Genomic DNA, 69,083 nt, shown 5'->3' on the forward strand with positions numbered 1-69,083 from the left:
AATACAGCCTTTCCCTCTGGATGAGTGAATAAACTCACACCTAACCATCTACCGTACACATTTTTAGTTTCTTAACACAGATAGCAACCAAAGCTGGTCCCCTCATATCATCTAGATGTGGCGAAGTCATCTATCCAGTCAACTAAGGAGAGGAACCAACCTGAGGCTGCAATTCCAGTAACTTACATGATGCTTTAAAGATCAATTTGGAACAAAATCTCTGAAGAAGGTTTCTGATACCTATGAAAACATGTGGTCCAACCCTAGTGGCAAGGCATACCCATTAAAAGGCTGGTGTTACTGTGTGTGTGCTACTTGGAAATTCTGCCATATTATTTCTTTTTTTGTCAAAATGTACTTTTAAAAGTAATTAGGCCCACCTTTATGTATTTCTTTTATATAAGCTCACACTTGTCAGTTGTGTATTTAAACTGGAAAGTCAAACATGATTTGCCCCATAAATTTCACTATCGTCAACATTTTGAAGCTATTCTGACACTGTTCAAGAAATTATTGACTACCAAGAAAACAAATATTGTCCAATCACCATTTTTTTTAAATCCCACATTCTTCATAAGGTAATAAAAGGTTTTACGCACTTGCTTTGTCTCTTCCCATAAAATGTGTTATTACTGATAAATGCCATTTTTATGAATTAGAAAAAGGTACGTACAAAAGTCCCACCCCTTCACATGTGGTATCATTGAAAAGCCCTAAATGTCCTCTCCAGATACCAAAAGGAATTAATTCAGTAGAATGCAGGGGGTGGGAAATATTCAAATTTAGAAATGTCCTCTACAGAGGACAAAAATTAACTACTGGTAGTCAGGAGGATATAATAATAGCAATAATATGCACTCTGTAAAAGTCAATGAAGCTGTATTGGTACAATTTTACTCTGCGAGGCCAAATGGAGAATCATTTAGTGGCTCTCATAACTTCACTCAGTATGCAAAATATATTATGTCAAAACTTGTTTATGGACTTTTTATATTTCACCTTATTTATGTGAGTGTGGCAGTCTAAAGAGGAATTATATAAGATTATACTGTTAGAAAACCAAAAAGTTATCATTAGCTGTAAACTATGATCATATGCCACCTGCTAAACAGGCTTAGTTTATTTCTTTCAGATGTTGTCAGTGAAAACATTTAACAAATAAGTGGGAAGAGTGAAATAAATGAAATGAAAACATAGCTTCAAAGACTGTTCCACAAAATGTAGAAATATAGTCTTTTACATTTAAACGTGACAATAAAACAAAATGATAATGCGAAGTATAGAAAAGCATTTATAAATTTTGTTCTTTCATTATGCATCCTCTCAGTGTGACATGAATAGAAAAATGATCTATTTCACTTTTGTACCACTAGAGGGCAGCATTATTGTCGAATAAGCAACAACAAAATTCCTCACTGTGTAAACCTAACATGAAATATTTTTCATTCAAATATTTTCCTCATCATAAATGTTGAAATTACGTATTTTTCTTCTTGTTTTACCTTCCATATGCTCAATTAAAGATGCATAAGAAATGTACCATTTTAAAAAAAAATATTTATTCAAGAGTTTTTTTTAAATAATAAAACAGAAACAGGAGCAGTAATTTCTGTTGAATTGTTTTACGATATCTTCCAAATATTTATCCAATTTTGTTTTGCTGTTGCCTTTGGATTTTGCAAAATGCTGCATCTTACACCTTGGGAACAAGCATATTTCTCAAAAATCACTTGTCATATCTTCTGTGTTGTGAAGCAGATTCATTTTAGGCCTTCAATTGTGGGATAACAAACAACAAACTGAACAAAGCATATCAGTCTAGTTTGTAGGAATTCATGCAGTGCGTCACAATTTATGACTTGAGTAAATAACATGGATGCAATGGAAAAATATGCTGTCTTTTCTTAAATAAGCTGATGTTACAAAACTTGATAGACAAACAGTCATTATGTTGGGTCTTCCCTTTAAAAGGTTAACCAAAACAAACACAGATTGCAAAGTCCAAAAAGAACGGACAGCACTGTCAAACACAAGCTGTTCAAAAATTTCCCACAAAAAAGAAAAAAAGAAAAAAAAATCCCAAGACAACGGAGCAGAATGGCTGCAAACATCAAGATTCTTGTCTGCATTGGACTTGCTGTTGTTTTAACAGGTAGAAAATGTTTGAGGCGTGATCAGCTGGCTCAAGAAATATTTGAAGTAATGTTTATTTCTGGGGTTTTGTTTCTTTCTGTTCAGGTGTGGGAAAGTCTGCCTTTATTGGAAAAAGTCACAGTGGGGGGAAAGACAACCTGGTTCTGCAGTATGTAGTTAACAACTCCCTAAGGGAGCATCAAGTCCTCACCAAACTCAGACTGGTAAGTAAACCCTGAAACCCTTAATATTATTTTATTAATTGTGTCTTTTTTGGCAACTGATGACTAAACAGAAGGTGAGATCCTGTCTTTATGAATCATGGACAGTTTGTCAAAACTAAAGTTTTAGTTTTGTTTTTGTTGTAACCACTTAACCTCTGGCTAAAAGCTAAAGGCTAACCTTTAGTCACTTAACCTCTGGCTAAAAGCTAAAGGNCACTTAACCTCTGGCTAAAAGCTAAAGGCTAACCTTTAGTCACTTAACCTCTGGCTAAAAGCTAAAGGTTAGCCTTTAGCCAGAGGTTAAGTGGTGATTGTTCAGCATCTAGCTGGCACCACTTTATTAACAGGGAAGATAAAATGGTGTTTATAGGATAATTGTGGGGTAATAACAGATTTCCCACTCTAACATGATTTGTTTCTTAACAAATAAAGTTTAGGTTCTCAGTAGTTTTGTGTTGAGCAACTCATGGAGCTAATGATCAATCTGGCTTTTGAAACCGATGAAATCATAAGTCATCGATAAAGCGTCTTCCATGCTGTTTTTTTTTCTGTAGCAAACAGTATTCTGTTAAAATTAATTATGCAAGCACTTTTTGATTGAGCAATATTAAACTTGATACTTGTTTAGTTTTTATTTGTATATCTGTAAATGATTAACTAGCTACTATTCAGGGACATTTGGCCAGAGGTTAATTAATAACTAATGAATGATGTGCCCTTTGAGCTCTGTGGTATTGTACAATGCTATGTTCACACTAAAATTGTATTTAGCGTAAGAGAAGTAAAGAACATTACTTAGTTACAGAGTGAAAGCAATATGGTCCTCAAACACTAGAGGGCAGACACACACCAGTAAAATGCAGCAACATGCCGTCTGAAGCTGCAGAACCAGTTCTTCTGTGTTTTCGCTTCAGAGGACCCTTGAAGATCAATGGAACAGAATGATGGTGGCAGCAGAGCAAGCCCAGTTTATGGCAAATCTCATACGACTGATCAATGCCACAAAAGCAATTGAAATAGGTAAGATAAGTTTACCGTGTGTCTCACGCCGTGTGGATTTGAAAGTGACAGAACAAATCACAAGTTTATTACTTTTATTGTGCAGAGGTATTTGTTTTCCTCTAATAAACATTTTTGCTAACCGTAATATTCTAGGCCAGATTCTTGATTGGTTCGGATTTGTTCCTTTATCCGAGTAAAGGTTGTATTTTATCTTTACACGGGAATCTAAATTTTAATGTAAAAAAATAAGGAAATAATCAACTAATTTCAGAAGAAAAGTGACAATTTCAGTGAAAAGTTCAGAGCTTTGATCAAAGCATTTGATTGCAGTCCAGCTTCTAGTTTCCAGCAGTGACTAATTGTTGTGATAGAATAGTATAATTCAGATGTGTACAGACTGTTTTCATAAAATGTTATGGACTAACCAATATATTTGTGATGCAGGGATGTACACTGGATACAACGCTCTGAGCATGGCTTTGGCCTTGCCAGAGAATGGACGAGTGGTAGCTTGTGAAATAGAAGACACCTACATAGAAATAGCCAAACCATTTTTCAAAGAGGTGAGAACAGTAAAAAAAAAAAAAAAAAAAGAGTGAGAAGAAATATGACTTGGACCCCTCTATTATGAATATCCTAATGTTTCAAAGCCCCATCCAGATTATATTACACAAGTGCACAGTTCTTGGTCTACCAACATCAGAATTTGCCATTTAGCTTCTGTCAGAGCTAATTTGTGCAGCAGACAGCAGATTGCACATCCAACAACTGTCAGTGTGTCTCCAGAAATCCTGCAGGCTGGACACTTTGAAGGTGTCTGCTCAGGAAACTGTGTTACAGAAAGATCCCAAGCCAAGCAGTGAAATCAATTCCTGTGTAAACCTTGAGAAAAACATTATTTTTAAGTGGCTGCATAAAATTCAGTTTATAAAATGTTCCTTTTTTTTTTTTTTGCAGGCTGGAGTGGAAAATAAGATTGATGTTCAGCATCAAGCTGCACTTAAAACTCTGGGTAAGTGGTTTTGTTGATGTTGTCGTTGCTCTCATACAGATGTGAGTTTTGCGTTTACTTTTTCATCTTGCGTTTTGTCAGATGAACTGACAGCAGCCGGGGAAGCCGGAACGTACGACTTTGTGTTCATCGACGCCGATAAATCCAACTACGACCGATACTACGAGAAGTCTCTGGAGCTCATAAGAAACGGTGGTATAATTGCAATCGACAACGTGAGTAAAGTTCAAGTATCCAGTTTGTGTTTTGACAACAAACATAAAGTGAATCATATCTGTGATCTTGCCACACTGACAGGTGCTGTGGAGTGGAAAGGTCGTGAACCCTGCGCCCAATGATACCACGTCACAGACTCTAGATGCCCTTAATAGGAAGATACACAAGGACCAGAGAGTTGAACTGAGCATGCTCACTGTGGGGGACGGGCTCACCATCGCTATCAAGCGCTAACGGGGGAGTTTTTACGACACAAATGTGTTGAACTTATTGTTCAACTTATTGTTCATTATTTGATTAAACCGTTTACTTCCTGTTTATGTTCTTTCTGTAAATTCAACTCTTATTGGTCTTCACAGTTTTAGACATCAGTAATATGTGATAGGGCCTAATTACAAATATATATATATATATATATATATATTGAGCTTTTTGACTGTATATGATGTATATGATGTTCTTGTTTTTACAGCATGTGGGCAAAGAAAGCAAGACCACAAGTGAGAAAACAAGACAACAGGGGGAAAAAAAACTGGTTCTGAGACATTTATGCATTTAAATCTAAATTAAATTAGGTTATGTTCAATCAAATGAAATTACTTTTGATCAAATAGTCTATCTTCCTATCTATCTTCCTACCCACAGCCATCTACAACTCTTTGAAGATTTCCTCACATGTCTGTCTACAAGATGTTGGTTTGCATAATGGTGATTTTTGATGTGGCTGACACATCTCACTGTCCAGAGCTCCATTCCACTAGAGGGCGCCATGGCAAGAAAGAAAGAGCAAAAGATGGAAAGAAAACAAAATATTTCCTACTGTTAATTTACATGTTCATTGGCAGTGGTCGTGACAGAATATCTATAGCGGCTATATTTGATCACTTCAAATCTGAAATGTAAAATACTAACAAATGGTTGAGAGTACTAGTTTTACTGTACTGATTTGCACTAAACAGAGACACCATTAGAGGAAAATACAGTTGAATTCTATCTTTAAATACGCAAGATAGAACATGTTCAATGTCTTTTTAGGACAAGGACTACCTTAGATTGAGATAAACATTAAAACAAGACAAAACAGACCAGCAGGATTATTCCCCAATGATAACTGATTGTTAAAACATTGTTTTAATTGTACAACCTTTTAATCTATTTGTACAAACAACACGAAGCAAAAAAAATAAAAAAAAAATAAAATAAAAAAAAGTCAATTCCAACAAGAATTAAAGGTGACCAAGTTCAACTCAATCACTACAAGGTGCCCAGAACCTGCGGCTGCTAAGTGAGTCCACTTCATTAATACTCCATAGCGCAAAGTGATTCAACAACACAACAATTCTGTGATAAATGTGCCAAAACTATAGCAAACCATTTGAAGGAGACCCAAACATTTGACCCGATTAAAGAGGAGTTCTACCAATTTCATGAGATATCGGAACATTTCTCAGAGTAAAAGTAATAAATAAATAAATAAATAAATAAACAAAAATACAGAAATTGGAATAAATATCTCATTCATAATTCTGAGATTTAGCAAACAGAAACACTCGTTGTGGTAATCTTAGCGAGGGGGGGTGGGGAAGGCGCGTATTTTCATAATGTGTGTGAATATCAAGTCTTGATTATAAATATAGATACAACTGAGTGAGAAACACCACGACCAAACATCCTCTGTTACTTTTGTAAAAGACATCGGATGTCAAGTTAATTGTTTTTGTATTGACGTCGACGCCGGGGGCTTGCCGACGTCATCGCTTTCTGCGGACAAAAAACGTGGAGTAAGAGTTCATTAAAGCGCCAGCTGACGCGACACCTTTTCAGCACCACGGACAGCTTCGTTCTGCAAACTGGGCAGCTGGCGGCGCGGCTATAAAAGCCCGCAGGGACGCCTGACTCTCTGCACCAGAGATCCGCAATGACAACCCACAGGATGGATGACAGGTTCGGCTTCCCGCGTAGAGCCCTTCACGATATGTATTCACAACACAAGCCGCCGAGACGATCGGAATTAGAAACCAGGAGGGCTTCCGCGGACATGAGCTCGCCACACGCCAGATCTGAAAAGCGCAACGAGAAAGAGCTGATGCACGGCTTGAACGACCGACTCGCAGGTTTCATAGAAAAGGTGCACCGGCTCGAAAACCACAACCATCTCCTGGAGAGGGAAATCGAAGACATCAGAGGGAAAGTGAAGCCCGCGTCTTGTTTGGAGGAGGAGTATGGTCCAGAGCTGGGGAGGCTGAGGCAGCTGCTGCAGGACATCACCCACCAGAAGAACCAGATTGAGATCGAACATCATAACCTGGAGGAAGAGCTTTCCACCTTGAGGAAACGGCATGAGCGGGAGACGGAGAGCAGATCAGAGGCTGAGAGCAGCATAGTGATCCTGAAGAAAGACATGGCCGAAGCGTACCAGGCCAAACTACTGCTGGACCGGAAAGTGGAGTCCCTCGTGGATGAAATCAACTTTCTGAAGAGAAACCACGAGGCCGAGGTGTCAGAGATGTGTGACCAGATTCAAGATGCTCAGCTTAAATTTAAAGCGCACGAATTTGGCCATCCCGGCGTCACTGCGGCACTCCGGGACATCAGGACGCAGCTGGAAGGTCACACCGGGTCCGACGTCCAGCTGGCCGGGGAAAGTTTCCGAGTTCAGTTTGCCAGACTGACGGAGGCCGCCGAGGCCAAGAGGGAGGCGCTGAAAGCGAGCCAGCGGGAGATTCAGGAGTACAAGAAGCGTCTGCAGGCCAAGAGCATCGAGCTGGACTGCGCCAAAGGCACCAGAGAGGCTCTGGAGGCGCAGCTTCACGATGTCGAGGATCGCCACAAGGAGGAACTTATTCACTATCAGGTATGGCATGCTTCTTCCCGCTTCCTGTGGCGTTAACACAGGGCGAGACACAGCTTAACGAGGTCATCTTGTCTCTTAACTCAGAACACAATCAAAGAGCTTGAGAATGAGCTCATAAACTGCAAATTCGACATGTCCGGCTACCTGAGGGAGTACCAGGACCTCCTGAACGTGAAGATGGCTTTGGATGTGGAGATATTGTCATACAGGTATAGTAAAATCAGCATGAGAATAATTAGTCAAATTTATTGATAACATAAATTAGTGGAACCTTGTATTATTTCGTATATTTTATACTTTCTATGTCCATATTTCAATCTAATCGTGCAACTGTATTACTTTGTAAAGGTAAGCTAAAGAAATTGTGCAAAACTGTTACATACCAAATACAATAACACATACACCATGTAAACTGATTCTATTAATCAGTGGCTCAGAAGGCAAAGAACTATTAGTGCATCTGTATTAAATGTAAACTCTCTTCTCCATCCTGCAGGAAACTCCTCTGTGGCGAGGAGGCTCGTCTGTCCTCCGTCTCCGTCTCCGACCCTCAGGTCCCCTTGCCCCACATCTACCATCAATCACCCGTTTACACCCTCCCCAGCTTCAGTCGACCAGGAGTCACGCAGAGGCGAGCAGAGCCCAAGTACAAGTTTGTGGAGGAGATCATAACAGAGACCACCAGGGAGATTGAGATGTCAGAGTTTGAGGAGACGGGATCAGAGGAGACGGATGTGGGGAAGGACGAGCAGGAGTGTGGAAAAAGTGAGAAAGGGGGCAGCGAGGAAGAGGGTGATCATCAGGACAGTCGAGAGGACGAAGGAAACCAGATGTCTGACGGTCAGCAGAGTCAAGTAGCCTCCGATGAAAAGTTGGAGTGTGAAGATGATAGAAAGGTAGCTGACGATGAGGAGGATAATAAAGAACAAAACCAGAGTGAAGAATCAGAGAAGACACCGACTCTCAGCGGTGAAAACATGGACACAGAGGTAGATAATAAACCAGTTGAGGACATGAAGGAGAAAGAAACTGCAGAGGTACCTCATAAAATAAATATCTCTTCAAAACAGAATGATTCAGATGAATCAGAGGGATCTCTAGTTAAATCTGGTGAGGATAAACAGGGATCAACTAAAGAAGAAAGCGTTATCGCAGCACAAAGTGTGAAGCCTGCTAATGAAACCGTGGTTTCAACATCTGAGGAAGATAACAAAACTCTGCAGCACAGTGGTGTAGAGGTGCAGGAGAAAGCCAAAGAACTGACTGGAGAAGCAGTTGTCTCGACAAAGATGGAGGAATGTGTAGAAATTGCGAAAATACCTTCTACTGCACCAGGAAACGAGGAGAAAGACGTGAGCCAAACGGAACAAAAAGAAACTACTAAGACTGATTCTGGAAAAGTTGAGGAAGAAAACGCAAAAAGCACCGTGGATGCCACAGGCGAAAGGAATAAAGACCAAGATAAATCCCCATCTTCCAAATCTACAGCGAAAGCAGAGGGTGAGCAGCCAGAGAGAGGTGGCAAAACCCAAATCACTTCATCTGTGACTGCAGAAACAAAAGAGCTACAGCAGGCGCCTGCAGATGGCAGCCAAACTCCGGTCTAAAATCAGAAGATTCAAAAGAAAAGAAAAAAAAAAGAGAGCTTCTGCTGAAGTTAAAAATGGACAATAAAACATTGCATTCAAAGACATGGCAGCCAAAAATAGAGGAGAGCTCATAATGCAAATGTATAATTTTGGCACCAGCAATCAAGCGCAAAGAACAATGCAAAGTACTAGAATGTATTGTCAGCATTCTTGTTTTAAAAGAACAGAATAGGCTTTATTTTTTTTGCAGCATGATTGACCTCAAAGTCAAACTGGATTTCAAATGTCTTGAAACAACAAAACAAACTAAAGTAACTATGAATGTAGATGCATTTTGGTCATTTGTTTGACATTGATTTTGCTGTGGTGTGTGCAAATAAAAGCAATATTAAATCATTTATTTATTCTGGGACATTTTTCTAAATTTATGTTGCATTTCTGAAACAGACAAGTCAACAGATTCACATGCATACATGGAAACACTGTTTTTCTAAATGTTCACAACTACGAGGTAACATTTTTAGATCAGCACATTTCTGAATTACTAAACAGACTCCTGTAATCAAGATGTGTATTTTGTAAAAATGCACTGAAAACAAATATAAACCTTGAACTAACCTGACCGCTAAGTTCAAACCAACGTGGTTTGAACTTAGCGCGTTTTAGAAGACTAACACATTTTTCCTCTGGGAAATTTTTACAGAATCTTATCTTCTACCGCAAGCCAATTTGTTTAAATTTTGCAGGATGCTATACTAACTTTGTGCAAAACTTTGAAATAATTTACCACTGCATTTTTTTAAAATACCTCACAAACCCCTAATAAGAGGTTTGCACACTTTATAAATGCATTATAATTATCATTCTGGTAGGCAGTTATGACTTTAAAGACTTTATTGAAAATCCATACATACACAAAGGGACCTCAAAGACTTCTTTATAGGATTGGTCTCCTCTCGGAACAGAAACACAGCTTTACATGGTGCACATATGCAACTTTACTCTATTCCTCCAAATAATTTTATAGTTTGGCATCACTTAAACATTATGTGCTCCACAGTTAATCTGTTGCTGCATAATTAACAAAATATAACTCTGTTTGGGCGAGCCAACATGCAGGTTTCTCTCCCACTATAAGTAACCCCAAACCTGATCAGTTTAGGGTAAGGTCACATGTGTAGCTTTGCCAAAATATCCCAGCCTCAAACGTCGACAAACAAGACATCCATGTGTGTGCATTATTAGGATTTAAGCACAAATTGACATTAATTTTAGCTCTGGATTTGATAACTGCTAAGATGGCAAAGAATATCAAAAGTCATGACAGTAGATAGTGGAGGTAAAATATGTCAATCCTAAAGTAACGAATGTTTGGACTTATGTTTTTACATAAAAAGGAAAAGACTGGAGTGTCTGGGATTATTACACTGAAGCCACACACAGTTGTACAGAGGGATTGGATTATTACAATTATCGTGGCAGTGTTGAACAGGAACAATGACAAAATGCATAAATAATATGACAATGACGGACTTTTGGTTTGATGCAATCACAAAGTAAAAAGCATCAACAAAAATAAAATATTCTGAAGACAAAACCACCAACATGACTTGGTGCCCAAGACGATGTTGCAGAAGCCTTTGAATCGATCTCTCTATGGTTTCCCTTTGCTGGTTTGAGTTGGACATACTTTTAAGGCCCGATTAGTCTGATATTCCCGTGTCCCTTGTTGCATGAAGACAGTTTAAGCTTCCAGTTCCAAGCCCAGACCCAGCTTATGGCCTCCTACATTGATGTTCTTCCCATCGATCAGACCAGAGAGAGTCAGTTTCACACCTACAAACACAAGGGAGAAGGTTTAGCTGTTATCTATACACTACAGTTTTCAAGCTGTTACCAACCCAAATTCCACATCTTTCCAGACTGTGTAGAAATCATGTTGTAAATTGGAAGGAAAATTACACTTTTATTTTAAAGCTGCAGTAGAGATCTGAGAAACCCATGGACTTGGCTTGAATTTTTGAACAAGCACACTTCACAGCTCTCTCCCCGTTGCCCTCTGCTACACTACGGCCTTTGCTCTACAGCAGTCTGTCGAGAACTCAAAGAAAATTGTTCATTTTTCTGTAATGTTATTTTCGCTGCCATTAGCTGATGGCACACTGAATTTTTAGCTTGAATGAAGGTACGCACTGTGCGGTGGAAGCAGTGCATACATGAGCACGATTGACAATGCCAAGACATTCCTCCAATCTCTCAGTTACAAACTACTTTGGATTTGACCATTACAAAGATACCCTGCAACAAAATTAACTGAAGCTTGTGGTGGTTTCACAGCAAAATGTGAAAAAGTTCAACATATACACTTGGTATATGTTCTGAAACATATACCAAGTGCTCCTGCAAATTACACTGCGGTAAGAAACTCACCTGGTCTAAGAGATTGGGTGTAGCCAAAACCAACAAGGCTACTGTTGTTAACTTTAGCCTGAAAAGTCCAAAAACACAGAGGGGGGAAAACAAAGATGTCAGTGAGCAGTATTAGGTTCAGAGTTTCATGGTGACTTTTGTTGCCTTAGAACTACCACAGATGGTATGGAGGAAAAAAAGCTTACACTGATAGAGGCATCTTTATCCAGTTGGTATTTGGCAGCAATGCCAAAGTTTGTGCTGTTGTTGCCAGCAGTCCATGCCAGGTTGATTGCAGTCTCCAGCTTGTCACTGGACTTCTGGTAGATGGAACCACTAAATTCTGCTCCATCATTGCTGTAATGATTGAAAATAAACATTTCCAAATAAAAATGTATTTAACTCCTTCAAACGGCAAAGAAAACCCAAAACTCATAAGGAGTAAAAAAAACAACAGAAACAACAACTCTACATACACGCTTGTGTGTAGCTGGAAGTCTGCCGTCTTGTAGCCGATGGCGAAGTTGCTCTTGGTCATTCTGGATTTGGCGGAGTCAAAGCTCATCTGGTAACCGCCGAGCCATCCCTCGTAACCAATGACAGCGGCTCCGTGGATTGTGGGGCCAGCGAAGTCAAAGTCAACATCGCAGCCCACGTTGATGTACTCACGCTTGTAAGCGGTCTTAACTTTGCCACTCTTCTTGCTGTAGGTAAAAGAAGGATTTTGTTGAAGAAAAAAAATATATACAAAAATTAAAAATCCACTCTATGCATAAGTCAAGTACCATTTCCCACATTATGTTTGTCTTTTTAGTACCCTTTTATTGGAACATATTTTTACGAAATTAACTCAACATCTTGACAACAAATACATAGGCGGAGTTTCAGAAGGGAATTCAATTTAAGATGTGTCTTTATCCCAAACATACAATCCCAGTGAAGTGTTGCAACATACTCGTTCTACACAGGGACTCAGATCATATAGCTGGCAAAGACACTTGTTAGAAATATTTGAGGCAAAGATCAGGTTTCCATAATTACTTATGGAGTGAAGCAACAGGCTGAGCAACCTCCTCCTGTTGAGTCCTGGACTAAAATACACACAAAAACAAAAACCCCAACCATCATCTTACCCAGTGTTGGGTGAGAAGGTTGTGTCAAATGTCAACTTCAGTCCTTTTGTAATCTGCAAGATGAAAAATATGGAATTCACTGGAAATAAGAAAAGTTATGCTGCTCTGTCAAGTTCCTGCTCTTAATGTACGAAAATGTTAAACATTTATGCAAACCTGGTCTTCAACAGCGATTTCTGTTCCCAACGTGTTGTCAGTGTTCCACTTCTCAGTGAAGGTCAGGCCATATTCAGGCCGGTTGTATTTGGTTTCCAGGGAACCGACAACTTTGCTGGTATCAGTGTTGGACGAACCAGATGTTTTGAATTCCTGCAGGAGACATTTTTAGAGAAACTGGGATCACTTAACAGGCATGAAATTAACATTACCAATTGTAGTAAATTTTGAGAAAATTAGTCATTGCACAGTTTATATGTATTTTTGTTGCTATACTGATTTTTTGTGGGTACTTTAAATCTAAGCCAACAAGTATAAAAACACTGGGGTTTTTATAATTAAAAGTGACTTGAATGGAGGTTCCGATGAACAAAACAGAAGACTGTAAAGAATTGAGCTTGGGACAAAATAAAGATTTCGAAAGTTCAAGGCTGAGTACAAACAATACTTTTAGGTGTTTTTCTTTTAAAAGCATCATAGGGATTTAATAACTGCCAACATGATTATTCTCAACCAAAGTCCAAATGATCTTACAACTCCGCTGGCTGACTTTGTCTTGACATCAAGCTTCACCAGGCCAAATCCTGTATGAAATATGAGTTTCAAAGTTAAGTTATCAGTTACATTTGAAAGAAGCTTCAACATCTTCATGAGTGAACAAAGACGTACCATAGCCTTTGTTGAAGATATCCTTGGCAGATTTGCCCAAATCAGCATAAGCGGGAGGCACGGCCATTATACCTGCATATAAAAGGGGGAGAAAAAAGTTACATCTGTTTAACCCATGATATTTTTTTTTTTTTAAGTATAGTTTCTGTTTACAATTTGCATAGTAAATATGTGACAGGACAAAATAATATAAATATACTTCATGTGAATGGAAAACACAAACCCCTATGAATGGAACAATTGTGTGTATATATGAAAAACAAACGTACTAGATTCACAAAATATTACAGTTCCACTTGTGCATAAACTCATTATGTTGCTGAATTTACTGGAGAAGGAAGCTTGCAGTATGTCTTTAGTTTTTACATGTTTTTGTGTTCTTGAACTATTATTGTTATATTTTTACACACAGCAATTTCGGTACAAAATGTTCAAGTTAGAACACCTCTTTTTTTTAAAAAAATATTTATATTATAGTTTCAATCTAATTTTTGTTCTTGTGTTTTAGTGTGTATTTTCTATTTTTTTTTTTTTAGAAAAGTAACAGAAACAGGCTTATCCATTCAATGTAGAGGTTTACAGCTCCAGTGCTTGATGTCCCATTGGACTGCAACTTTTGGATGCATCCCTGCTGAATAACCTTGTTGCCATGTCAGCACACTTGGCAAATCCCTGATCATTAACCTTTTATCTACTTCAGGTGTGTTAAGAATGGAAAGGCATCCAAAAGTTGCAGAACACTTGAGGACAGGAGCTGCAGACCCCTGTTGTATTTGATTCTATTTGAAAACCCAATGCCAATGTTATTTGTGATCTTATACATGGTACAGGTGTGCAATATTAGAAAAAACATTGAATTGCCATGATGTTACTGGTGGATGTTACAGTGTTTCAAAGTGTAAGGCATATAAACTAGAGCTTACCAAATAATGCACCTATAGGTAATGTGCTTTGTAGATGCAACACCTGACACACTGAAATAGGCTAACTGACTTAAAATAGCATGCAGCTTTTAGGATACGTTCACTCTGCAGGCCATAATGTTCAGTTTCAATTTTTCATTTGAAATCTGACTTTCTTTTTCACGTGGTCGTTCACATTTCCAAATATATACAACTGCATAGATCTCCTGCCAGCCAGCTAAAAGTGTCCTGCATGTGCAGTGTAGGATGCAGGCACATTACGTGTAGCAAACGTGCTCACTGTTTGTGGAAGTAAACATGGTTGGGAATGATGGAGACCATCTTGCCATTTTAAATGTGTTGTTCAAATGGAGCCAGCACTTTAATAATCCTCATTATCTCCTGTCAAAGTTGTTTTTTCTTCCCACTTCTGCGTATCAGGACGCAGATTAGTATAGGTTGGATGAATGCGACCTGGCCGTACAGACACAGGTCACATTTGAAAAGATCAGACACGCATTAGACATTGCATTTAGGACCACAAGTGTCCTGGGTTGCATTTGTAAAAATCCAATCAGTTTTGTTCAGACTATCATGAAAAGATCAGTTACATCTCACAAAGGGGCAAGAAAATCAGATTTGGGCCACTTCAGGCTGCAGCGTAAATGTAGCCTTTTATATGCATGTATTCTTTTAAGTTGTATTATGCAACACTTATGAAAGCTATAAGCGACTGTTGAAATAATTTATTAAAGTATTTTGTGGAAACATTTCAAACACACATTTTTATTCAAGATACTTATGCCTGGGTGCCAGAAGGACAGGAACAAAGTTTTATTTATTTTTTTCTACACTTACACAAGTTATTAAGATAAAGCTTGGTCTTATATCCCAGTTATGACCAACGTATTAGGCATAGACAGACGTATCGCTTAAGTTTGCATTTAAAGGGTAGATGAGCAAACTAAAATAATAAATAAATATTAATAAAAACAATATCAATAGATGTACATACAATAAAAATATTAATGGGAGCTTAGTAGTTGTGTGGCATGAGGGATGAAACTGTTGTGGAATCGGGTTGTTCTGCATTTATCCTTATCCTTATCATTTATTAACGATAAGAGGGAGCACCTGTGTTGCTGAACTGTCGGGGTTAGAATCTAAAGTCTATAACTTTCTTATATAGCTCCAAGTTATACAGTTTTTATATTCGTTGAGTAAAAACAAACCCACCTCCCTTGCCAACACCGTAACTGTTTCACTTTTTTTGATGAGCACCTTTGGCACAAATTACATCTTGTGGGTCAGGTAGTTAACTGCCAAGGTTACCGGGAAGAACAGGAGCCATTTTGACTACAATGGGTAAACTATTTAGTCGTGACTCTTAATGCTTTTACTGTAAATCAGTCGCTAAATACAGTTGGACTGGAGAAGGCTTTGACCGGTGCTAGATACTGTGATAAGCTAAAATAGCTTATTCACTTTGGCTGTGGGTGTCGGCTAGTTTCCGCAATGCTAACAGGCCAAATAGATATAAAGCAATATCTAAAAAAAGATTTGTGGCTGTTTTATTTAAATAATTAAAAACAATGTGTTTATTTTTTTTAGACTACAACTAAAACCTTCCAGTAAGAGCACATGTGTCAGAATTAGCTCGCTGCTACAGCTACTGAAGCTAGTTATGTTAGCCTGCAGAGTTCCGCAGCGAGTAAAGCTACTCTCTAGCTTGTGTCTTAGAGAAGACCTACGATACAAAACTAAATAATAAGGAGCCTTACCAGTTGAAGACTGTGTTAGTGTTACACTAAAGTGACTTTTTGGAAGTGTTCCTCACAACACACGGCAGAAGCAGGCGTCACCGGTTGGAGGGCGAGCTGAAGGAGACTGTTCTGCAACGAAATGCTGACCTTTCGGTTTCCAGTTTAGGGCCAAGGGCGCCCAAACGTTTGCCTGAGTAAAAATGGGTTTACATCACAGACGGCATTTTGGTTTGAGTTTTAACTTCGGTTAACCATTTTCTCTATAAACGTAGACGCTTGAAGCTAAAGTTCAGTTTTCAATTCTTTGGAACGAGTTAAAGCTGTTTACATGTTTTTAGCATTCCAAAATAAAATTATATTTTTTGCCTTTAAGAGTTAATAAATTACTGGCCGATTAGACATTCTTTTCTAACTTCAAATTACAGTTTTATTTATTTTTGATTTTTTTGCTACTTATTTAATTTTTGCTACTTATTTAGTTATTTAGTTTCGATGTAATGAAAAGTCATATTTTCCGAAACACAGTTTATATTCGGAATATGTTCAAGCCATCTTTGTAATTTCTGTGGGTCTTTGGAACATAGGCATAAATACGTATTCGTATCAATACTTTGGAAAATGATATGTATGTGTGTGTGTCGGGGGGATGAAGAGGGGAGGGGATGTGCGCGTGTGTGTGTATTTGTTTTTTTGTTTTGTTTTTTCTTCTTCTTCTTCTTCTTATTCTTACGCGTTGTCTATCTTCTTCTTCAGTCTTTTTTGGGCGGTGGCACCCAACGTTAGGATGCATTATCGCCATCTACTGTGCTTGATGGGTCACGATATTCATTTCAATGGTCTCAAGGGCCAGTGTCCTGCAACTTTTATGTTCTTGTCCTACATACTTGGCCGCACTAACGTGCAGCCAAGATCTACAGAGCTGCAGTCAGTCACTACTCTCCCTATGCATTGCTACGGGCAGGCTCCAATAAAGTAATAGTTTGTAGTAATTCATTATCTGCATTGAGTATTGAAAATGGACGTACAAATAATCATCAAAATATATTATACGAGATTATGGCTGTTCATCATAGGATATGTGAACAAAATAAAAATTTCATATTATTCTGGACTCCTGCTCATGTAGGTATTTTGGGGAATGAAAGAGCAGATAAGATAGGTTGGCTAAGGAGGCTATTAAAAAAGAAGATATTGATATGTCAGTAAAGTTATCCAAATCTGAAGGCAAAAGTATAGTGTACAGAGAAAGCAAGAAGATATGGAAAATTAGGTAGGATAATGAAATAAATGGAAGACATTTATACAAGATACAAAATACAGTTGATGTAGTAAGGTTCAGAGGAATAAACAGGAGGGAGGAGATAATTATAAATAGAATAAGAACCGGGCACAGTTTTTTTACGTGAAACTCTTTTTAAGATGGGGAAACTTCTTACTGGTTTATGTAGTTGGTGTGATACTGTAGAAACGATGGAACATGTTTTTATTAGTTGTACAAAATATGCAAATCAAAGAAGATTATTAAAAACGGAATTAGGTTTTAATAGGGAACTGAAATTTGAGAATGTGGTTGATCAGTTAAATAGTATTAAGGGGGAAAAGAAGATTTTTCGTTCTTTTAAAAAAATACTGGGATCTTTATGAGAATTTGAGGTATAGATATTGTTGAGAAAATAAATTTAAAATAAGCTAGTTTTAAAACTTAACATGTCTTGATTCAAATGGCCTGAATTGTGGTTTTAAATCAGTAACTTATTCTGGCCTATTGACCTTTATTTTACTTGTAGTTACAGCAGATGGTTTGCTAGGATCGTTTGAACTGCCTTTTGTCTGTGGGAAAACAATACAGTGGAAGTTGTAGCTTATCACACTCATCTGTGAAAGGCCGTAAACACGGCAGGGATTTCTGGCTTGAGAGAGGGTCAGAGATAGCTCCTGGTTGGATGAGCAAAGATACGCCTTGTTTGAATAAATTAAAGAAAAGAAGATAAAACTTTCTACACAGAAGTAACAAATCAGATTTGCTCTTGCAACTCTCCAAAGATGTCTTTGCACGTCTTTGCTTTTCTTCTATTTATGTCAGGTAAATGAATGTATGTCTCCGTTGTTCTGCAGTTCCTGGTGTAAGTTTATGCATTGTCTTATATTGGATTAAACTCTGTAATTCTGTGACGTCAACACGCATTGTTGTTTTCCTTGTGGCCACACGTGGCTCGCCGAGAGGACCTGGGATCCAGAGGAAGAGATCCAAACTTTTTCCAAAGTTAACCCTATGAAACCTGCTCCGCACCACTAGGAGGCAGTTATGCAGCTATCCTTTGTTTACCAACTAGTGCGCCATCAAACAGAAGAAGGCGAAGGTTTGCCGCTTGCTAGCGTGTGGGTAACAATACAAGTATCTAAGCAATTTTCTGAACTGTTGTCTATTTGATTGTTTGGACGACTTGAAGTCACCTTATCTTCGTTTGTTAGTTTTCCTTCGTTTGATGATCATATTCAGAACGCGGAAAAAGGTAAGCTGGGAATTTTGAACGGAGTAACAAGCCTGCGAACGTTAGCATTTGTGAGTTCTGACCATCACGTTACAAATGCAAAACGTGCAAATGGACGACCTGAACGACGAGAACCTACAAAAGAAACCAGTGGTTGTTTTGACTCGACTCCCGGAGTTTACGCTCAATGCGCTTCAACCACCGACACCCCAGCAGTTCGACAGCGAAGCCGAGTCCCACGGCAGCTCCGACTCCGACATGCTGTGGGAACCCGGAGACGATTCGGGAGACTCGGATTTTGGAGCTAAAAAGAAAACCCAGCATAAACACAACAATTCTAAACACAAAAAGCCGAATGAAGTGACAGTGCCTACACCGTTAGGGAGCATCATCAATAACAGCACCGGCAACAACAGCCTCAGCAACAGCAGCGTCTGCAATAACGACGGCAACACCACCAACAAAGGTAAGGACGTTTCCATCCACAAATATAAACCAGTAATAACACTGGAGTTGCTAGAATGCCTACGGAGTTCAATCTCCCAACTCCGTATTGCAATTGTGTTTCCGCCCCCCTCCCCAGCTGCTGAAATATCCCCGATCATAGTGTCTGCAGCTTTTGCCAGCCACTCAAACGAAACGAGAAACGTGCGGCCTGATTTGCCAGAGCCAGAAATTAAGTTGGACATGGTAGTCCTGGCCAGGAGGAGAGTCACGAGGTGGCAACGAGGCAAAATAGTGGAGATAATCAATAAGGGTAAGAAAGAACACTTTAATGCGTGTGTGTGTGTGTGTGTGTGTGTGTGTGTGTGTGTGTGTATTTTTTAATAAGCTGAAATAAAATCATTAGTTGAATGAAAAGACAGGTGTTCTAGTTGACTCTAGTTATCCTTTTCCAGGAACTGAGGTAGTTTTCTGTGACCATTCTTTTCCCCTTCTGTATCAATCAGGGTAAAACCTTTACCTCAGAAAAGACCCCAGCATGAAAAGTGAGTCATCCTCTTCAAACTTATTGAGATCTCATTAATCAGAGCTCAGAGTAATACGTTAATGCCTTGTGCTTCATGGGAATATGTAACATTGGTCAGTGTCACACGTTTCCATGGAGTTTGAAGGCACTTTGAGTCAGTTGGTAAATCAAATTTGGGCGTCAGACTCGAGCTGCAGAAACAAACACTTCAGGGTTGAAACAGTTAATCAGATTAACTCTGATGGATTGATTAAGGAAATAATCCAGTAATGTAGTAACTTATTAATGGTCAACTTTATATTTTATAAAGTATACTGACTCTCAGTCAGTTTCTGACAGAGCAATGTATTTAAGCAGATGATGGCAGGTGCACAGGGAGAAGGCAGAGGAGCTATTTTTTTTTTAATTTTTCACAGATTATACTGTCATGACAGTGATAATTTTAACGCATATATAAAAAGCCATCATTTTTATATATTTGAATGCACCTTGAGACACATTTTTGGATTATGTGACATTATTGGCTCATTGCAATCTATTCATGGTAGCTGTAACTTTAAAATCCATTAAAAAAAAAAAAAAAACATTACAGTCACTCTTGTGTCGTCTGGAGTAACTTTCACTCCGAAAGTGAAAGAGTCATCATAGTTATCTTGCTAAAGTTCGCTAGCTTTATTTTTGCTAGGTCAGCCTTTTCTTCTTTCACTCATTTTGCATACATATTGCCACAAAAGCTTTTACTGTTTTTTTTTTTTTGATGTTTTACACTGTGACTGCTCTGATGCAAGCTGAGATAAATACTTTGTTTGCCTGGGTTTTTTTTTTTTTTAGCGTTTTCTGTTGCTTTCTGTATCTTCTTTACCTGATGCAGGAATGGTTAGTAGAAGCATTTCCAGAGCAAATTACATTTACAATAATGACTTGTTGTTTTTAAGTTGTCTTTTAAATGTATTTTTGTAAATAAATTTAAAAAACCATTGACATGTCTGAAATATCAACACGTTTCATCTTAAAAAAAAAAACAAAAAAACTTTGCACCCTTTTTTATTTTTAATATATGCCATGCTACATGGCTTGTCCTTTTTGTGCTTCTCTCAGTTTTCCTCGAGTTTCGTGAGCTCCAATAAAATCACGTAGACAAGATTCAGTAGTTTTGTTTTGTTTTCTTTTCGTCTTTGCAGATGATGGACGAGTAAAATATAAAGTGATTTTTGACGAGAAGGGGAAGAGCTTGGTATCAGGACATCACATCGCGAAGGAAACCACTCCAAAGCTGGACCAACTGTACGTCGGAGCCCGAGTTTTAATTCAGTCTCCAGAAGATGAGCAGTGCTTCCTGCCTGGACTTTTGTCTGAGCTCCCCAGCAGAAAGAATCGCTTAAGGTCTTGGATCAAATGACTGCTAAGACATTTATGAACCCCCATTTAGAAAAAAAAAAGTCTTCTTGAATAACTTTATGCTTTTCAGGTTTCTGGTGTTTTTGGACGATCACACACCAGTTTATGTCAGCTTACCATCACTTTATCTCGTTTGCAGACAAAGTAAGTTTGACTGTTTCCTCCTTTTTTTATTTCTGAATTATATTTTGCATCTTCTGTAAAATTACTGTAATGTTTGTTTCATATGTTATGTTTTAAAGATAATATTTACCCTGCACCTAGTTAGGACTTTACCTCTGTTTTTTTTTTTTTTTTTTTTTTTATTTTTTTGTCCTAGCATTGCAAATAAACCAAACCCTTGTTTGTGCTTATTTGGTTTCATGCTGCATACAGTTGAAGCCAGATATTTGCACACACCAAATTAAAAGAAGCACACATTTCTTTCTCACTGCCTGAAATTAAATTGGACCAAACTTTTCATGGTTTAGCTTGGTGAGAATTACAAAATATATTTCTGTTTTGTAAATGCCAGAAAACTTGGGAAAGACATTTCTTTTGTGACCCAAATCATACATTTCATGTAAACTTTTGAATTTCCTTAAAGTCACAAAGGAAATTCTGAAAAAAAAAAAAAATGTTCTTGCCGAGTTTTCTGGCATCTAGCAAATAGAAATAACTTGGGTCTAACTAAGCTAAAACAATAAAGGTTTTGTCTAATGTGTGTTTTTATTCGGTGTATGTAAATATCTGGTTTCAACTGTAATTGCTCATGTTTTATCAGGATTAGTACTTATGCTACATTAAGATAGTATGTTTGTTATCAATTTAGTGCAGTTCTTTTAAACAAGTTTTTACTTAACATTTCTGTATTTTATGCGGTACTTTTTGCTGTTTGGTCCAGAAGAGGGCACTGTGAAACAAAAAGTGCTACAAACTGTGGAAAGAATTTATTTTTTTTTTCTTTAATACTTTGTGAATAATTTCTCTTTTTTTAACAGTGGATGATCCTTTAGGCGACCTTCCAGAGAGTCCACACAAGTGCTTCATGGCACAATACTTGAGGAGTTGGCCGTATCCACACCTAACCCACTATAAAGAGGGACAAATCCTTAAAATAGAACTGAATGGAGTCCATCAGAAGTGTCATGTCGAGTTGGTTGATTGCAGCTTGATGAAGGTTGTTTTTGAGGTTAGTATCTTTCTTTTCTGATTTTATTCTATTTTGTAAAACCTAATCCATTTACGTGATGTGTTTTAATCCAAAAATAGAACAGGGTTGAATGTTTTTTTTTTTTTTTTTTTGTGCTATTTCAAGGAAATTATTCAGATGTGGGAGATGCCAATGTTCAGTAAAAACTATAGGTCTAGGAAATTAACATTGGTAGACTGAAAATTTGGTTGTATTATTTGTTTTATCGATGCTAAAAAATATCACATTTCCCTTTGAAATGAAATCCACAAACAGATTCTGTTTTAACATTTTGTCTTTATGGTCATCATTTGACTGATGATGTTATACAAATATTCTATTAAACTTTATTAAGCAAAAGTGACAATCCCAACCATACTTTTCTCTTTTGTTGTTTGCAAATGTCACCAGTTAAAGTTAGTCTATTTTCAGTCGGGAGCATCGCTTCCATGAACAAGATTGCACTTCTATTTCAGTATTGCACTGACCAAAGGTTCTTCTTGAATAAATTGTTTCCTGTATGTGTCAAGGCTGAGCTCTAATACAGAATTTAAAGTTATTGGATGAGGCTTAAAGTAAAAGACTTTTTGTTTATCTGTGTGACTGAGTAGTCTATATATAAGGTACATTACCCTTGTAATTCAGTCAAATCATACATTTCAATATATTATTTCAGCATCAAAATGCTTTAAAATAAAATAAACAACAACAAACAAATGAGCAAGAAACAGGACTTTACTGCGGCAAAATAAAGGAAGATGATGAAAAGATTAAAGACAGACATGCACTAATGATTGAAGTATTTTTAATAAAAAAAATTGTATCTTAGCATTCATTTTAAAGTAACTCAGAATTTCATCATTCTGTTCATCAATTTTCGGAGTCATCTCAATAGGGACAAGTTTGGTAACTAACATCTCAATAGGACAAGTGTCAGGGGCAGAAGTCTAAAACATCTGTAACACACAGACGGAAAAAAAGAGGAGACGTGGTTCATTCTTATCTCACGAGGAGAACACAGAGAAACCCAGTTACAGTTTTCCCCTATGTTCTGAAGTTCCATCTGTGTCTCCTGCACTTTTATTCAGTCTTAGGGGACGCCCTAGTTACAGGAGGCACGCAGCTCTAAAGGGAGGGGGAGAAACAGCTGCGTGCCTGAGTGACTACACAGCATCTCTTAACAGAGCACACTTTATCTCCAAAGCCAGGAATTCCTGTCTACTGTTGCAACGGCTACATTCTGTTCATCTTCTGGGAAGGTTACGGTTGTCTCCTCACGAACAGCCTGCAGACAATTTTTTTAATTTTTTTTTAAGGTTTTATTGGCTCTAGTGGCCTTTATTTGATAGTTAATTGACAGGAAACAGGGTAATGAGAGAAGACATGCAGCAAAGGTCGCCAGGCCGGGAATCGAACCTGCGACGGCCGCGTCGAGGACTGAGGCTTCCATATGTGGGTTGTGCTGAGCCACCACAGCACACCAGACAAATATGTTTTGCCCACCACAAGAAAAACACTACTCATAATGGACATTTCCATTACCTGTTATAGTAAGTAAGGGTAAAGGCATAAAACAAACATTTGATAACTTATATTTATTACAACATTTCCCTCCTGTTTATCATATGTTTGTACAAATTCTCGCATCACTTAACAGCAGTTACTCCTTAAAAAGATTTTCAACTGCAAGGTCATTTTTATGTAAGCAAACATAATTACACTCAGAGATAAATGCTGCCATCATTTTAATCAGAAGACGGTCAACATCGTATCACTTTCTGTGTCTGAATCAGGCTGCTCCTCATCGTGTTCATCCTGTAGCTCATTGGTGCTTAATATAGGACAAGTTTCAGCCAGTTTTGATTGCAAGGCGGTTTAACAACGCTCAAATGCAGGGAATGCAACAACATCCCCACAAGGTTAATACTGCCGCAAACGCAGCTATGGAAATGAACACAGAGGCTACCAGAGACTTATACTTGCCAAGCATGTCCATCCAGTTGTCCCACATGGAGGTGTCAACACCAGACTGCTCTTTCATTTTTGTGGATAGGGTCTTCAACCCCTCTCGGTCAAGCTTCCATCGGCGGTGGTTGTGTTTAATGAAGGTGCAGCTCTGCTCTCCGAACAGCGCGCACACACCTCCTCGCTCTGCCAAGAGCATGCCAAGGGTAATCCTATTTTGGAATGCCATCAGGGGCGTTGCCTCCAGTTGGTCATGTGCAGCCTCAAAACCTGCCACTGTGTAATTTCCCAGACGTTGAACATTGTAGTGGATGCAGTTGATTTCTGTAGTACACCACCAGCATATAGAAGACTCAAACCCTGCTTTAATTTGATCTGGAACACCTCTTGGCACCCCAGTTGCATCTGTATCATTTCCAGGCAGGGTTATTTTAGATCCATTTTGTCTAATAGAATAAGCCCAATCTTCTGTCATGAGGCTGTTAAGATTTAACAATAGGTCAGATGCAGATGTAGGGTTTAGGGAGACGGCGAGAATGAGCGTGCACACAACACAATCTGTTTTGGTGGCATCAGCTGCTTGTTCTGCCATGAGGAGCCATCTGTATGGTCTTCCAAACATCCATTCATAAGCTGTTAACCCTGTTGTACTCATGATGTTAATGTACAGCTTTATCAGATCCAAGGACTGAGTCCAAGGCCTCCCTGTTTTCCACAAAGCCTTGGCTACAGTGATTGCATCTGGATGTGCTGTTGGAAACAGTTCAATCCATTTAGAGAATGCATCAATTATTATCAGGCAGTCCTTTTTCCCTTCACTTTTATTTAGTTCAATGAAATCCAACTTGTCCTTTTGCTTGGCTGAGCTAGTGGGAGCATGTATATATTAAATAAGAGGCGCCCCAAGATGGAGCCTTGGGGGAACCTTATATAGGGATTTTGTCAACTTCCTTATAAAGTTACCCATTGACACAGAGAAGTCCCAGTTCTTTAGGTCATTAAAGTCTTGTTGGAGAATCTGACCCAGCTCTCCAGTCGCTTCAGTATTGTCATGGTGAACAATACGATAAAAAATTTATTAAATACAGACTGGAGGTTTTGTTTTTTTTTTCAACCCTATTTTTCCGCTTACAGCTGATGTAAACACGACAGACACTAAAGGATAGAATACTACCTCAAACTAGTATTTAAATGTTTTAATACCTAAATCTGGGCTTATTTTCAAAGACTACTTTAATCTGACAAAAGTGCCTCGTTGGAACCCCTATTCTAATTTATTAAAAATGTTTGCATGTAAACATTTTATATCTTACACAGGAAAATGGGGAGACGGACTGGATCCACCGAGGCTCCCTACGACTGGAGCACATGTCCAAGTTCTTGGAGTTGAAGCAGAATCGAGGATCCAAGGCAGATGATTCTGACTCTAAATGACCTATAAATTGTTGTTAGAGAAAGAAGACATTAAAAGAAAAAAAAAAAAATCATTTTGACCTGTAAATACATGTATCTTTCTGGCCGTTGACTTATATTTTGGTTCCTGACGGAACAGATGTAAGGTTGAAGCATGTAAACTCAAATTGGTAGTTATTTCTTTTGGTTTCTTTTGAAAAGTGTAAATATGTTTATTCTCTACTTGTTGCATCTTTCTTTCTTAAATGTATTTCCAAATCTTTGTGCGTAGAAACCCTGCTAATAGTAACCTGTTTAAATTAGGGGAAAAAAATGTAGCCCTTTGCTGCCTGATACATATGACAAAAAACATTATACAGAACAACTTATGTTTGATTTGAACATTTGAACACAATACTTCAAGCTTAATTTTACTCTTATTTTGATCCCGGAACTGTTCTTAAATGATGCCCCTGTACAAGTAAAGCATTTGTGTATATTAAAAACGTCTATTTCTTTTATCAGTTTTTTTTATATGACATGATTTTCACAATTTGGTGTTTTAAGCGGACATTGCTTCTTCAGCAGTAGTGAAGGTATTTTATTCTGTTATTCTCAACTTTTTTCTTTTTTTTTTGCCCTAGAAATATTTGTTGCATTTAAAGAAAAAATAAAAAAAATAAACTTTTGTCTCATTTCTGTATAGAATTTGGCTAATGATGTCAATTCTGCCATGGATGCTGTATTGTTTATACAAGGAGAAAAAAATAAAGCTTTACCATGTATGTATTTAGTTTGACCTTTGTACTTAGCTTTACATGTAATCCAGCCCAACATTGATTGCAACATTGAGGTTTAGTTGTGAAATTGACAGTCAACGTATTTTTTTCTTTTTACTTCTCATTTGTTTAGTTGATCAGAAATGAGGGAATGGTACGCCATGAATAAGTTACAATAAACTAGTTGTTTTGTCTGTGTATTTAGCATCGCATCGAGGTACAAATGGGGAACTAAGACAGTTATCCAATGTGTAATTTGATTTTAAACCCGCTGAAAATAATAGGTGAGTGGAAACCTCTTCAGGTCCCAACCACACATATACAGTAGCTGTCGCACATGTGTGCATAAACTTGGAAAAGGCATGAATATTAAATTTACATTGTCCTTCCTTCTTAAGCATTTTTGAATATTTTGTTCCATGGTAAAAATGTTAGTCAGTTATAGATGGATCTTAGTTCTTCATTTCTGCACATGCTCCTGGCTCCAGTTTGAGGGAAGTGGAAGTGTTAAGTGATCGCTGCAACTTCTGGGTTGTGTGCAATAAAAGCAGAGAAAGTAAACGAACCCATTTTTAGTTTTGGATTTGATGGCAGACAATGATATGATTCTGTTTGCTGATTTTCAACATTATGAAAATGTGTGAGGTAAATGGATAAAAAGCATTTTAATAACACTTTGCAAGCCGGTGTCCAGCAGCGGTGTAACACTGTCGTTTGCCATTTGCATTTTGTAGAGCTTAAACCAAACAGCCTTGGCGTTTTTGTAGACTCCCATTCAAACTGTAGAGTGTGCTTTTCCTTTTAGGGCAGCGTGACCGGTTTTAGGAAATCGAGGTAACTTGATGTTGAATCCATCTATTAGGTGAGGAGGTTTGAATTGATATTGGATAACTTGTAATCCAGACACAATCTGGCTGGATTTAACCCTAACCCAGAAACATATCCACTATGTATGCTTGTAGTGTTGCAGTGGCCAGCAGTTACTGGGTAGGCAGCAGTGTTCACCCTGGATAGATAACTAGTCCCTTTTAATTAAATTTCATGGTTTTCTGGCTGGGAACTGGCTTTGGACTGTGGTTCCACTTGAACCACGCTCCAAAGCTTAGGAGGCGTTTTGGATGGGCATTTAATACACCAGGGCCTCCGCAAGCGTGATGCTACCACCTCCGGTGTTTGAGATGATTGACAAGTTCATGCTGCACTACAATGTGGTATACATTTTACTGTATATACTTTTGTATCCAATTCATGCCAGCCCTGAGTCTTTCTTATTCTTGAGCATTCTCACCAGATTTTCTTTCCTCTGAAAATTAAGATCTTCTCCCAGATCCTAGCCAAGGGTTCTCCGAAAAGACATCTTTGTAATACTAGCAAATAGAAGCCATATAGGCATGTACTACGTCTGCAAGTATGAAGAGAGAGAGTTGGTAGATACTTATTAGATGTGTGAATAACCACTTGTGTAAAAACAAGTGTGTCATATGGTTAGTAGAATAGTGTGGATGGTAGAAAACTTGCAACACCTCTACTCACAAGTCCCTTGTAGGGACTTTTGCCTTTTTACCAGGTGAAAAACAAGTGTTGCCAAAGTAGCAAAGAGCACTCAGTGGAAGCTAAATATTAATTAAAACCATCACACTAAAATGACAGAGCAATTACACCCAATGCCTTTTAAAATTTTAGTCCTTGCTTTAGGCCGTCTGGATCTTATCTGGTATATGAGCTCAAATTCACCAAGAAGCCGGAGATGAGGGGAATGAAAAATGTCCTTTGTCTTTTGTGTGTCTCTCTTTAAAAGTATTGGTGTTACATTAAGTGATGTGGTGCCAGTTGTTAACGCGGCCACCTTTGGTATTATAGGAGACCAGATGCATTTGAATGTATAATTTTGAATGTGTGAGTGTCAGAAAATCCAGAGCAAAATTATAGGTGTGCACACAGTTCTTGTTCTGCAAAAATCTTGTGGTGCTGCATGTTGCACAATTATTTCATCCTTTAACAAAAGTTGTTAAAAATAAATGTTTTAAAAGGTAAAAATCTATGTTAATCTCTGTCTGTGCATGTAAACTGTAGCTAAGTAAAACTGTATCTGAAAATTATCCAATATGCTGAGGTGGATAAAATTCTTTTTGGACTTTGTTCCAATTAATTGCCTCATTGTTAAAAGAGGAACAATAGGGACATATTTATTAATATGCTGTTTCTGTGAAGGGGAACCAAGTGTCCCAGAGTTTACTGGTTCTCTGCTCTAACTTTAAAAAAAATATTAATAGCTTGATCCAAAATAGCTTTGGTGTTGGGATATAACTTTATTTACATTTGTATGCATTGCATCCTCATTTCACTTCTCATTGTTTCCTTCTTTATACTAACACCTGCTCAGAAACACTTTGACACTAAAAGAACAGCATGCAAAAATGACGCATTTAAAGCAGTGTTGTTCTTATTGTTGTCATATGTCAAAAAGTGATTCCTGCTAGTGACAAGTTAAGTGAATGTTTTGCAACTTCACTAAATTTTACATATTCTCATCTTATCATGTCAGTGGTAACAAAAAGTTAGCAATATTTGGCTTTCAGGTGAAATTTCAGGATAGCCATAAAATGAACTATAGCTAACGTTTTACAAGTAAACTTAATGTGACTTTCTCTAGGCTTTTAAATACACATGTCCAACTGTTCAGGCACAGGCATCATTGTCTTGCATAGACCAGGGAGTATTTATGTTGGACTAGGGACCAGTGGGCCTGATCTCTGTTCTCTGATGAACGTCAATTCACTTTGAGCAGAAATGATTGTCACTGCCACTGTTGACACCAGACAAGTTAGTGTTGGTGTTACAGGGTGGGAGGGTGTGTCTGGTCAATACCTAGCTGCCTTAAATTTTCTGAATTGTTATAAATGACATCATATGGGGTTCCGTCCCAAGTACAAACCGTACATGATCAGTCAGTGGATTGCAGAAACATTTTTTATTTTTTATTTTTATTGCTTGTTTCATTTGATCAGTGATGAGGGTGTTGTCACAGTGTGTTATGTTATTATTTGTAGAGTTCCTCTTTTAACATGATTAAGGGTTGTCTCAAAAGTTTCCCAGGGAGACATACAAAATTGCACCTTGTATAAAAACAGCATTTTGTAATTCTGTCCAGCAGTGGGTCTTGCATGAATGCTACCCTGAGAAAGTCCTGTCCTCTGTAACCTAATCGTAACACATAACAGAACACGCACAAATTCTCCACATTAACTTTATTCTGTTACAAAAAAAAAAAAAAAAATCATTATCAAACTTATCGGACAGATTAAGAACTAAACAATGTTTGAGCTACATGATTTGAATGTTGTGATAATTTCATAGATGACCCAACTATTTTTTTTTAAATAAACTTGGCATTTTAAGGAAGAAATGATCAAATGTGGTCCAAAAATAACAGAAAAAAAAAAAAAAACATTAAGGTAGCTTTTTAGTTCAGTTAGGCATGGGGAAAGGTTGCAACAACAATACACCTCATCATGGTCAAATCTACAGTTTTATTTGTTAAGATTAGGGATTCAGCCTTGATTATTCCAGATTTACATAGATCATAACTTAGCAACACCTCATGCAAATCATCCTACTAAACGATTATAGATAACAACAATGGCATTTACACATTTAACTTCTTATGTAAAAGTCAATTCAAATATTGAAAATATCCTCATATTTTTTCCATTTTTTGAGGTGTTGCTTCTGTCCTCAACAAGATCATACTTGGAAGCAACAAAAGGTGTCACATACGATAAAAAGCTACACTTGCTGAGAAAGTGGCTAGTTTTTCACCACCTGAGCATAAGCATATAAACGTGTATACTCAATGTAAAAATAAATAAAATAAAATAAAATAAAACACATGGTCAGGGGCTTTTCTAAGACACTGAGTCAGTGTTTCACACTTGTGGTGGCAGACAATATCGGTTAGCACTTAGTCACAGGAAAAAGGAAAGCATTTCTGATAGATTTAAACGTTTTGCTTGTGACGAATGATTGTGCTGTATGTAACATCCTCATCTTTTCCTTCACTCTGTAAATGAAAAATAATGGTCAGAGGGAAATCCTAAAATGTGAGACGTATTTTCAAACATACATGAAGCATAAACCAGTTGGACCTCAAAAATAGAAACAAGACATTTTTTTATGTTAAAAGTTATATTGGTCTTTTTTTTAAACTTTGCATACTCTGTCGTGTTTTTCAGGTGGATATACAAATGAGAGTTTAACAGTATTTGGCGTTGTACACATATAAACTATGACAAACAATAGCAAAGAATCATGTAGCTGATCAGGTTTTTTTAAAAAAGTGATGCGTTTACACGTCGTCTCTGAATAATTACCCTTCTCGCACTCTGTTTCTTGACAGGAACAACAGAACTGTAGGTCACATCGGCATCACTTGCAGCCTGTGTTTCAAACAGAAATAACGCAGTTTTAGTTTATTTCCGTATTGAAAATGTTATTACAACAAACTGTAAAGATTCAAATACTTATTAGTACCAGCTTACCTGAGCTGCCTTGTTTTTCTTGAAAGAGACTTCTGCGTATGTTAAATCCCCTTCATTCTGTAAATCAACAAATTAAAATATCATTAGACAAGATCAGCTTTACTTTATAGACCTCAAAAGGTGCATAAGTTTTTAATGTAGGCAGACAGTAAAGCATTTCTGTTAATGACAAATTATCCACAGAAATCAATGCCTTTGATAAAAAATAGAGATAATTAATCATTAACACCTCCTTATCCAAGTCATTTAATTTTACATACGACTTACTTTTGAGGCTGTTGAATCCTTATTTTTGACACGTTCTGTGAAACATTTAATTGTGGTTAATTATTCCTTTTTTACACACTTAAACGATCTGAATTCATTTATTGTAAACCAAATGGCGGCAGATGTCCGGTCAGACTTACTGGTTCCTCTGAGCACAAACAGGATTGATAAGGCAACAATGACAATGAAGATCAGCACACTCAGAGGGATGGCGAGGATCATCAGAGGAGTAACAGAACTGAAACACACATTGTTATTCGAATTCCAGATCAGGAGATAATGATACTATCTTAAACTAAGATGATGTTGAAAGGACGGTTTTTGAGCAAGCAACTAATAATCACTGTGCTCAAAAGTGCAGCATTGAAGTGTGCTAACCTGTTTTCTTTCTGAACTGTTGTTGCATTTTCTCTTGCTTCTGTGACAGTAGTTGTTGGAGCTACAGTAGTTGTTGTAACTACTGTTGTAGTTGTTGCAACTAGAGTACAAATGAGAATATCATGTCATGAATATTTCATATCAGTAACATGAAAATTATTAACCCTGGTCTCTGTTGGGATGTTACTCCAATCTATATAAGTAGTAATGCATTGACTGTGAAATTCTGCCACATCATCAATGCAAAATAATAAGAATGATTATATTATCAACAGCAAATAGTGAATTTAGATGCTATTTTTTCATGTTAGCGAAACAATGAATCATCTTTTATCAACAATAATTAACGCCTATTGAATATGTGAGCTGTTTACTGTCAGTCACTGAAAAAGTGCATATTTATGTGTGAATATATCAAGAAAGCAACACCTATGACTTCTCCAATAAATAAAATATGTGATAAAAAATATTTAAATTGACACCAACAAACTGCTGAAGGAACAGCCGTTAAGAGTTGTTGAAACAGTATCCTTTATATACATTAATTATGTCATTTTTAGAGCTACGTTAGTGCGACATAACCAGGACACACAAGGAAAAGATTAACGACTGCCGTCAGTTGTTGGTATGATTAAACATGAGAACATAGGGAGCTGAACATTAGCAGACACAAATATTTAGCTGATATATTCACCCATCTCTATTTAATTACAGTCTTTGCCAAACTTAGAAGTTCAGCAGAGGATCAAACAAGTATTTCCTCATCTGTACATGGAGAATCTATAAATCACTTACCAGAGGGTTTGACAGTCACAGTCAGGTGAACTGGCATCTGAAAATCTCTTTTGACACAGTAATACCAACCACTGCTCTCTGACTTCAGTCCACTCATAGTTACACTGATTACATTGCTGACGGCCGTGTTGATGGTTGCTGCATCTATATTTCCAGACACAGTCACACATGTGCTGCCCAGCTTGCACCAACTTACTCCTCCAGAGTCTCTGTAGCTACAGTTTATGGTTATTTTCTCTCCAATATATCCAATCACATTCTGATCTGCCACTGAGAGGATGGGTGTACCTTGATGGGAAACAAATAGTAATAAACACATTATCTGACATCCTTTAAATTTTAAACAGTTATTTTTTGCTTTGACTAATAATATAATAGAATAAAAATTATAATTATGAGCCTTTTGGTTTTCTTTCATGTCATTATTTTATTCTTGTTTACAAATGTTTGAAATGTGCATTCAGAAACACAGCTTACCTGTGGTGACTGACAGCAGAAAGCGCTGCCCGATATCAGCTTCATTATTGTTCTCCACAGCACACCAGTAATAAGTGTCGTCAGCTGTTAACTGTTTTATGGTAACAGTGAAAATTCTTTGACTTTTGTCCTCAGAGATTGAATACTTTCCTGTTTCCCGTTGTGAGTCTGTTCTAATTTCATATGTGCAGCTACTCCAAACATATCCTTTACATAGATATTTCACATGATTTTTGTATTTTCCGTCATACGAACAGGGGATAGAGACTGAAGCTCCTGCCTTCACTGAGACCTTATTGATTGTCTTCACACTTTCACTTCCTGGGGAGAAAAAGATACTGTGAAATATGTTTAGCATGTTATATCACTCATATTCATGAAACATGAAAAAAAAAAAAAAACTAGTTGCTGAAGGCAAAAATATTTTGGTAGAGCATTGAGACTGAAGCTGCACTTTTCACCGATGATTTTCTGTTTATGCTTTTATAAATTAAACAATTTCAAGATCAGCAGGAACATGCTCCAGTGAAGGAGACATAGTCATCTGTGGGCAGTTGTCACCTGACATGTGAATTCATAGATATCTCCAAAACACAAAAAGGAAAACTGATATTAATACGGCCAGCTTTGGATTACAAAGATAATAAAATGTCTGCAAATTATAAACAAAGTGTAATGTGAAGCCACTGACCTGTTATCAGAGGTAGAATAAGAAGAAAGCTCAGAGAAGCAGCCATATCGATGTGCGAACAGCTGCAGCAACTGGTTCAGTAACACTGACTCACTACTTCCCTGTTTTGATGTTTAAAATGTCATTTTAAACATGACATTTTAACCACCTCATCTTCAATGTGGATATTTAAGCTACCCCTATTTTATGTTCGTTTAGTTTGTCAACGTGACACAATGTGTCTGTTTTTTAACATTTTCTTTTCCTCTGTTTTTAAGCACAGAAAATTACAACAGAGTTGGAATTTTAGTTGAGGTGTCAAAAGAGTTTTATTTAAGCCTTTTCCTGTTGCAAATCTGATATTGCGCTTTAAACTCATGTGAAGTGTTGAGACATGGGCGGTTCAAATTTAGATCTACTGACTAATATCCTAATGGGTTCTAAAAATGTAAATGTAGATTTCCGTCTGAAGAAGGAAAAAAGTAAAGACAATGTGTGAAAATGCAAAACTGCACGTTTGATTCGGTTTGCCTGTAAACCTGCAGTTTTGCAAAGCAGAAGCCAATGTTTAATTACATAAATACATGTGTTAGGCTGATGATTGATATATTTAATCAATCATCAGCCTGTCTGTTGTTGCACATTAAAATACCACAGAAAGACAGACTTGATGAGAAAGCCTGTGCACTCTCTGGTCACTTTACTAGATGCACCTGTTCATTTCCTTGTTTGCACAAATAGAATATCATCCGGCCACATTGTAGCACCTAAATGTACGAGGGTATTCAGATGAAATAAAGACGAGTCACTGTAGCTAAAATTCAGCACCATAACTGGCAACAAATGTGACTTATTTGCCATGGGTGTTTGTTTTTTCTTGTTTTCAAAGGGTTTGGTCTGACTAGAAAATGTTAATCTGTTGCGATTTTCTCACACAAGCATCATAGAAGGACCAGAAACAGAGAAAATATCCGGTGAACACTGTCTGTATAAATGCTTTCTAAATGTCAGAGGTAAATGAAAAGATCAATTAAATATTGTATACAAACAACAAGAGCTCAAATGGTTGTTATGCTTTTTTTTGTTGTTGTTTTTAATCCCAATTTGAAAAATATGACGACACTGATAGAGAATTTATGTTGTGCAGAGGTGATCATTTGTAGTGCTGGTGTTTTTCCTTACAGGCTGATGGATCACATATTCACACAGGTCTGTTGGTTTTATTGCCATATTTTCCTCAATACAACACACAAAGACACACAAGATAGAGACATAACAGACAGTAGAAAGTATACATTTTATACAATTTCTGGGTCATCTGGTGCTGTTGAAAGTATTTGGATTTCTTCTGCTTATTTTTTTGTCTCTTGTTTGTAATGAAACACATTTAAATATCAGACAAATATAGTCAGGGTAAAGGCAAAATATAGTTTTCAAATTTCAAGTAAGTTATTGAAAGAAAAAAAGCTAACCAATCCAACGTGGTGCTTTGTGAAAAAATCATTCCCCCGTGTGGCATAATTAATAACTGTGATCAAACACATTTTTCATAAAGATGAATTAAATTTCACTAAGCACACCCTGATCTTATTTCTACCAGACTTCTGAAATAACACAATAACGAGCAACTGTTTGAGGACAAGCTAAACGAGCAACACTGAGCAACATTTTGCTGATCTAAATAAATTTGAAAACAGGAAACAAAGCCATTGATTTTTATCAGTCTGGAAAGGGTTACAAAACTATTTCTGCAGCTTTGGGACTCCAGCAAACCACATTGAGAATCATGATCCACCAACGAATAAAACACAGAACAGTGAAAGACATTTCCAGGGGCTGACCTAACAAAATTACCCAAGAGTGGTGGGATGCTATGCAACATAACGTTTATCTTTCTAACTGAGGTGTTGCCATGATACCTTGCATTGTAATATGTGATGTATTTTTATATAATTTAGTCTTTTATTTTTGCAAAGAAAAAGTTATCCATGAAAATAATCAGATTTATGCAGCCATTTAGAGTAGAGTAGCTACTACTGAGCAATCTAACAAGCAAAAACAAAAATGTTTTCCATGTTTTTTTTTTTATCAATTAATATTTTCAAGATAAATAATAATAAAGAAAAAACTGAGAACTGGAAAATAAAGTCTGTGGTGCTTCCAATTATCCCTGCACCAAGTTCCACAGCTCCAAAACAGTCATTTTAAGTCTTCAGAAGAACATGATACAGTTATGCATTAATCAGTCTTTTTATTTTTTTTTTGCAAAGATTAAATTAACACAACCCAAGGAATTGTATGTTCTTCTGTTCATAAGTCCAAAAAAATGATGAGGCATTAAACATGCTTCCAACTGTAAAGAGAAAAAAAAAAAGCTAAAACAGCAACAACTCATGAAAAATATTTCTACTGAATGTTTAAACTTTTCCCATTAGGTTTACTTATTAGGCTTTGTAAAGCCTAATAATTTGATTCCAAATTAATTCTAAATAATTCCACCATCACAATTTATGTAATTCATTGAACTTTGTACAAACAGTACAACAAAGTTATATTTGAATAGAAACGCAGCAACAACAAAAACATCATGCACATAGTTCACAATTTCCCTGTGCTTATCTAGGTTTCAGGCAAGTCTTTGGCAGCATGTCTGATGACAAAAACATTGACAAAAGATACACGAGTAAAAACTAAATTTACATTCAGAAAATCTCCCCATGCACAAAGATAAAAGTTCACAAATTCTTCATATAACAAGAAGTAAAGAGAACAAAGCAGAACATGCTAAATATTTTGGTTATGGTAAACTACTGTGCTGAATGTGACATCTTCCTCGTTTGCTTCATTCTGTTAAGAGAAAATAGATTTGAGTTCCCCAAATGTAAGAAGTGTTTTTGTTTTTTATCATTATATTTAGTTTTCCAGAGTATCTCACAGTTTGCGCATACGGTAAGTTACGACTGACACCCAGTTTGTGTGAAATAATGTGACAATATGATGTAATTGACGTTTTTCATGTTTTGTTTCTTAGAAACAGCCAAGGGTCACATCACAGCGACCAATCCATGTCGGGGAAAAAAAAAAACATTGAACATTAAATTAAACACTACAGTTTTGTTCAGTTGCATTCTCACAGGTCATATTAAAACATGGGCGAGAGCAAATATATAATTTTGTTATGACAGGCTTACCTGTGGTGTGCTTTTTGTTTTGAAACTAACAGCAGTGTAAACTATTTCCCATTCATTCTAGAAAAAAAAAACAACAAAAAAAACAAGCAACAGAGGTATTAACGGAATGTAACAGAAATTATGAAGACAAACAATTTGAGGCTGCAATTTAAAATGTAATAAACATTTAATAAATAATCAGAGAAATAGCTTTTCCTAATCTAAAAGGTTATATTAGTGTCACTTACTGATCTGGGGTCAGTTGAATCCTCTTTGATGTTCTCTAAGTATGAGAAAAAAAGTGTGGTAACTTATTTACTGTGAAAACATTCAATAATAATACTGCATAAAGCAACGAATAACTGAAACACAACACGGTGCCAAACCGTCACAGCGAAGTGAAAAAAGAGAACAAGACTTACTGCATCTTTGTATAAACCACATGAGCAAGGCCACCAGAACAACCAAGCTCAGCATACCCAAAGTGATGATGTGGACTTTTGGGTCAACGTATCTGTTAGAGATTTTTTGGTATTATCATTTTGTTATTACTTTAGTTCATATTCAGTCTAATGTTAATCAATAGTTAATTAACATTCAGTATTATCCTCCTGACTACCAGTAGTTCATTTTTGTCCTCTGTAGAGGACATTTCTAAACTTGAATATCTCCCACCCCCTGCATTCTACTGAATTAATTCCTTTTGGTATCTGGAGAGGACATTTAGGGCTTTTCAATGATACCACATATGAAGGGGTGGGACTTTTGTTCGTATCTTTTTCTAATACATAAAAATTGTGTTCATCAGTAATAACACATTCTATGGGACGAGACAAAGTAAGTGCATAAAACCTTTTATTACCTTACGAAGACTGTGGGATTTAAAAAAAATGGTGATTGGACAATATTTTTTTTCCTGGTAGTCAGGAGGTTATTGTGATTTTCAGTTTAAAGTGTTCTCTTCCTTATGTGTGTATAAACTGACCTGGAGGCCCCACCTGCCTGTTCGTCTTCAGTTATCTGTGTGTTTCCCAGACCTTGAATTATTTTTCCACAGGTGCCTCCTTATCAACCGGAATACTCTCTACCTTAGAAACTGCCTGTGTGCAGTAATATATTGTCTCTGCTGTCTATCCTCCTTCTTTTTGCTTGATAATAAAAGACAAGCTGTAACCAAAGGTCTTCAGAACGCTCAGTGAATGGCTCGGAGGAGCAGTTTGCTGAGACTTCTCCTTAAAATTCATATATGTTGTCTGTGTATTTTTAATGAAGGTTCGAGGAAATTACCCATCAGTATCTAAAACACATATTTTAAACAGGAGGTGCAGATTCAACTTTACAAAATGATACTTTTTCCACAGTTATGGTATGCATCTATGATATAAAGTATAGAAAATGGCAGCATACTGAAAGCGTTTAGCTTTTACTTATTAACAAATATTGCAGAATACCGCTGATTTGGGATTTCTCCAAGTCCTGGATCAGTGGGTCTTGTAGCAGCAGGGGTTCCTGTGACCTCAATCGTTTCTGTTGTTGCTTGTAAACCTATAACTTAAAAACAAATATTTAATTGGTTGAGTTATACAGTAATCCATTCCTAGCTCTGTTTACCCTTCAAACAATTTAAATATGCAATTTTTACAGATGTGCCGATCACAGTGTTTTTGTCCTCGTCGGTATTGATCAGCGGTTAAGATTAAACACTGCTGATAAAGAGATGCATTTTAATACATTTTATTTTCCAGAACAGATTAGGACACAACATACTACTTGGAAAATAATATTTGACACCACTATCTCTACAGCACAGTAGTGAGAAAAGAGGTCAGAAAAGATCATTTTATGTTCGGCAAAGGCAGAAACAGTAATAGATGATATAGAGGTGATGTTGAACCTTTTTGTCCTGCTCAGGTACAGATGTGTCAGCTATATAAGGTCATGAAAAGAGGGTGTACTTTGGCTGCAGTCGTGCTAGAAGGCGACGTAAACCTATACGCTGGCCCTCAGTAAGAATTTGGTCATCTAAAACGATAAATTTAGCCATCTTTTTTTGCTTGTCTTTTTGCTTCATCAATGCTTCTTGAAAAGTGAAACCCTCTCTTTAGATTTTCTCAACTTGCATTGCTTCACCTTACTTCCTTTTAAAGTTTGTTGGGTAAACGATGTACTGCAATCATCTTTAGCCACTGCCTTGGGAAACACCCGAACTGCAACTGGTGACTGAAACACTTTTTTTCTGCTTTAGAATAGTTCTAAACTACAGAAACGTGGAGTGTCCAGTCAAGATATTTTACATCAACTGCCTTATTAGGTATTTTGGAGATAATTGTTTCATGGAGTAGTAATTTTTTAAAATCACATAGTATTTGTGTGAGTTACAGAGATAACTCACCACGCCATCACATTTAAATTTGTGAGCTACACCCTCAGCAGAGGATGAGAATAGCCCAAAGATGCTTTTCTTTTGATGAGTGACCGTCAGGAAAGGACGGTGAGTGGGACAATGACAAGAGGTCCTCCGATATTGTAATGACACAAAATGCACGGGAAAAAGGAAGTGGCCAATGGTCATGTCGTACCAACGTCAAACTCAGATCTGCAGAATATATGTGAAGGTTGCTCATCATGTGAGTTACCAAAAGAAGACTAAGAAACCTAAAGGAATTGGAGAGTTTCTCTAACAAGGGAACCAAAATCCCTTTTGTGACATGTGCAAACCTGGGGACCAGCTTCAAGAAGCGTAGCAATGGACTTATTAGATTTTAGTCATGCAAGAAAAAAAAAAGTGATTTTGTTTCCTGGAACTTGGGTTTTGTTTTTAGTTCAAAAATTAGAGGCTATTTGGACCAATGTTTGGTGACTTTGCCAAACTTAGAAGTTCAGCAGAGGATCAAACAAGTATTTCCTCATCTGTACATGGAGAATCTATAAATCACTTACCAGAGGGTTTGACAGTCACAGTCAGGTGAACTGGCATCTGAAAATCTCCTTTGACACAGTAATACCAACCACTGCTCTCTGGCTTCAGTCCACTCATAGTTACACTGATTACATTGCTGACTGCTGTGTTGACGGTTGCTGCTGTTCCATCTATATTTCCAGACACAGTCACACATGTGCTGCCCAGCTTACACCACCCTACTCCTCCAGAGTTTCTGTAGCTACAGTGTATGGTTATTTTGTCTCCAATATATCCAATCACATTCTGATGTGCCACCGTGAGGATGGGTTTATCTTGATGGGAAAGAAATAATAATAATAAACACATTATTTGACGGCCTTTAAATTTTAAAAAAGTTATTTTTTGCTTTGACTAATAATATAATAGAATAAAAATTATAATTATGAGCCTTTTGGTTTTCTTTCATGTCATTATTTTATTGTTGTTTACAAATGTTTGAAATGTGCATTCAGAAACACAGCTTACCTGTGGTGACTGACAGCAGAAAGCGCTGCCCGATATCAGCTTCATTATTGTTCTCCACAGCACACCAGTAATAAGTGTCGTCAGCTGTTAACTGTTTTATGGTAACAGTGAAAATTCTTTGACTTTTGTCCTCAGAGATTGAATACTTTCCTGCTTCCCGTCGTGAGTCTGTTCTAATTTCATATGTGCAGCTACTCCAAACATATCCTTTACATAGATATTTCACATGATTTTTGTATTTTCTGTCATAAGAACAGGGGATAGAGACTGAAGCTCCTGCCTTCACTGAGACCTTATTGATTGTCTTCACACTTTCACTTCCTGGGGAGAAAAAGATACTGTGAAATAGCATGTGTCGCATTTCATATTGGTCATATTTTTGAAACATATGGAAAGACACCTAGTTTCTTAAGGCAAATGATAGTGGATTGAGACTAAAGCTGCAATCCGCAATGCTCCTTTACTGATTGTTTATCCTTTGAAACTCTGCAGATAAAAAGACTATTAAAAGATCTACAGGAACATGTTTCTGTGAAGGAGACACAGTGATCTGTGAAAATAGTTAACTGATATGTCAATTTATAGACATCTTTAAAATATAAAAAGTAGTAGTGTACAAATTTATTCTGAATGAAAACTGAATAAATTCAGAGCTTTGGATCACAAAGATGATAAAATGTCTGCATACAATAAGCAAAGTGTAATGTGGAGGCACTGACCTGTTATCAGAGTTAGAATAAGAAGAAAACTCAGAGAAACAGCCATATCGATGTGAAAACAGCAGCAACATCAATTAGCTCAGTAACACTGACTTCCTACTTCCTTATTTTTATGGGGTTTTTTTTTTTATCAACAATTCATTTGCATGTTAATTACCACATCTTTTATATGGTTATTTAATCTATCTTTAGTTTATACTCTTGTTCAGCTTGTCAATCGTTAATAATCTTTAACTTGGATTTGTTTTTTCACATTTTTTCCCTCTGTTTTTGAGCACAAAAAGCTTATTTTGTAACAGAACATTACAACAAAGTGGGGATTTTATTTGTGGTGTCAGAAGAGATTTAAAGAAAGCTTTTCCTGACAGAGACATAACATCGTATTTTAAAACTCATGTGAAGTGTGCAGACATGGTTGGTTCAAATTGAGCTTTGTTTAATAAAATCCTAATAAGTTCTAAAAATGTAAAAGTTTATGCCATGCAAACATGCTTAACATGCCCCCATTAAATGCTAAACAGATTACTTCTCACAGCTAGACGTTTATTTTAGAATTACCTTATTTTGTTTTACCCAAAGATTAAACCTGCAGCTTCCACGTCAGGCGTTAATAAAATTGCATATTGTAGTCAGCAGGTGGCAGTGTAGACCAACTAAACAAAAACTAGTGTAGACATCCTGCTAACATGTAATATTATGAACTATAAAAGTTGTTCTACAGAGTGAAGTTAAGTCACGAGTTCCATGTGGCAAAATTCTTGCATTTGAAACTGGTAAAGCAAAGAGTAGTTCTGGCAATTAAAATGTCCCTACATTGTTTGGAAGAAAAAACAACTTTATTTCGGGAATAGACGATTCGAGATAATCCATCCTCTGCATACTTGTTCCTTGTCTTAGAGGCCAACAGACAAGCAACCTTGCACCACACCCTTAACTAAGGGCAATTTGGAGGAAATAATTTATCTGTCATGTTGTTGTTGTTCTTTTTTTATTGTTTTTTATGACAGTGGGAGGAAGCCATATAGTACACTGAGAGAACTAACAGTTTATTTATTTATTCAATTCCGTTTTTCTTTATTTACCGTATTTGTAGTCCAGTTGGTCGACATGACGTCTCTGTCGCCTCTTGATGACGTTATCATGTAGCTGCAATTTTCTGCGCGAAATACAAAGCGACAACACCTTTTATTTGGGCGCCTTGTTGAGTTTCAGTTCACATGAAGCTCCTCGTAGATCCGTGATCTGCCCTCCTCAGTCAGCAGACTCCTGTCTTTGTTTTTCCGGTGGCGAACTCTCCCGGTTCTGCATGGAGTACGGGAAAGAGAGAGTGGTGGCGTTAGTCGACATGGACTGTTTTTACGTCCAGGTGGAGCAACGGCTGAATCCAGCTCTGAAAAACACCCCTTGCGTGGTGGCTCAGTACAAGACGTGGAAAGGAGGCGGGTGAGTTTCTGACACAGAGAAACAGTCGAGGTGATCAACGCAATTAATGCTTATCCAAAACGGAAGTCATCATAACATCTGTTAGCTGACTGGGGCTGTCATTATTTACTGAGAGAACAGAGGCGTAAATGCCCAACAGGTTACCGCATCAAAGTAAATTACTCTACATTGTATTAGATAAACTACACTAAATATAAATGTAGCGTCACATACTGTACATTTTAGGTACTGCAACAGCCACCTCAGCTTCATTATGTACCAATAATGGACTCCAGTGTGGAGACTGTAGAATCCTTCTTACCCACTATGGCATAAATGGTTGTGTTTGGATTAGATTAGGAAGAACTTCCTTCATTTAATCTGGTCATCCACTCATTTATAGTTTAGACCTTTGATCCATCAAAAGACAATGATGTGGATGAACTTCTGTGACATTAGTTTCAACATGTCTCTGTGTTGGAAACTTTCCTACAAATAAATCACTTAATTTTAAATCTCTCATATTTAACTCTCTACTATTGAAGGGGATCATGCGCTAAACGTGGTTCTGAGCGACGTGTCATTATCTGTTAGTATCATAGCGGTGAGTTATGAGGCGAGGGCCCACGGTGTCACCAGGAACATGTGGGTGGACGATGCAAAAAAGCTGTGCCCAGATCTCCAGGTGGCCAGAGTGCGAGAGTCTCATGGGAAGGCAGATCTAACTCAGTAAGTGCTGTCAGTTTACTCGGCAAAACGTCCACATTGTGGTGCTTGTGCTGCTTGACCTCTGTTTGTAGTTACAGAGAGGCGAGTGTGGAAGTGATTGAGGTGATGTCTCGTTTTGCTGTGATTGAGAGGGCCAGCATCGATGAGGCCTACATGGACCTGACGGCAGCCGTCCAGCAGCGGTGCAGAGACATAGCAGATCAACAGATCGACCAACGGCTTCTCAGGACTACTCACATTCAAGGCTATCCATTTGCGCATGACGAGTCCAGCCAAGTTGACGATTCAGCTTTGGATAAAGGTAGACTTATTCAGTCTTTATACTGTAACAAGTCAGCATTAGGAGGCTAATACTGAAAGCGGCAAGTCTTAAATTCCTAAAACCCCAACAAATGTTATGTCTGTTAACTTTTTTTTTAATTTATTTTATTTTATTCTTAGAACAGAGAAGATCCAGAGGAGTCCAGCAGTGGTTGGCGTCCTTATCTGTCCCAACCGAGGGAGAGCAGAACTCTGCAGAGCTGCAGCTAACTGTCGGTGCGCTCATTGTTGAAGAAATGAGAGCAGCCGTAGAGAAGCACACAGGCTTCCGCTGCTCAGCAGGGATATCTCACAACAAGGTGGGATAAAACTTCACATAATTCTGATGTGAGACCGGCGACTGTTGTTGCTGACCTCATATGTAACTCTCTACTGTTGAAGGTGCTGGCTAAGCTGGCCTGCGGTCTGAACAAACCTAACAGACAAACTATCCTCCCTCTGGACTCTGTGACTGAGCTGTTTAGCACTCTGCCAGTCGGCAAGATGTGAGTTTAATTGTCACTGTCCCGCAAAAATTTCACTGACCTTCCGATGCAGAAGTGCAACAGATGACTAGTAGAACCGTTCGCTCTTATTGTTCCACGCAGTCGTAACCTCGGGGGCAAGATGGGTGCGTCGATAACAGAAACTCTGGGGGTTGAGAACATGGGAGATCTCACGCGGTTCTCTCTGGCACAGCTGGGGCAGCACTTTGGAGAAAAGACAGGGTGAGGACTGTTCACAAAAAACAGCTTACAGAATCAATATTTTTTTTAAATATTGTCCCTAGTTTACAATCCTTTTTATGTACAATAATACAGGAATTCAGTTAATCTTAATTTTGCACTAGAAGTGCACATGTAATTCTTTGACGTAGCTTGATTTCCTTTGCTGCGTCATGCTGTTATAATGTAATAATATTTCTGCTCTGCAGCCAGTGGCTGTATGACTTGTGTCGGGGGATTGAGTTTGAAGCTGTGAAACCCAGGCAGCTTCCCAAATCCATTGGCTGCAGTAAGAACTTCCCTGGGAAAACATCACTGGCCACAAAACAGCAGGTACAGACCACCAGTTGCAGAAGCATACTTGAGCTATTTCTACATCCAATTTCTATTTATTATCTGAAATGTTTTTCTCTGCAGGTCTTTATTTGTTTATGCTTTCTCAATGTATGTTCATGCTAAATCCAAACCTCTGTGCAGGTGCAGTACTGGCTTCATCAACTGGCCCTTGAGCTGGAGGAGAGGTTGACCAAAGACAGAGAAGCGGTGAGAAAAAAATCCCCGCTATCGTTTATGTTTTGTTTTGCATTGAAATTGTGATGTTTTACCCATTTCTACTCCATAGCCGCCTGCTCATTTCACATCAGTGTTTTCTCACCGACATACAGAACGGTCGAGTGGCAAAGTTGTTGACGGTCGGAGTGCGTCAGCTTGGTGACAAGAGGCAGAGCAGTTTCTCTCGATGCTGCGCGTTGGTGCGCTACGAGGCGACTAAAATATCCAGTGACAGCTTTGCCATTATCAAGAGTCTCAACACAGCAGGAAACCAACAAGCCGCATGGTAATTAAAGAGCAGCGGTGCTGCAAGGTATTTATAGTGCCACTTTGAGTAAATGCTCTGTGATTTAGACCTTCTGTCTTCCATGTCTCCAGGACTCCGCCTCTGACCCTGCTGCACCTCTCAGCCAGCAAATTCAGCGATGCGCCGACCACAGGGGGGATCGCTGGCTTTCTGTCCAGTGATCCCACTTCGACTCAGAGTTCCTTCTCTGCGACTCAGACCCCCTCTAATACACAGTCAGACCTAAAAAATGTGTCTCCAGGCAACCAACCTGGAACTATACAGTCCTTCTTTCAGAAAGCGTCTGGGAAACAAAAACAAGCCAAGAAGGAGGAAGATGAGTGTGGAAACTCAAGAGAAGTCTCTTCATCTGTCATCTTAGATGAAAAATTTTCCACTGATAGGCGTTCTAGCACCAAAATCATCTCAGAAAGCCCCCGCTCTGGCATCTCCTCTTTCTTTCAAAAGAAAAGCCTTGAAGGAAGCTTTGGGCCTTCAGCCCTACCGATCCCCACGTCTGAATCTGAACCTGAAATCATAGATGGAGATCACTGTGAAGATCCTGACGCCGTTGCCGAGCACGAACCCGATCAGCCACGATTTAAAGATGTAAGGACGAAACCAGAGACAGAACCAGAAGACCGCCAACCTCCAAGCGTGCTTGTGGAAGACCTGATAACCTGTGAGCGCTGCGGTAAAGAAGTGCTGGTCTGGGAATTGCCTGAACACAACGACTTTCACTTTGCACTGGACCTCCAGACTTCCCTGTCTTCATCTATTAATTCAGCAGTCAACACTTCCAGTTCCACCACCTCTTCTTCTTCCAGTGTGTCTCTGGTTCCTCTTAGAGCAGGAGGCACAACGCAATCAACCCGGGGCAAAACAAAAACAAGAGGCCCGTCAGGCCCTGCTCCAAAAAGACAGAGATCCCAAGGAGGAAGTATGGGTACCTTGGATTCATTTTTCAAAAAGAACTGATGACATAAATGTATCCGACTACAGTAAAAACAGTAATCTGGTTTTTTATTCATATCAAAAAGCAACCTAGAAAAACAATTTTTTAAAAAAATTTTCATTCAAAGCAATCACTGCGTAAAGAAATTATTTATTCTGAACCAGGTTTTTGTTTTATTACAGTACTTTAATAAGCTTATTTTCTAAACTTGTAACAATTAAAGGTGTTTCTAATACATCAAAGTAGTACATCGCATTGTGTTGCAATACTGTCACAAAAAAATAAATAATTAAAGCAGGAACCTGTTTAACTTAAACATTTCTTAAATTTGTAAAGCAATTAAAACTGAAACGCAAATGAAACTACTGGTAAGGTATTCAGACAGTAAATAAGCCAGAGTGCAAGCCAGACTAATCAGGCCTGTGCAGAGGGCTAGTTATTGGTGATAAGAGCTGCAAATGCAACCTGCTGTTATGGCCTGCTTTTAGCCACAACATTCACTAGAGCAGCACTTAAACCTCTCATCTGTAATATTTTTATTGGAGGTCGTAGTCCTTTTAAAGCTAAGTATAATTGTAAAAAATGTAAGCTGGATGTAAACTAGATTGTGTTTTATGGAATGTGCAACTGAAATCTTCTTAATAGGAGATATTTCCTAAACATTTAGCAGCCCAGAAAGCAATGATTATAAGCTAAAAATGCACTGCAGGGTGAGTAAACACCGTGAGGAGGCCCACTCTGAGACCTGGAGGATTCAATATGAACAGACCTCCTGGAAAGATAACAAAAAGGCATTTCTATAATTCATATAGATCTGAATGACAAACACGATGACTCTCCCTATAATGTAGAATTATAAAACTGTTAAGCTTCTAGAAAAAGAGGAAATGCACAACAAAAACCCGAGTCATCCTTCTAACATGTTCTTTAGTTGTAATATTTTTCTCTGGTTGGTCCCCAAACATTTATGCGCCTTAAAAAAATCCTACATTTTGTTAGATTATAATCACAGTATTGTAATTTTTGAGAATTTTATGTGATAGACCAACTGAGTGGTGTACAATTGTGACACGAAAAGAAAATTGACATGCATATTTGTATTCAAGCTTCTTTGAATCATGAATACTTTTCATGCCCATCCGTCAGTTTCCCCATCCCTGCTGAAGAAAAGCGTTCCCACAACACACTACCACCGACATGTTTCACCGTGGGAATGGATTTGCTTTACATTTATTCTGAAAACAACATATCCTTTCGCTTTTACTTTGTAAATATGCTCAATTAATTCCATTAAAACACATTAAAATTTGTTTGTAGTGTAAAAAAAAAAAAAAAGGGAAGATGATCAAGTGGTGAGATTTTTGCAAGTCACTCTAAATAAAGTACAGCTCCTGAGGAAATGCATCATAAAGTTACCTGCTCGTGGATTTATAATGGACATAAACAAAACTTATGGTGCATAATGACAACTGAAAAGGAGGAAATTTTAGTTCTAATTAAAGAAAAACACATTCAAGAGGTAATATAGGTTTTATTTATGAACACAGAACAAATTGGATCTGTACATAAAAATTGCATTTCACCCATATAATTAATTATCAAAATATTTTTAACTCCATTAAAAGAAAAACAGATCTTGTATTTGATTTTAAAAGAGGGAAAAAAAAATGTGCCGTGTTAGAAACTATTAAAAAACGGTAAAATCTCAAACTACTTAGAAATCTAAAATATCCAACTGTAATGCATTAAAACAAACTGGAACCTGAACTCTATTCAAAATTATTTGGTTGAACTTCATTATTACATTTTCTCGACTTTGCAGGTAAATTGTACGTCAACAACACGGGTGCTACGGAACAAAAACCGCAAAAGTAGAAATGTCAGAACCTGTTGCTAGCTGTAGCACCAACCAAAGCGCGTTTGTCCCTCGGCTGTAAAACTTTGGGATGTGATGGGAGGCTACTCTGGCAGTAGCTCCACTAGGCACTGTGTTTGAATCCCTTCCAAGTTTGTGACATCAGTAACTTAAGAGATGACATCAAGTACCTCGAATATCATTGCTTTGAAAGAAAGTTGCATCAGAAGCCATTTTCACACACTAATACACAAAACACAAATCTTTGGGGGGAAAAAAAAAAAAAAGGAAAAAAATATATATACATCTCATTCTCTGGCTCTCCTAAAATCACCAACTCCTCAAACAGCAACAGAAACATCAGAGTGGCTCTGTGAAAAGGGAATGCCGTCAACTAATGTCTATGCTGCCCTGAGTAACTAAAGCACTTGTGGTAGCTGGGAGGATTCTAACAATCTCACCATACTACTGAGGCATTACTTGTGAATAAAAACAGATTATAACAGGTGTGACGGGAAAACCTTTGCAATCTTGACAGACTGACACGCAACCTCAACAAGGTTTATACATAAATCCCCATTTACATTCTTCAAATGCCCTCTTCAGCAGCACTAACAGCATTCTGCTTCACTCCAATAAGCTGTGCCCGACACTCACAAATGAGGCTTTTATCCTTAAATAAAAGTCCACCAGCAGGATATGGTTTGAGTAGACAGTAGCGAGAGAAAGAAATTGGTTGTTTGTAGATGTTTAGACCGAGTGTCTACAGAAAGTGTGCCTCTCATGCTTTCGAAAAGCTGTCGACTTTCCTCCAACCCTAAATGCTTTTTTTCCCCCCCACCACAGTCAGGTCAACATGCCATTGCTGGTGATTCAGATCCATCTGACTGTTTGTCCAGCATAGCACATGACTTTTGAAGTATGCAAAATTTTGTATTATGCAAATGCAAAGTTTGCTGGGTTTACTGTTGTTATTTTTTTTGTAAAGCCTGATATAAAAATGGCAAAGCAAAAGCAACAATTTAAAAAAACAATGCTAATTTCAACGGTGACACGTTTGAGTTTTAAACTCTTTGAAATCTTTCCTTTGACTTTTTAACATTTTTCTCTCGATTTAGAATGACTAATTTAAAATTACTCCATCTCCCGTTGCACAGATTATAGATCGTATGTTAGAGTCGGCAGTGTGAAGCTATAGTTGCAGTCTAAATACAATTTACAATTTACGAAAAAGCTGAATCCTCTTGGCAGTTTGAGTGAATAAAACACCTTACATATACTTAAATACTAAGCTCTTGGCTTGATCAGGCACTGTGCTAGTAGCAGATCAGATTCTGTTGTTCACTGATAATCACTTATTTCACAACGGTGATGCCATTTACACCATGTCAAAATATCTAATTCTTTGCAAAACAAAAAAAAATATATTTCTTCCACACAGAAACCATCGCTGGCAGTGCTCAGTGCAGATCAGTGTGTGTGTGTGTGTGTGAGGAGTGCATTTAGGAGTCCAAGTTTATTAGCAGCTCTTCAACACCGATGTTAAATGTTTCAATTAATCTATTTTTTCCCCTTAAAATTTGACATGTTTCAGTGGGATGTGATGTTTCAGTGCCAAGAATTGCAACTAATTTAAACCTGAAAACCGGTACGGGAATTAAAATATCAGTACTGTCAAAATCTAAAGAAGATAAAACAAGCATGATGGTAAGGAGGCTTTGGAGAAAAACAAAACAAACAAACAAACAAAAAAGTTGACAAAAACATTAAGATCCGGCAGCAGATGTTTACTTTGCTAGCAGAGGTCCAAAAGGCCTTTGAGAGGTGTGATGTAGTCTGTAAAGCACCTTGGTTGTTTTTTGGGCTGGGACGGAGTTTTCAAAGCTGAGATGGTCTTAAAAACAACAAACTTCAGGCTTTCTCATCCTGCCCTGGAAAATGGTGGTGGTGATAGGAAATGGGTTGCAAGTTGGTGACATGACCAATACCTTTGGTCACGCCCTCCCTGAAGAGCAGCTTAGCCCCCACCTTCAAATATTCAGGGTGTTTGATGAACTTGAAGAGAACCACTGCTTTTTCGCCTGTCCTCAGCTCCTCCTGCAGCACAGCAATATGGCAGGAAGAAATAATGAAAGCAAAGAGCATTATTAACAGAGGCAATTGGTCGTTACAGTATAAATTGATTTTTTTGTTCCTCCTGTGCATAAATAAGAGTCAAAAAAGAAGTAAAAGAAATAATTTTCACTACCTCCCCCCTCTTGTTTTTTTTTTTTTTACAATTTATAATAATACTTTATCAGTACAAACACATATTATTTACATATTATGAATGTATTTACATTTGATGCACAACTCGGCTACACACCTTCATCCCTCCTGGATTACTATGTAATATATTCTTTTTTTACCATAATCACCTCTTTTTGATTGCTTTTTAAACACTTCTCAAAATAGCTTAGTGGATTAACTAACCTTGCCATAAACAGCTTCCACTGTGGCGGTCTGTCTCACATTTCCAATGTGCACAGTAACCTGGAAGCCTTTGTGGAAGGTCTTGGCATGGAAAAGCAAGACAATCTCAGCCTCAAACATCCAGCAGATAGTAGGATCCATCTCTGGGCTCACCATCACCATACCCTGTCAGTGGCAAATCAGAATCATCTTCAAATACAGCACTGCGTTTATTGCAGCGACTGACACAAATCTTTGTAAACTAACAAAATGATGTATTATTACAGTAAGCAGCGCGGAAAAATCAAACGTGAAAGATGCCTTTCAAACAAATCGCACACATGTAGGGTCCCACCTTGCGTAATAGTGAGCGGTCGAAGTTTCCCAGAGCAAGCGTTGCAGCCTGGCCCGCCCTGAGTACCCTGCACGCCGAGCGGTTTCTTTGGATGCTGCCAACGGTCAGCTTGTGGAACTGGCCCAACTCTGTGGGCCCTACTACAAGATGATCCCCCTCGCGACATATTCCACTGAACGACCAGAAACGAAAAATACGGTTCAGGTATTGTCCTTAGGACGTTTTGCTTACTTAAGACGGGCATCTTCCCAGACTGACCTGTACAGAGTGCCTCCTACCACTGTCCCCACTTCTGGAACTGTGTAGATCTCATCCACCTGAAGAGAAGCCCACAGTCATAAATCACGCATGCATGCACCAGGGGGAATGTGTGTATCGCAGCCAGCTGGTTACACATTTGCAACGACGTTGGACTTACTTGAAACTCTGTGAGCTGTTGCATAAGCTCCTCCTGCTCTTTGCTGTTGCTGAGGGGAGGGATGATGTTGAAGAAGACCTTGAGCATGTCTAAGCTTTCACCAGTCACACTGGATAAGGTGAAGATGGGTGTGATGCTGCCAAGGACAAGACAAACATCAAAGTTGATTCCCATTTTCCAACATCTGTTGTAGCTGGTAGCATGAACTACAGATGAAACACAGATGTGACAGCAAAAGAGAACAAAACAAATAGGGACATCTGGAGTCCCACCTGGGCGACTGTGCGAACTGCTGTGCTGCTGTGACTGCGTCGTCGGTGCTGCCGACAACCATGGGCACTTTGTTGCAGCCCGGCTGTTTCAGGACCCGCTCGAGCTGCCGCACCGTGCGCTCCACAGTGGCTCGGGTGCAGAGGTCCACTTTGCTGATAACAATGAAGATGGGGACCTTCAAGGCCATGGCGAGACCCAGATGTTCTCTTGTCGTACCGGCTGAAACAAAGCGAGGAGAAGTGGGACACGGTAGTTAAGTAGTAGTTTGTCTTTCACTACTTTCAGCTAGTTAAGGTGCTCTTCTGTTTAGCAAACAAGCAGAAACCGATTGAGGGCATCTGCAAGGCTTGGAAGAATTTCCTTTCCTGTCCAAACTATCTAATTATCCAGAATAAAAAGTTACAATCCCTATATGTACAGTAACTTCTAGCCGAGATGGCAGTGGTTTGTCAATGATGCCGAGTTGTGTTTATTTATAAACAAAGTTGAAACCTATACCAAAGTCATATACGCAGCAGGGTATTTCATGGGTCTGGTATTGCTCCAGACTTGTTCCATGTTACTAAAGCACTCCAAAGTGCTGTTACAAGCCAGCAGCCACTTAAAATACCCCAGATCTCTTGTCAGTTCTGCAGCAGTGAATAATTTGTAGTACATGCTGGGCAAACAACGACAGTTCTTTATTCCTTAATTCAATTCTGACTGCAGCTCATATTTATAAACACGATAAGTAAATCATTCCTGAAAGTAATGATGATTACTGGCCTTTGACCTTCAGGCTTGCCACCCACGACCCAATGTGATCCCAATGCTTTACAAGGATCCATTACTCTGTTTCATAATTAAAGCTGGAGCTCATGTTCTGTCCCATCTACGGCGTAGTTAAGATGGTGTTCCTTCTTGACCTCATTTTAGCTGGAGTTTCTCGTTTTAGAGCAGACGTAAACACATCGACAGATACAGTGCAACAATTTAGAAAAGAGCACTGCGTGCAAATATGGTTAAATGATAAGGGATGCACATAAATATAACCAACAACACTGGACGGTCGATTGGACATAGGTATTAAATTTACATCCAGAGCAAATAAGAAAATTTCACTCGTTTCACTCAGATGCTCAGCTCTTAAATATGATCTCTGCTATTTGCAATAGGAACACTCAACAGGTTTACCAACAACTTTGTGTGATTTTTACCTTACAATTCTGCTTCTGTAACTAGACAGAGTGTCAGTAAAATCTACTTACAGCTTTCTCACCTGTGTCTGCATTTCTAGCTAAATGCACGCCTTCAACTAAACACGGAGACACTGTGCCAACTTCCCTGTCTGTGTAATTAGCATACCAGCTCAGGTTTCACTGCGCTTCTTTCCTGGGTACGTGCTTCTTGCTGCAAGTCTAATTGCTTATAGTTTAACAATATACTGATACATAATTTACAGATATTGATGCTGTGGTAAAGTTTAGGATTATTTTATGGCTGCTAAAGCTGAATCTGTATTTTATTTATTTATTTATTTTCTTTTGTCGATTTGTTTGCAGGAACCCGATTTGGAGTAAGACCAGACGCATAACTATGTTCTGTGTGTCAAATAGCGTTTTTTTTAAAATCGATGCTGCTGGAGATATTTTGGGACCAGCAAAGATGTGGCGGCTGGAAGCAGAGATGGGTGTTGGAAGGTGGATATGTTATGTAAGCTCAGATACTACATATCTGCAGTGTCATACATAACAACTCTGTATGTGTGAGTCGAGTTATTTTTAACTGCGACACGGAAACTTGCGTTAACCACGTAGCAGAGCTACTCTTTACTTGAGTTACCTGAACAAGTCATGAAAGTTCAGCGTACATTTTTAAATGTATAAGAATCAAATGACTGTAAAGCTTAATGAGCATGAACGCACCGATGCCAGTGTTTGCGCTAACGACAAGCATGGCAAAGTCTGGACAGTAGCTGGTGAGGCCAAAAATGGTGGTTTTCAGGTACTTGTGGTGACCGGCCAGATCTATGAAGGTGATCATTTTAGAGGCACTCTCGCAGATCTCCTCTGCAGTGCGAGACTCGCTGTAATTTACCACCTAGGAAAAAGCGAAACGAGATATGATTCTATTTCATGATCATGCTGCCTATTGCATTTTAGTCTGATTAACGAGCTAAGGTAGACATTAGTAATACTCTTGATGCTGGTCGTTTCTCACCTCTCCTTTGCTGTTGAAGCCGAGGATCTCAAAGCTGATGCTTGACGTGCGCCCAGTCTGGATTTCATGCAGGTGCCTGAAGAGGTTGAGTCTCGCTCTTCCCCGTCCGTTGTCCAGCTCACCTTGTGTTAAAACGCCCAACAGAGTGGACTTACCAGAGTCCACGTTACCCAGGACTGCCACTCGTAGGTCTAAGAACTGCAGAGGAGGAAGAGCAAGGGATACGAGTTAAAAAGAAACGGTCAGATAATAATAAAGTAAATAAATAAACGAAAAGTTGATTTAAAAAAAACAAACAAAAAAAAAAAAAACAGCATGCGTTTCTAGAAGCTGAACTAACCTGCTGATCATCGGGGACCTTTCGTATGAGAACTTCAGCGATCTTCCGAGGAACATCAGAGTCGTATTCGACCTCTCGTTCTCTGAGAACTGCAATGTCAGCTCCCACCCTATTAAAAACAGTTGTAGAAAAAAAAAATTATAGAACTGAAATTTCTATCAATTTGTATTACATTTGTATTACATATATTTTAGTCTGGACAGCAAAATGTTGTTTGTGTTAAGGGCAGCAGAGGATTGAGTGACGCGCTCATCATTCCAAGTACCGACTGTGCAGTCCAGCGGGGATAAAGTTACGATCTGGATATGCTTCAGCGGATCAGCTGTAGCCTCCGTAAGTCTATGTGCCCAAGGATAAAGTAAGCAGGCTATACTAATGTACTAAATGTTCAGATTATTATCATAACACATTACATGGACGTATTTCAAGGTGTAAATGCAAGGAAACATCAGACTGTGAAAGAGTGAATAAGGTAGTATGGAGAGATCCTTCTTACATCTCGTCCACTTCCAACCACAAACACAAGATCTTACTGAAAATTAATGCTTTTTGGACTGACATACAATATGTGACATTCACACGATGCCCTAGTAAAAAAAGTTGAGGGCCAAAGGTCGCACAACAACATATTATTGCCCGTCTGGTTATGCAAGCATAATAAAAGCATAGAATAAAACCGGCATCCAGGACTCACTTCTCGGCCAGCCTATGGAGTGTTTTCAGCGACGCCCTCATGTCCTCCTCCGACAGTCCCACCAGCATGCCATTGTCCTCGACACCTATTTGATAGACGGCTTCGCCCCGACCCTCCTGCAGTCGCCATTTCATTTGTGTTGCCAGGTGCTCAAAGCGGTTTTGTGTGGGGTTCACCAGCTTTAGCTAAAAATGACAAAAGCTTTAGAAATTATTGCTGGCCTTAAAGCCAAGCTGTAAAAGTAAAAAAAATAATAATAATAATAAAATCGAACGAGTTGTTGAACATTAGTAGTATTAGTATTAGCAAATGTACAAACTAATATGTAAAACTTAGGTTTAGTGTAGGACTAGAGCAAATGTTGAGTTACTAAAAATAATCCTGCTAATCCACTTGGCTGTTGTGTTTCCACAGAGAGGCTGCACCTGTGATTCTTCTAAAATATTTCTCTGTGAGACTTCTAGCTACGTGATTGTGAAACAACAAAAAAAACAAGTGTTGCCAATTACATGGCTGTCGTACATCAGTCATTTTTGAAGCATTTGGTGACCTGCTCCGGTTTCTCTAAAACCAAAACATAAAACAAGTTTCTTGCTTACCTTGTATTCTATGTTTCCCTCTTCAGCCTGAGAGACAGGATAGTAAAATAAAGAGAGACAGAAGAGGAACAAATGCTGTCAAACAGAGAACTGCAACATTTGTTCAAAGATAAAGAGAAAACCAACCTGACTGAATGAGCAGAAAACACCGGGCTGTGAATAGGCTGGCAGTGACTGCTAAGCCACAGCTGCCCTTATTATACACATCTCTTCTATACCATTAGGAGCAATGTTTAAAACCAATGGTAATTAAAGTCAAGTGCAATTACTTTATGGGACAAACATTTATTATTACTGAAATACTTCTCGTTATAGGTGTTAAAAAAAGGAAGGGAGATGGGCGCAAATACAGAAAAACAGATTAATTTAAAGTGTAACCTGTTTGCTAATTTAACTTTTAGGAATATCTAGAAGTCTATTAACTCCGTGTTATTACACATAGGTATTTGTTGTTTTTTATTTGTTTCAATAAAGTCACTGGGAGCTGTATGAGTTGATGTATTTGTCCCAACGAGTGAATGTCGGCCAAGCTTTGCACTTCCGCCCCCCTTATTTACAAACACAGCTGTTCCTCTTTTAGGCTAGCTAGCCCCACTGCTAGAATAAATAATAATAAAAATAATAATAATGCAAAAAAAAAGATAAAAACCATTAATTGCAAAATACAACTCTATTATATAATAAACAATGAGTGAAAATTTGGTCACTTTGACCCAACATAGACCGCTCAGACGTTCTCTTTTGTTCACTACGTGTCACTAGTTTCGGATAGGAAAGTTAGCCATACAGGAAATAACAGAAAACATTAGCGTTTCTGTGCAGTGGAAGCCAGAAGGCACATATTTCCTGTTTGTTCCTTGTTTTTCTAGACTTCTTTTGTGTTTCTCATATGACTTTATTTCGAATCACTTAAATGTACTTCATAGATTAGCATCAGCCTTACCTCTGGGGGTAGATATGGTGTGTTATTGCTCGGTTTGAAGTTGCGAGGAAATCGAGTTCTTGCTTTCTTGTTCTTTGCACCAGTCTTTTTTGAGACAACCCCGTTGCCATTTCCTGGCTTGTGGTTAGACGTAGATCCCTGAGATCCACCGGAGCCGTGCCCGCTTGCTGACCCAAATAACTCCGAAACCCGCGCATCCATCGGCTTCTTTAGGACCGAGCTTGCTAGCTTACCTCAGCCTGTCTAAATATGCTGCTGTAATATGGAAAAAAAAGCTAAAAGCATCTAGGCCAGGCATGTGTGAGCCTAGATTTTAATAAGGTCACACTTCTGATTATCGATTACATTCTCCACAATATTAGCAAAGTTTCGGCTTCCACCAAAATCTTCAAATCGAACAATAACACTAACCCCAGCCCTGAAGTGCTGTATCCTTTTAAGTTTTCAACTGCCTACGTCACAATACCAAAAGCGTTTAGGGGCGCTTGATATAATAAACCGTAAAGCGCGAGTGAGCGGTTCGTTTTGTTTCGGCTTCCACAGTACTTTACATGGGTTAAACTCCGCCCGGCTAACTGGAAAGATTCACAAAACATTCTCAGATAGGTATACCGTGTTGCGAGGCTTTGCATCAGACGACACCGGAAAATACCTTTGTTTACAAGAGATTATGAAAGTTACAGATGATTTTTACCAATAAATGGCAAAGAGAAACCACATTAGTGACCATAGCAAAAAGTAAATTTGAAAACGCTGTACATTATGCGTCATTTCTTAATTTGGGCTTTATAAGGGTATAATGACATGGTAATATGTTATGAATTTTTAAAATGCTTTAATTATGTAAATGAAAACGAATATTTCTCACTTGAAGAATAAAGAATAAGAACTATTTATATTTAAATATATCTAAAATGTGCGAATAGGATTTTAGTTAATATGTTTATAGGATTAGTCGAATTAAACTCCCCTGCTGAGTATCAAAACTATTGAGCAATACTTTTTTTTTTTTTTTTCTAAAGCAGTGTCTTAGTGTGAGGACAAAGACGTTATATCCTATATATCTGAAATTGATCCATAGTAGACACTGTGTTGTTGAGGGTGGTGAGGGGAGGAAGCGAGGTGGGTGTTCTTTGGATGTCCACCTCATTTCCACTGTAAAATGAGAGGCATCAGGTTTATAAGATGTAGCAAAAACAATCACAATGGCAGGTGAGTTAAGGTCGATGCTGGGATTGTCAAGGTCACATTATTCAGTGACCCAACCCTAGGAAGTCTTGACTCGTCTCCCTTGGTGGCTTCTATATCCATTAACGCATGAAAACTAAAGCAAACCTATGTCAGTGTCAATAGAAAGAATTTCAGCGATGATGGCATTTGACCAAATGACAGGTTGTGTTAATGACTCATTCTGCCTTACAGGATGAGTCACTAATAATATGCAAGCCAGTCATATTTTGAAAACAACTTTTGGATTTCACAGAGAACATTTTATGGATAATGTGAAAGACAAGGAGGTGGAATTTCACTAGAATGTGTTTTATTTCACACTCTCGGGGAACAATTGATAGGTAAAACAACAAAAGTTTTTCATGGCTATATAAATCAGACGTTGTGTGAGAGCCAACAATGTAATAATATTCAAATAACCATATGAAACTGTAAAAAGTAAAACCATTGAGAAATTTGCCACCAATTTTTATGTTGATTATATGATAGTTACTGTTTTTTAAGTAGAGTAAGTTATATTTGATTGCTTGCTCTTTTGCTTGTGTTCAAATTGAATATAATGTTTGGTGTCAATGATCATGTGTCTTTCCTGTTGTTTACAGTTTGATGGTTTAATTTATTATATTGTTTTACTGTATATATTGTGTATACTGAGTTTACAAGTACTTTGTTTTTAACTGCCACTCCACATTCTGCCACATTCTTGTTAGTGAAGAATGTATGAAATTTGAGAGGGCCAGCCTACTCCCTTGAATGAGATGAATTATGGCATTCGTGAAACTCAGTTCTGATTGGTCACAAATCCTGTGATGTTGAAGCTCAACCCATCCCTTCTTGACTGAGAAGTGTTTGCAGATTTTTAAGTCCTTTTTTTTTTTTTTTTGCAGCTTTTCCCATGCTCTGCATTCCAACTCAAAACTTCTCTGTAGCTGTTCCCTTTTGCCCACCATGAGTCCCTTGGTAAGCTTGCTCCTTGTTGGACTGCTTCACCAGACCACGATGGCGGTCCGAATGGATAAACTAGCAGATCGCAAGATGTGCGGAGATGCAGAATGTTCATGTAAGTCAGAATATTACTTACAGAGCTGTTAATTATATAGAATTGTAAAGCTGAAACTGCACTTGAATCAATAATCAAATGGCACATAGTTTATGTAAGTTGTGTTTTGTCTTTGCTTCATAAGATGTTCTTTCAATGGCCACAGCTGTGGATGACTTCATAGCTCCTGACTGCAGATTCATCAACATAAAAAAGGGTCAGATGGTTTATGTGTATTCTAAACTCATACCACCAGATGGCGCTGGAGTCTTCTGGTATGGAAGTGTATGTGCATGTTTATTGAAATCCACATATTAGCAAGCTACACAATTAATTCCTCTTGTTGCCAAAGATATTATAACTTATTATATATTTTCACTTGTAACAAGTGCTACAAATAAATAAAGGTGTTTGTTTTGTTATTTTTGTTTCAGTTTAAATATACAGTAAAATATTTGCTACTGTACATTTAGACTGCAATGTTGTGTTTTCTGCCAGGTGTACAGTCAGCGGTATGTGGACCAGATGGGTAGAACGGGATATTTCCCTGCAACTGTGGTGAAAGAGACCAGGACGTTTACAGACAACACAGTTCGGAAGCAGACCACTGTGAGTGTCTGTCTTTCATTTAAATATTTCCTGTTTGTTTTTGTGAATATCTTGTGCCTTTAACCTAACCTTTTGTTTCATTTTTAGGATATGGACTTCTATTGTGATTAGTGGACAAGAGACTGAATACTCTGGAGTTCCCCTTTCAATGTCCTGTTTTTTTTATTTTTTATAAAGAGCACTCATCTCTGTCAAATTCATACATCATACAAAAATAATTTGATGTATTGCATTTAGGAAGACAACTTCAGATTCTCCTCTCTTTGTAGCACTTCTTTCCACCGTTGCTGTTGACACAAAAATGTAAAGATCAAGCTATTTTTTTTAAATAATAAAATATATATATGTCACTTCAAATGAAAAACAATAAAGGAACATATTTATTTTTAGAGATGGGAATTGGGTAATTTTCTATTTCTGTCACACTGTAGATACATTATAAAATTCAAAATGCCATAATTAGCATTAGCACAGACAATCAGAGAGACACAAATGTTAACTCAAAAATTAAATCTAATAGTAAGTGTATAGACATATGTTACAAACATTTATTGTGATACATAGAAGAACTACACAGGCGACAACTGGAGCAAAATAGAAAACTAAAGACTGGCAGATGGGAGATTCAGACAACAGAAAATAAAGTAATAATACTAATTTATTAATCACTTCTTAATCCATATCCCACATTACTTCAGCTTGCTGACAAGAATTCAATGGTTTGTTAGAGGTCATTAGTGACTGAGCAGCAAAATAAACACCATACGACACAGCAAACACTCCAGGTTTCTCTTTAATCCATCACCTGAAAGGGAGAAAGAGGACACCACAACTACCACCATGACAAATCTACCAAAAACACTCTACCTAAATGAATAGGCTGTGGAAAGAGCATTAATCAGAGAAGCAGCCAAAAGTCCCATGATGAGTCTTGAGGGGCTGCAGAGATCCAAGCAAGAGGTATAATCAGGGAACATAACATATGCTGCCTGTGCGCTCTACATGTCGAGTCTAAAATTGTTAAGAAGAAAATCAGTTTTAAGCCAAAATCAAAAATTGTTATGTCGTAAAATATTGGTGACACGACAAACCCATGGAAGAAGGTGCTCTGGTTAAATGACCCTGAACTTTTTGGGCTACAAGCAATTGAGATTCATCTTGGAAATTATATTCAAAGAAACTTCCCTTTTAGTCTGATTTAAACTGAGCTATTTTGCAAATAAAATTTTGTGAAAACTTTTGATTTATGGGTGTGCAAAGCTCACAAAGGTGTACCCCAAGAAAAGAGACCAATTGCTATATTAGCAGTGTAAGGTGGTGCAGCAAAGCATTGACTTAGTGTGATGAAATACACATCTATGTATCACATTTTTATAAGATATTGGTTTAAAGAAAAGGAACAAAAACTAGTAGAATTTGTCTTCCGTGGCCCAACTATGCTTCCATTTGTGTTTTTGAATAATGTATAGCCAGAATAAATTACATTGAAGCATCTGTTTTTAAAATAATGAAATGTAGAAAAGTTCAGAGAGGAAGTAATGCTTTCAGAAGGCACTGTAACACAAACTGTATAGAAATAAAACAACATCCCTATAGAAATCTTTGAAAGCTGCTTCTCATTTTGTGACTAATTTTATTTTCCTTTAAAACATTTTGTATGATTTTTTAGGTTTTTTTGTTTGTTTGTTTTTAGTGTCAGAAGGTTTTAAGATATATAATTATCCTTTTCCTCTGATAATTACTTATCAACTTGTTTGAGTGCACACATGCACCAGCCTACCCACACATGCAGCTCAACAACAACCATCATGATTAAACACAGCCTGACATAATGTTGCTGTTCAGGTTGTTCCCGAATGACGATTAAATCTCTCGTTTTATTGGTATCTTGTTTTTGTGTGTAACAGCACCAAGCTAGATAGGATCCTGAATATAAAACCTTAATAAAACCTCCCCTAGCTGCATCAGTGGGTGCTAAAAAGACAATCTTCTTTCTCTGTCATATCACAAAACTTTATGTGACAACTGCTTATTCTCATTAGTTTCTACCAGCATGGCTCGAGGCACTCTTGGAAGGGACAGCTTATAGGTTTAGGAAACAGGGCTGTCACAAGCAGTATTGATCTTCTCCTGTTCCCTTTCTGTTGAAATCAATAAACTGCATTAAACGTCCTCCCACAAAATGTCACTCTGCAGAAACACACCTGAGGCATGCATGTCTATGGAATATGCAATAAAACAAAATAATAAAAAAAAACACAAGGTAACAAAAACAGCTTACCTCACCATGCAAGACTTTTGAAACAAATTAGGATCATTAAACAGTATTCAAAGAAAAGTGATTGCTTTGAGTCGTCCAAAAGAAGTAGAAAACTCAGCATCTTTTCAGCTGATTGCAAACTGAGGTTGAGCGTGTGTGTGTGTGTGTGTGTGTGTGCGTGTGTGTGTGTGTGCGTGTGTGTGTGTGTAGGGGGGGAGTGTGAGGGTGGAGGGGGCTTTTCATGAAAAACAGACACATCACAGTAAGTTAAGTCAATCTTTCAGGAGACAGCTGTAGCTTTTGGCTGTTGCCATCATTATGGGCAGGGGTACTGTGACACAGGAGATTGACGCATGTCCACGCTCATGAGTGTATGTGTGTGGATTTACTGCGTGAGCTCAAAGGAGCAGCTGCAGCACACTCTTCTTTTCCACCCAGTGTCACACTCACACCCACAACTCTACTGCCAGAAGCAGAGACCTGCCGGTCTGCACCATTTCAGAGGGGAAATTTTAGGCTAACGAAACATGAGTCCTTTGCTTCATAATCCCAAAATCTCTTTCTGTTTATGATAATTAGCAGAGGATTGTTTTACAAACAAATAAAATACTCCAGGGAACTGGAAAAAACAAAACAAAACAACAACACTCTGTCTAGGTTGATTTTGAAACAACATCACCTATCTCAGATTCAACTGTGAATCTGTCTGAATTAAAGGAAATGAAACAAAGATCATTTAAAGTGCAAACATTCTGTGAATCTCCCCAGACAGAGGATGAATCAGGATAAGTTTTTTTTTTTTTTTGAAGCAGCTCATTTCTTTTAATGAGCAAACAAGCAGCATTGTTTCCCCGAGAGAGAGAGAAAAAAACCACATATTTACTCAGGACAATGACAGAGCTTATTTGCTTTTCTGAAATGTGATGGAAGAGTTTCTATTTTGTGCACCTATTCTTGACTTTCAGCGAAACTGGTTTTGTCTTCTAGGTGCTTTAACAATGGAATTTGTCAGCTCAAATTATCCTCATGAATGCCAAGAAATGCCAGCTCTCTGCCCGTGTGATTTAATCAGTCAATCAGTCGGCATGAATCTGCCGCTAAAGCTTGACGCGTGGCGACACCCTCTAACCTGATTGATGGTGTCAACTCTTCAAAATGTATTTGTCAATCTAAATTTGCTCTAAAGGCGTGGGCCCATGCAAAAAGCATGTTCAATTACCTTGCAAAAGAATATATGATCTTGAATGTATTCAATGTGTATTTGAGATGTGGAAGGAAAATGATCTATGTTTTCTTTTTTTTTTCTGCAAATAAAAATCTGGTAAGTGTGGCGTGTATTTGAATTTATGTCCATTACATAATAATTTGTAGAACCAATAGTAAACACATTTACTCCCCAGACAAAGCTGGGGATTAAATGTGCTTTAAGATTTAAGGTGTTGGTGTAGCTTGAACAGTTTCATTTTTTGTCAGTATTTTTCTCTCACTGGTGTTTTCTCTCTGTGTCTGTATTTTATCTCTGACTCATATAATTGCTTAAGTAAGTGTAATTCCCCCATTTTCTCAGTCACACAACCACACAACCTTTTTATTTCTTTTGAGCTCAGCCATCCAAACAGATCAGTATTGCCCCATTCAGCATTTGACTGAACTTCCCATAGTGATGTAAAGGAGATGTTTTAGATCCTGCACCTGTTACAAATGTAAAGGATGCACACACATTTGAGGTTGTAATAGGTTCACACAACCTGCATTAAATCCTTCTAGATAAATGATGTAGCAGAAACGAAATCGCTGTGGGAAAAAAAACAGACAGACTGGATACTGACGACCTTTTTTTCCCTCATCCCAACTGCCACTAATGCTTCTGTCACACTCGAAGAAACCCGTTCCTCTCCTAGAACCGTGTTCTCACCTTCTCAATCAGAAAAAAAACAACACTTCTTCTCTCCTTTTGTTTTGCCAGTCACCATGGTTACACAAAGATTCAGGCTGAGGTTGGGGTGGGCATTTGTCAAACAACAGGTCCTGTGTAAGGCGGCCTTCAGCTACGAGCCAAAAGAAAATTAATTTAGAAAGTTTTAGCATGCCTATTCAACTTTTTTAAATTAAACTCTTTTTTTTTTTTGGCAAGAAGATTATTTGGTTTTAAAAAAAATCATTCAGTCCCCAGTGAATAATAATGAGGTCTACGTTGTTTGGTATTAAAAAGCCCTATGTAATCTATTCAATTGAATATTTTGTAGATTAACTTTTTTTATCCAAATTGTCAAAATAAAATGTAAGCACTACATAGGCTATTTCGCCAGTCTATCGCAGGATTTGAACTGAATTGGATTGAGTTCATTTATACAGTGCTGAGTCACAGAAAATGTCATCTTAAGGTACCAAGAAAATAAACAATCCTATTTATATACAGTGTTTTATTCACTGCATATCTGAATGTTATCTTCTAACACCCCCACTGCATTATCCACTGATGTAGCCACTAACTCAGCCAGGTTCATCTTGCAAATGAGAATTGAGCATGACCTGCTAACAACATATTAAGCTCCCCTAATTACTTGAAGAAGTCATGGTGATTTTATGTTTGTCTATCAACGTAGCCTATGGTTGCTACAGTAATAAGATGTGCTATGCATGGGTAACCTTGCTGCTTGCTTCCCAAATCGTTTATTTTCCAACATTATATAAATATGTTCAATGCTCGAATCTAAGTACGTTTTTTTTTTTGTAAATTCCAACCCAAATCAGATACACTTGAAATAACTGAAGAAAAAGTACGCAAAGAAATGTTATTTAAAAGTGACGGCTCAAAGTTTGTGTTCTTTCTAACAAAGTCATTGTCAGTCACTCACAGGTTTTGTGGCTTTTTCTCTTTTCCAACATGTGTAGTTTGTTCACTGTTTTTATTGTATGTAGTGATTATTTAACTTTTTTATTTTTTTACAAACCACAGCTTACTAATGCTTATACATATTTACTAAGCCTGTGGCTAAACACATAACCCTTGTGTCAATCTTAATAACATTTCACAAAAGGAGAAAAAATATTGTAATTGAAACTTACATTGATGCTCCTATTGACATACATCTGATGACAGTCATACTTCTTTTCATGAACATTATAACCTAGCATTTCTTCCTTTACTTTCATTTAGAGTGTTCATATGGCACAGTTTATACTTTCTAGGAAAGCTTACATTGGAAAACTTCTAAATTGTGTCTTCAAATGTAAATCCTGGGGCTTTTTTTCCCCACTAAGGCTAGTGAGCTATGAATAGACAGAGTGTTTGTCATGACAACCAATTACCCATTACAAAAGCAACAAGGCTAAGTAAGGCAATTAAGTGGTGAAATAAAACTGTGTTGCAGTGCATTGCTGCCTGCAAATGCATGTGTGAGGACAGTAAAATATATTTTCATGTAGTTTAAGCAAATATTTATGCTCTGCATATTGTCTGTGCTTTCCTAACAACCTAAACCACAATGTGGCATACAATAATAGTCTTCTGCTTTTCTGTTGTGTAATTTGTTTGTTTTTTTTAACATAATTTTTCACCCACACGCATTATTTGCTGGGTTCATTTGTTAAGCGAGTAATTCAATTAAAGGGGGGGAAAAGCATCACATGGATAACAAGTGGGAGGAATGGGCTTCAGTAGCTTTTAGATAAGGGGCTGTTCACACAAAACAAAGGAGCTAAGAATAACAAAATCCTCCTAGTGAACAGGTATTGAATACATATTTAGCTTTCAAACTTTATAGTTCTGCTATCACTGTGCGTGGTGTTGTCATGCTGTGAAAGGCTGCAGTGTATTTATTAGTTTTAGTTTTAGTCATTCTTCTTCTTTTGCTTAATGTCAAATTGTCGCAGTTAGAACAGCAGAAGGATCTTCATTCAAACGCTATTAGTCCTCAGCTGGCAGGTTATGTACCTTACAAACCAAGGAAATGTGTTTTCACCACATCAACGTGTTTCTCAATAGCTTTTCTAATAGGCCAAATTGTTCTAGTCAGATTTGTTATAAAATGAAGCACTTATTTCTTGTGCTAATCAACTTTATTACACTGGTTCACTTTTGGACTCATTTGTTTCAATTTCTTAGCATGTGTACTATTACTTGGGTTGTTTCCAGCAACTAATGTGAACTTCAATAAGTCCATAAGAAGCGTTTTACCAGGAAAAAAAAAAAAACAAAAAATAAAAAAAACACTGATATGTTTATTACTTATTTTTCCTGCTATATATTACCATGTCCATACTTTTATGGCGTGTTAAATATTTTTATGGGCCCAAAAAGTGTCAGAGGAAAAAGCTTCATAACCCTAGTCAATCCTGTTGTTTAAAACCACCTGCCCGTAAGTCTTTCCCGGTCGGCAGGATGTCCTAGAGAGGTAGCAAGCGGTTAAAAGACAAACGGAGTTTGTTAAGCCTAATGGTCCTTGTATTGATTGCACGGGTTATCCTGACAAATCGTACAGTCGTACAAGAGCAGAATGCCCAATGAGATGCTCATTTGGGAGATCTAAATGCATTTGAGCCTGCACTTTTATTGACCCTCGCAGAGCAGCCTGTGCAAGGTTTATTGCACACTTTGCTCCGCAACCAGATTTTACAATGACATGATGGATGTTTGGTGAAGAGGGAAACAGTGTTCATCGTTCACGGCAACACATGACTGGTAATGACAGAGGTGAACAGCTTCTGCATTTCTAAATATTGTATCCTGGTTTGTAGGACTGGGCAATGGAAACAATCAAACTTTATTAAAGCCTCTTACTTTTACTATATTACTAGCTTGAGTATGTCTGGGTAAATGCATCAGCATAGACCAAAACTAAAGTCCTCTTCCATCAACACATCATAAGACTTTACGGAATATCACTTGGATGCTTTTAAGTCAACATGGTTACTGATCTACAGAAGGAAACTGTGACCTTCACTAATCACTTGGTGGATTAACTGAGGCTGCATCTCACGTCTTTGCTAAGAGCCTGAGCAGAAGTGCTGATCTCCATGTTTCCATGAGAGTCACTGCTGCAGCTTACGTGTGCTTACACATTAACAACATGGGAAAAAAAATGAAACTAAGTCTATACCCTTTATAATATTCATGACACTTTGAGATGATGTTTTACTTGACACAGTGTCTTTGTGCAGTCATTGCGATTGCTTCTCTACATTCATGGAAATGTTGACGGCAAATCTTTAAGTACCCCTTTCAAAGAAATTCTCCTGTGTTAGTCGTTGTTCCTAGGGTATTTGTTTGAGAAACTAAAGGTTAATAACAGAACTTTGAACATTAAAACATGTAAAGGATGTCAAATTGGCCTCACTTCTTTGGAAATTGCCATGTTTACCCTGCATGGCCCCCCAAAAATAGACATTGTTTACTTTCCTAATGGACTATGAAAGTGTATAGCACTGTACTGGAGAGAAGCTTGGAAACCTCTGGTATACTATTACCATTATCACTAATGTGCTTTTAAAATGGAAAGAACATCAGAGCCCACTCACAAAGAGACTGATGCGTATGCTGCTTGCGTGATACAACCTCTTTTTCATCACATCCCTCCAAGGTCATTTGGTCTGCAGTGACATAGACATGACCAATTGCTCTCAAAAAGGCCCAATTCAAATGGTGATCAACGGATTCATGCATTTTTAAAATTTATTTTAAGTAGACCAATATGTTGTCTTTTATGGGTTGATATTTATTCTTTAGTAATGACAGAAAACATTTATATTTCTAGTAATGCATGATTTTTTTTTTGCTTACTTACAGTTTTGGTCAGACATTGAGAATACAATCAGGAGTGTAAATGTAATGACAAATTTGTGCTTTAAATTGTTTATTTTAGTGATTTAAATTATCTTAGAGCCAAAAACTTGGGGGGGGGGAAAAAAAAAGAAAACTCAGGTTTTAATGTATTGCTGATATTTGTCTAATCCACACAGGTAAAGATATAAACACATCCCCATATACAGTTGGTATATACACTTGAAAAAAAGATACGAAGCCTCTTTTTGACTGACATTAAATCATGGTAAACTTGACCAATTGTGGGTCAGTCAGGAGTATTATATTCACTAAAATGCCTGAATACCAAGAGACATGATGTTTTGTTGCTGAATTAATTATTTTTTTATAAGTTGGAAGCTTGTAAGATTATTATGCATTAAAATATTTTGAGAAAGCTGTATTTTTCTGTGAATTAGACAAAATACATGATGAATGAAACATTTTGAATCAATTTCTTGTCTAAGAAAAAGCATAAAGCATCACAGAAGTTCTTCTTCACGTGCTTTGAGGTCTTTTTCCAGGAAGAAAATTCCGAGTATCACACTTGACGGGAATTGATGCATGTCAGGTCAGGGATGTTTTTTTTTTTTTTTCTCTCTGCTTACAAAGCAAATTAAAGAAGATAGAAAATCTGACAATGCGGTGGAAAACTGAGGAACAAATTCTGCTCAGACAGATTAATTTGAAGAAAATTAAATTTCTGGTAATGTTTTTTTTTTTTTTTTTCCCATCAAAATTATGAACAGGAAATGGGTTTGAGGTGTTTGCCACTGGCAGTTTGGAGGCTCTCAGCATGATTATGGCCATTAACCACTATATTCATGAGATTAAAAGCATTTCTGAATTCATGCTGGGCACCATGGCTCATCTCAGTGCTGAAAATTGCTCAAAAGCAAAATAAAAAAAAGCAGAAATTATGTAAATACCATTGTGACAGTGTACACTGGTTAAATTCTAATTGGAAACCAGACATGTCCAATGACATTTTAACTGTACAGTGGCAGTAGAAACATTATAATAGTTTGGTTTGCAATATTGCATCATTGTGGGAAGTCAGATTCGTTTGGAGTAAGTTAGCTGTGAGACGCCAAAAATATGATGAGGTCAAAATGTTTATTTACTTTTCAAATGAGTTCATGTGGAAGAATGTCATTGGTTGAACTAAGGATTCTTTTTAATATGTGCAGTTTAAACATGTAAAAAGCCTCAAATAAGTCAAATCTACTTTATTTTGTATTTAAGCAGAAGTTTTGTTGCTACAGTAGAATGGCTGTGTTGCTGACGCTCAACCTTTCCACAGTTTTCTATGTTAACAGCAAAGAAAAGAAAACAGAAGTGGTGTAACAATCAGTTAGTGGACGGCACACAAGATAGAATCACGTTGCAATTCTTTTAGCAAATCAGACTGAAAAATGTGTCATCACCGGCCAATTTTCCTGAGATTTACTCAATTTATTGAGGCTGTGATTGAGAACACTTCTTTATAAGTGACTCTTTCCCTATATTGCTTTATCTTGGCTCTTCAAGTAAAACAAGTCCTGCACGGATCTAAAAGCATCACGGTAGAATGAGTAGAAAACAATTTGAGGAATTACTAGACACCGTAGTGATGCACCAGTTGATGCTGCTTCTTTTACCTTGTAGCAGATGGTTCAGGCTTAGCGGCTAACGTAAATTTGCTAGGTGCTTCATTGGCCCCTACTGATCTGATAGTCTTATGTGCATAATATTTTTTTCATGCAAGAATTTAAGAGAGGATAGACTGCAAAATGTCTTTTATTTACCTGTTCTATGTTTACATTTCTAGATATTCCTATTTTCTTCCATGCTGCTGCTCCCTTTTGAATGTATGTTATTCCCTCCTAGCCCCACACTGAAATGACACTAGGATTAAATGTTGAGGAAGAAAGTTAGGAGAGCTATTTGGCCTGAATTAAATACACACACACACACACACACATACACAGACACACATTTTTGTGGAGGCTTAACAGGCACGTTCAAACGTAAAATTAGCAGACTTATTTACATATAGAAGTCTTGAAAATATGAGCTTATGTGTGTTTACAGGAAGAGGGCATAATAAAAAAAATAATATGATGCCCTGGAGTATGAAAAGGTAAGGGATGTGTGTCAATATCATGGAACATAAATAAACAAAAGTATTTTGATGAGCTGAAATTTAAGACTAGACTTGATAAATTACTCCTCCTCAAAATACAGTATTAAAAATGTAAGGGTTGATAACACGAAACATTAAAAACGTTGACATTTTCTGGCAAACTAAATGCTGCTAATTCCTTTCAACATCGTAGTGAGTTTGGTAATTAATTGAATCAGTGCAAATTTTTTCTTTTTGTTTTTTTCTTTTCT

General features: G+C 37.7%; 8 protein-coding genes across 12 annotated transcripts; 5 read left to right on the top strand and 3 right to left on the bottom strand.

Annotated features, from left to right (window-relative positions):
- The first annotated feature begins 1,617 nt into the window (after window positions 1–1,617).
- On the top strand, window positions 1,618–4,989 carry comtd1 (catechol-O-methyltransferase domain containing 1). Its single transcript, XM_007545266.2, has 7 exons — window positions 1,618–2,152; window positions 2,239–2,357; window positions 3,272–3,377; window positions 3,804–3,922; window positions 4,317–4,371; window positions 4,453–4,586; window positions 4,669–4,989. Exons 1-7 carry the CDS (start codon window positions 2,098–2,100, stop codon window positions 4,819–4,821), a joined length of 741 nt encoding a protein of 246 aa, XP_007545328.1. The 5' UTR covers window positions 1,618–2,097; the 3' UTR covers window positions 4,822–4,989.
- Window positions 4,990–6,386: 1,397 nt separating this feature from the next.
- Window positions 6,387–10,247, top strand: LOC103133509 (neurofilament light polypeptide). Its single transcript, XM_007545267.2, has 3 exons — window positions 6,387–7,441; window positions 7,526–7,650; window positions 7,938–10,247. Exons 1-3 carry the CDS (start codon window positions 6,506–6,508, stop codon window positions 9,046–9,048), a joined length of 2,172 nt encoding a protein of 723 aa, XP_007545329.1. The 5' UTR covers window positions 6,387–6,505; the 3' UTR covers window positions 9,049–10,247.
- vdac2 (voltage-dependent anion channel 2) lies at window positions 9,911–16,215 on the bottom strand. The gene is made up of 9 exons (XM_007545268.2): window positions 16,081–16,215; window positions 13,398–13,469; window positions 13,263–13,312; window positions 12,729–12,881; window positions 12,573–12,625; window positions 11,916–12,143; window positions 11,646–11,796; window positions 11,461–11,518; window positions 9,911–10,866 (listed from the first exon to the last, which is right to left on the bottom strand). Exons 2-9 carry the CDS (start codon window positions 13,462–13,464, stop codon window positions 10,775–10,777), a joined length of 852 nt encoding a protein of 283 aa, XP_007545330.1. The 5' UTR covers window positions 13,465–13,469; window positions 16,081–16,215; the 3' UTR covers window positions 9,911–10,774.
- A 2,113-nt stretch (window positions 16,216–18,328) lies between these two features.
- On the top strand, window positions 18,329–26,239 carry LOC103133511 (histone-lysine N-methyltransferase SETDB1-B-like). Of its 3 annotated transcripts, XM_016667924.1 has the most exons (8): window positions 18,330–18,441; window positions 18,535–18,578; window positions 18,663–19,020; window positions 19,138–19,311; window positions 20,706–20,907; window positions 20,993–21,066; window positions 21,903–22,093; window positions 25,376–26,239. In XM_016667924.1, exons 2-8 carry the CDS (start codon window positions 18,549–18,551, stop codon window positions 25,490–25,492), a joined length of 1,146 nt encoding a protein of 381 aa, XP_016523410.1. In that variant the 5' UTR covers window positions 18,330–18,441; window positions 18,535–18,548; the 3' UTR covers window positions 25,493–26,239. The 3 variants fall into 3 exon arrangements, with proteins under 3 accessions (XP_016523409.1, XP_016523411.1, XP_016523410.1); XM_016667923.1 differs by having other exon boundaries at window positions 18,329–18,578; XM_016667925.1 differs by having other exon boundaries at window positions 18,329–18,578; window positions 19,162–19,311.
- A 3,221-nt stretch (window positions 26,240–29,460) lies between these two features.
- Window positions 29,461–40,885, bottom strand: LOC103133632 (uncharacterized). Its single transcript, XM_016667927.1, has 11 exons — window positions 40,671–40,885; window positions 39,952–40,272; window positions 39,465–39,758; window positions 32,685–33,005; window positions 32,208–32,495; window positions 31,413–31,512; window positions 31,175–31,272; window positions 31,035–31,069; window positions 30,768–30,824; window positions 30,600–30,665; window positions 29,461–30,289 (listed from the first exon to the last, which is right to left on the bottom strand). The coding sequence occupies exons 1-11, from the start codon at window positions 40,714–40,716 to the stop codon at window positions 30,227–30,229; spliced, it is 1,689 nt and encodes a 562-aa protein (XP_016523413.1). The 5' UTR covers window positions 40,717–40,885; the 3' UTR covers window positions 29,461–30,226.
- Window positions 40,886–41,746: 861 nt separating this feature from the next.
- On the top strand, window positions 41,747–45,884 carry polh (polymerase (DNA directed), eta). Of its 2 annotated transcripts, none has more exons than XM_007545272.2 (10): window positions 41,747–42,113; window positions 42,687–42,821; window positions 42,893–43,122; window positions 43,263–43,441; window positions 43,524–43,627; window positions 43,730–43,849; window positions 44,056–44,179; window positions 44,324–44,389; window positions 44,512–44,684; window positions 44,777–45,884. In XM_007545272.2, the coding sequence occupies exons 1-10, from the start codon at window positions 41,800–41,802 to the stop codon at window positions 45,660–45,662; spliced, it is 2,331 nt and encodes a 776-aa protein (XP_007545334.1). In that variant the 5' UTR covers window positions 41,747–41,799; the 3' UTR covers window positions 45,663–45,884. The 2 variants fall into 2 exon arrangements, with proteins under 2 accessions (XP_007545334.1, XP_007545335.1); XM_007545273.2 differs by having other exon boundaries at window positions 42,953–43,122.
- Window positions 45,885–47,156: 1,272 nt separating this feature from the next.
- Window positions 47,157–56,299, bottom strand: gtpbp2a (GTP binding protein 2a). 2 transcript variants are annotated; one of them, XM_007545274.2, is made up of 12 exons: window positions 55,767–56,299; window positions 54,824–54,850; window positions 54,225–54,409; window positions 53,531–53,639; window positions 53,191–53,388; window positions 52,896–53,070; window positions 50,991–51,210; window positions 50,719–50,854; window positions 50,559–50,617; window positions 50,301–50,472; window positions 49,967–50,131; window positions 47,157–49,591 (listed from the first exon to the last, which is right to left on the bottom strand). In XM_007545274.2, the coding sequence occupies exons 1-12, from the start codon at window positions 55,965–55,967 to the stop codon at window positions 49,406–49,408; spliced, it is 1,833 nt and encodes a 610-aa protein (XP_007545336.1). In that variant the 5' UTR covers window positions 55,968–56,299; the 3' UTR covers window positions 47,157–49,405. The 2 variants fall into 2 exon arrangements, with proteins under 2 accessions (XP_007545336.1, XP_016523412.1); XM_016667926.1 differs by having other exon boundaries at window positions 54,225–54,425; window positions 55,767–55,814.
- A 1,008-nt stretch (window positions 56,300–57,307) lies between these two features.
- LOC103133515 (otoraplin) lies at window positions 57,308–60,030 on the top strand. The gene is made up of 4 exons (XM_007545275.2): window positions 57,308–58,056; window positions 58,181–58,320; window positions 58,534–58,644; window positions 58,732–60,030. The coding sequence occupies exons 1-4, from the start codon at window positions 57,945–57,947 to the stop codon at window positions 58,753–58,755; spliced, it is 387 nt and encodes a 128-aa protein (XP_007545337.1). The 5' UTR covers window positions 57,308–57,944; the 3' UTR covers window positions 58,756–60,030.
- Window positions 60,031–69,083: the final 9,053 nt, after the last annotated feature.

This window comes from Poecilia formosa, unplaced genomic scaffold (genome assembly GCF_000485575.1).
Source record: "Poecilia formosa unplaced genomic scaffold, Poecilia_formosa-5.1.2 Scaffold12, whole genome shotgun sequence".
NCBI classification, from domain to species: Eukaryota; Metazoa; Chordata; class Actinopteri; order Cyprinodontiformes; family Poeciliidae; genus Poecilia; species Poecilia formosa.

Coding starts and splice junctions, on each gene's coding strand:
- comtd1 (XM_007545266.2), top strand. CDS start 2,098: ATGGCTGCAAACATCAAGATTCTTGTCTGCATTGGACTTGCTGTTGTT. Junction 2,358..3,271: donor TCCTCACCAAACTCAGACTG/GTAAGTAAACCC, acceptor TTTTCGCTTCAG/AGGACCCTTGAAGATCAATG. Junction 4,587..4,668: donor GTATAATTGCAATCGACAAC/GTGAGTAAAGTT, acceptor CCACACTGACAG/GTGCTGTGGAGTGGAAAGGT.
- LOC103133509 (XM_007545267.2), top strand. CDS start 6,506: ATGACAACCCACAGGATGGATGACAGGTTCGGCTTCCCGCGTAGAGCC. Junction 7,442..7,525: donor AGGAACTTATTCACTATCAG/GTATGGCATGCT, acceptor CTCTTAACTCAG/AACACAATCAAAGAGCTTGA. Junction 7,651..7,937: donor GTGGAGATATTGTCATACAG/GTATAGTAAAAT, acceptor TCCATCCTGCAG/GAAACTCCTCTGTGGCGAGG.
- vdac2 (XM_007545268.2), bottom strand. CDS start 13,464: ATGGCCGTGCCTCCCGCTTATGCTGATTTGGGCAAATCTGCCAAGGAT. Junction 12,882..13,262: donor CAAAGTCAGCCAGCGGAGTT/GTAAGATCATTT, acceptor TGTCTCCTGCAG/GAATTCAAAACATCTGGTTC. Junction 10,867..11,460: donor CACCCAATCTCTTAGACCAG/GTGAGTTTCTTA, acceptor TTGTGTTTGTAG/GTGTGAAACTGACTCTCTCT.
- LOC103133511 (XM_016667923.1), top strand. CDS start 18,549: ATGATCATATTCAGAACGCGGAAAAAGGTA. Junction 19,021..19,137: donor CGGCAACACCACCAACAAAG/GTAAGGACGTTT, acceptor CCCCCTCCCCAG/CTGCTGAAATATCCCCGATC. Junction 20,908..20,992: donor AGCAGAAAGAATCGCTTAAG/GTCTTGGATCAA, acceptor TATGCTTTTCAG/GTTTCTGGTGTTTTTGGACG.
- LOC103133632 (XM_016667927.1), bottom strand. CDS start 40,716: ATGGCTGTTTCTCTGAGTTTTCTTCTTATTCTAACTCTGATAACAG. Junction 31,070..31,174: donor GTTTGTGCTCAGAGGAACCA/GTAAGTCTGACC, acceptor AATGTTTCACAG/AACGTGTCAAAAATAAGGAT. Junction 30,825..31,034: donor AGGATTCAACAGCCTCAAAA/GTAAGTCGTATG, acceptor GTTGATTTACAG/AATGAAGGGGATTTAACATA.
- polh (XM_007545272.2), top strand. CDS start 41,800: ATGACGTTATCATGTAGCTGCAATTTTCTGCGCGAAATACAAAGCGAC. Junction 44,180..44,323: donor CACTGGCCACAAAACAGCAG/GTACAGACCACC, acceptor ACCTCTGTGCAG/GTGCAGTACTGGCTTCATCA. Junction 44,685..44,776: donor GGAAACCAACAAGCCGCATG/GTAATTAAAGAG, acceptor CCATGTCTCCAG/GACTCCGCCTCTGACCCTGC.
- gtpbp2a (XM_007545274.2), bottom strand. CDS start 55,967: ATGGATGCGCGGGTTTCGGAGTTATTTGGGTCAGCAAGCGGGCACGGC. Junction 54,410..54,823: donor AGGGAAACATAGAATACAAG/GTAAGCAAGAAA, acceptor TGTCATTTTTAG/CTAAAGCTGGTGAACCCCAC. Junction 53,071..53,190: donor GCTTCAACAGCAAAGGAGAG/GTGAGAAACGAC, acceptor GCTTTTTCCTAG/GTGGTAAATTACAGCGAGTC.
- LOC103133515 (XM_007545275.2), top strand. CDS start 57,945: ATGAGTCCCTTGGTAAGCTTGCTCCTTGTTGGACTGCTTCACCAGACC. Junction 58,057..58,180: donor CGGAGATGCAGAATGTTCAT/GTAAGTCAGAAT, acceptor TTGCTTCATAAG/ATGTTCTTTCAATGGCCACA. Junction 58,321..58,533: donor GAGTCTTCTGGTATGGAAGT/GTATGTGCATGT, acceptor GTTTTCTGCCAG/GTGTACAGTCAGCGGTATGT.